The following is a 72,089-nucleotide window of genomic DNA, read 5'->3' as shown; positions in this document are numbered from 1 at the left end:
TTGACTGAGCACGGGCGAAATATAGACGAGCATGTTCCGTAATTCTGGGACCATATCTCGTAAATATGAACTATTTATGAAATCGTTGTTTAAGTTCCAACCCACTTAAGTTTTCAAGCCTCAAGTTTCCATGGACTTATGCTTACATGAGCTAAGATTTGGACTCGGTATCTTACTGATTCGAGCTTACTTGGGGCCGAGGTTTGGAATTTAAATCATATGCACTGAAGCTTGGAAGAGCCTAATCGTACTCATGACCATATACCCGACTCACGACGAAGAAATATATGTGAATACATGAATATTTCTGAGAGATAATTTGAATCAACGTCAAACCCTCATAGAGATAGGGTGAGGGGAGAGAGATAAGGTGAGAGAGAGAGATAGGGTGAGAGAGAGAGAGAGATAGGGTGAGAGAGAGAGAGATATTATGGGAAAGTGAGAGTGTAAGGGAGAGAAATGTAGGGTGAGGGAGAAATGAAAGGTCACACACACACACACACACACACACACACACATATCATCTCGGGACCAAAGAGCCAAAGCTCAACCCCCGTAAGCACAATTAGGTGAGTACACACACACACACACACATACAGAAACACACACATGAGAGGTTGAGAGGTGGTAATGTGGTGGAGACGATTGAGAGGCAGGACCAAAGAGCCAAAGCTCAACCCATGGAAGCACAACTAGGTGAGTACAACTAGGTGAAAACACACACACACACACACGCCCACACACACACGCCCACACACACACGCCCACACACACACGCCCACACACATGCCCACACACACACACACACACACCACGCACACACACACACACACACACACACACACACACACACACACACACACACACACACACACACACACACACTTGCCAACCATCAATTTCACTGCCAAAATTAAAACTATTCATTTTATGCTGAAAGTCTCTTGTCTAAAGAGTCCAATCAGGAAAAAACTGAATTTAATACTAAAATCCGCTCAGAAATCACTGTTTACCACAGACTCGAAGATTGGCAGCGAAAGAGAGAGAGAGAGAGAGAGAGAGAGAGAGAGAGAGAGAGAGAGAGAGAGAGAGAGAGAGAGAGAGAGAGAGAGAGAGACAGAGACAGAGAGAGGAAAATAAAGCCTACAGATCACTATTAAAAATTTTCCAGGAAGATATTTCATTTTTTATTTTTTCTCTTTTTACCTTTTTCGGTCAGTGACCCTTTCAGTCTGTCAAAACTTAGGTCTGGCTTTTGTTCCGGACTTGGTTCACTCTGTTCATTGTTAGTTCCGCTCAGACCTGCTCCTCCCTGTGTGTGTGTGCTTCCCTTACTGAGCTTGCAGGGTCGAGCATCTGCTCTTAAACCCCGCCTTTCCACTATCATTGATTCGATGCAATGACTCATTTCACTCGTTTTCCTTATATTTACATTTAACATTTTTGAGAATCTATTGGAGCCATGAGTTGACTCGAACCAGCGATCACTATATACCCTCGCACATTCTTGCTTTTCGACTGTTCTCCGAATACACGTGTATTATGCAGACGAGGAGTCACAATAACGTGGCTGAAATATGTTGGCCAAACCACACACTAGAAAGTGAATTGATGACGACGTTTCGGTCCGTCCTGGACCATTCTAAATCGGCTTGAGAATGGTCCAGAATGCACTGAAACGTCGTCGTCCCTTCACCTTCTAGTGTGTGGTCTGGTCAACACGTGTATTACTTCCACTTTGTGGTATTCCTGTGTTCTGGGCTTCCTGTATTTTTTTCAAAGTTCTTTTACTTCTCATTTTTTCCTCTAAGCATTGTCTATTAAACCAAAGGATTTTTTTTGAGGGAGGAGAAAGATGTACACCTCCTTTATCCCTCAGAAGAGGTGTACATCTTCAGCTTCGTTTCAATGACTAGTTATGAAGACCATCATACCTTAAGTTGTTTCCTCTAAGTTCTATTTACTATGGTATTCTCTCTAACAATTCTCTATAGTGGTCTGGTACTCTTATGGAAAGCTAGTTTCCACGCCACTCTTCTGTTCCTATCGCTACAGCTCTCATGACAACTACGTAATGAAAGATTAGTACACAATGGTCACTTTCCCCATTGGTGTTTCGTACTCAGCATTCTCAATGAGTTTGTGTATTCACCTGGTTGTATTCACCTAGTTGTGCTTGCGGGGGTTGAGCTCTGGCTCTTTGGTCCCGCCTCTCAACTGTCAATCAACTGGTGTGTGTATGTGCTGTATGTGTAAGCCAGAGCCTTCTTCCATCCTCTCTATACCTCCTCATCCTTCTCCCCCCCCCTCCTTGTTCTCTTCTTTTCTCCTCCTTCCCTTGTGCCTCTTCCCCATCCTCCTTGTGCATCTCTTCCTCCTCCTCCAACGTCTCCTACGCTGCCTCCCACCTCTCAGTATCGATGGGTCGGTCTCGGCTAATCTGTCTCTGTAACGTTTCGTGGCAATGTGTTCCACACTACTTCCAACTGTTCAAGTTGGAACAGTTGAAACGCTCTCTCTCTCTCTCTCTCTCTCTCTCTCTCTCTCTCTCTCTCTCTCTCTCTCTCTCTCTCTCTCTCTCTCTCTCTCTCTCTCTCTCTGTGCTGGTATGTGTGTGGGGGGGGGGGAATGGTACAGACTACTGGTATGTGGGGAAGAGACTGGTACTGTGTGGTAAATACTAATATGTCGTAGATATATTCATATAGTGTAGTAGATAGAAATGTGTTGTAATAGATACCTGTATTTTAAACTACAAACAATTAATCTACTCCCCTCATCCCAACCACATAATTTTTTATAATGATCCGAATACATAGCGAGCGTATAAAGCCACGTTTAATGAGAGTTTCAACATAACTGACTTTCCAAAGAATTAAAGTGTGTCGTGGGAGGAGATCAAAAGCCAGGATGAGCAAATATCAGAGAGTTATGAATTCCATTTCTTGAAGCGAGATGAATTAGCGAGGAGCGCTAGTTGGAGCGAACTAAGTTAGCGAAGTTTTAAAAAGAGATATACAGTGCTAGTTTAAACAAAATTAACGAAGTTAGCAAGAGCGCTAATTTAGAACCAAGGAAGTTAGGGATATTAGCAGAGTGCTCCTTGTAACGAATTTAGCAACGTCGTCAAGAGAGGAAGATTCAGACAGACGTGATGTGAGGGGGAAATATTAGAGAAAGGACCAAGAGAAGATAGTTCCCCTTTCAGGGAGCGAGCGTGTGATTCGCTACACGTAAATGGTAAATGTGACTTGGTCTTCACACGAGGAAAAAACACAATTTCATTTAATATTTAGATTGATCTGGCTCGTTCCACTCTCACTCTCTCTCTCTCTCTCTCTCTCTCTCATCTCTCTCTCTCTCTCTCTCTCTCTCCTCTCTCTCTCTCTCTCTCTCTCTCTCCTCTCTCTCTCTCTTTCTCTCTCCTCTCTTTCTCTCTCCCTCTCTTTCAGTCTCACTCTCTCTCTCTCTCTTTGTTTTTCCTTTCGCCCTCCTCCCCATGTCTCTTCCAGCTCTTTCTCACCCAGTTTAACGGCAGAAATGGAACTCAAGGCGAGATAAATGTGTCACAGTAGTGAGAAACATAAATTGGCTGAAGCGAGACAGAAATCGACGAGCCAGTAATTTTCTCGAGTTGGCCCAAGTGCAGAAACCTGTTCCTGTTTTCTGTTCATCGACTCGCGGCCCCCCCTCTCTAAATTGGATTTATCGGAGATTATATTTTTGTGTACCTACGACTGTTTGCGCTTCAGAAATACTTCATTTTGGGTGGTTTTGTGTTCCTAGGAGTGTTGTATTTTTGGATGTGTTTGTGTTCCTGGAGTGTTGTATTTTTTGGGTACGTTTGTGTTGCTAGGTGTGTTGTATTTTTGGGTGTGTTTGTGTTCCCGGGTGTGTTGTGTTCCAGAGTTACTCTACGTAGATATAACAATCCACAACTGGAATAACATCGACAGTGTACGTGAATTCACTGAACATTTGAACGACGTTCAAAAAAGCAGATACTTATTTTTCTAAACGTTCTACTTGCAATCAATGTGACACCATTGCTAGGATATACTTGCAGGTTATCCTCGTCTTAGGAAGCATAGGCAGAAGTTTAAGAAAGTTTAGACATTTGCTGCAAGAATAGTAACAGAAATCAAGCAACTAAGTTTCGAAAACAGAATAAAAAGAACTCTGTCTAACGACGCCAAAACAGAAGCACCAGGAGTGACATGATCACAACCTTCAAGATACTAACGAGAAATAGGGTAGAATCATACCCTCTTCAAGAGTTTGGCATAAAGCTCGTTTTCTGATTTTAACAAAAACTCTTTATATATATCGTTTAGCTATGCCAGGTTAGGTTAAACTAGGTTGGATTTTAATCCTTTGAGGAATTATGTAATGCAAGAAGTAACCTGCATTCAGGGATATGAATAGACAAAGTGGACAACACACATAGCATGTTCAGATGAGGGAACCCATCATGAAACTACACTACACTACACTACACTAGGCCAATAGAAACGGCCTATTGACATAGCTCGGGTGCATGGGAAAGTTGTGTAAAAACCCTGGTTTGTGTCTCGGAGAGGTTGCAGGATCCAAGTAAGTTCAGTAGAACTTCTGGTTTCAACTCTTTTACCATGTCGTAGCTCAGTCGATTAAGGCAGAGTCTGGGATGATCTCGGACGTAGGTTCGAATTCTCGTCACGGCCCTTGTGATTTGTTCACATCATGAAGCGTCACAGACTGGAGTAGAGAGCACAAATGTGTCAAACACAACAACAACATACTCGGGTACTGAGTAAGTATGTGGAATGGGCAAGATGGAGAAGTGGTGGAAACCACCTTCGTGCTAAAGGAGTTGAATCTCACGTAGATGGAAGAGAAAAGATGATTGACACATGTTCACAACATGCAAAGTACTCTGGGGAAATACAGAGAGCGGAAAAGTGGATAGCACTCGGATAGCAAGTGGATAGCCGAGTGGATAGACCTCGGGAGTCGTAGTTCTCAGTTCCCAGGTCGAGTCCCGGCCGAGCAGAAACTAATGCGCAGAGTTTCATTCACCTAACAGCAAATAAATACCTGGGGGTTAGACAGCTACTACGGGCAGCATCCTGGGGAGTGTGTGTGAGTGTGTGTGTGTGTGTGTGTGTGTGTGTGTGTGTGTACTCACCTAATTGTACTCACCTAATTGTGCTTGCGGGGGTTGAGCTCTGGCTCTTTGGTCCCGCCTCTCAACCGTCAATCAACTGGTGTACAGATTCCTGAGCCTATTGGGCTCTATCATATCTACATTTGAAACTGTGAATGGAGTCAGCCTCCACCACATCACTTCCTAATGCATTCCATTTGCTAACTACTCTGACACTGAAAAAGTTCTTTCTAACGTCTCTGTGGCTCATTTGGGTACTCAGCTTCCACCTGTGTCCCCTTGTTCGCGTCCCACCAGTGTTGAAAAGTTCATCCTTGTTTACCCGGTCGATTCCCCTGAGGATTTTGTAGGTTGTGATCATGTCCCCCCTTACTCTTCTGTCTTCCAGTGTCGTGAGGTGCATTTTCCCGCAGCCTTTCCTCATAACTCATGCCTCTTAGTTCTGGGACTAGTCTAGTAGCATACCTTTGGACTTTTTCCAGCTTCGTCTTGTGCTTGACAAGGTACGGGCTCCATGCTGGGGCCGCATACTCCAGGATTGGTCTTACATATGTGGTGTACAAGATTCTGAATGATTCCTTACACAGGTTCCTGAACGCCGTTCTGATGTTAGCCAGCCTCGCATATGCCGCAGACGTTATTCTCTTTATGTGGGCTTCAGGAGACAGGTTTGGTGTGATATCAACTCCTAGATCTTTCTCTCTGTCTGTTTCATTAAGTACTTCATCTCCTATTCTGTATCCTGTGCCTGGCCTCCTGTTTCCACTGCCTAGTTTCATTACTTTGCATTTACTCGGGTTGAACTTCAACAGCCATTTGTTGGACCATTCACTCAGTCTATCCAGGTCATCTTGTAGCCTCCTACTATCATCCTCTGTTTCAATCCTCCTCATAATTTTTGCATCGTCGGCAAACATTGAGAGGAACGAGTCTATACCCTCTGGGAGATCATTTACATATACCAGAAACAGTATAGGTCCAAGGACTGACCCCTGCGGGACTCCACTTGTGACGTCTCGCCAATCTGAGACCTCACCCCTCACACAGACTCGTTGTCTCCTGTTGCTTAGGTATTCCTCTATCCACCGGAAGTACCTTCCCTCTCACTCCAGCCTGCATCTCCAACTTTCGCACTAGCCTCTTGTGTGGCACTGTATCAAAGGCTTTCTGACAATCCAAAAATATGCAGTCTGCCCACCCTTCTCTTTCTTGCCTTATTTTTGTTGCCTGGTCGTAGAATTCAAGTAACCCTGTGAGGCAGGACCTGCCATCCCTGAACCCATGTTGATGCTGTGTTACAAAGTTCCTTCGCTCCAGATGCTCCACTAGTGTGTGTGTGTGTGTGTGTGTGTGTATGTGTGAGTGTGTGTGTGTGTGTGTGTGTGTGTGTGTGTGTGTGTATGTGTGTGTGTGTGTGTGTGTGTGTGTGTGTGTGTGTGTGTGTGTGTGTGTGTGTGTGTGTGTGTGTGTGTGTGTGTGTTAGTGTTAGAGAGACATATATGTACTAGATATGATAGCGGAAATTAAGGCCGGGAATCAGTACGTGAGATTAGACAACCGGCGGTTAAAAATTTGTTTTATGTTCACAAGGATGTGGCACAAATTTGTTTCCAAAAATCATGTTGGGTTCGAACCAGTGTTTAAGATATGCTCAAGTCTACCATTAAGATTATGACACAGTATTACCGCTCCTTAAACCTGTAATTTATAACAGTCGCTTCTCTGGTTATCCTTATTGCCTGCTGTTGGTGCTGTGGTAGCCTCTGAGGGCTTGCTTCATTCTGGACCCCAGTTCGAATCCAATATCACTCTTTAAGGTTTAATGTTATCATTGGCTGAACTTTTTATGTAGTTACGCCTTTCTAGTATAACTCTGTTCCTAACTATGGTGCAGTGAATAGCCCAGTCGGCTCACAACCGATTGGACCCAAGTTCGGTTCCTGGGTGGACGAGACGTTTGGGCACGTTTCCGAACGCCTCATACATCTGTTCACCAAGACGTAAATAGGTACTCGGGAGAGTGGGTAACTTTTGTGTGTTGTAACTTGAGAAAGTCGATTAGCACTTGGTCTACAACAATGTTTTACAACCAGGGTGCCACAAGGGGTCCACCACAGGTGTGCCACAAGGGGTCCACCACAGGTGTGCCACAAGGGGTCCACCACAGGTGTGCCACAAGGGGTCCACCACAGGTGTGCCACAAGGGGTCCACCACAGGTGTGCCACAAGGGGTCCACCACAGGTGTGCCACAAGGGGTCCACCACAGGTGTGCCACAAGGGGTCCACCACAGGTGTGCCAAAAGGGGTCCACCACAGGTGTGCCACAAGGGGTCCACCACAGGTGTGCCACAAAGGGTCCACCACAGGTGTGCCACAAGGGGTCCACCACAGGTGTGCCACAAGGGGTCCACCACAGGTGTGCCACAAGGGGTCCACCACAGGTGTGCCACAAGGGGTCCACCACAGGTGTGCCACAAAGGGTCCACCACAAGTGTTCCACAAAGGGATCCACCACAGGTGTGCCACAAGGTGTCCACCACAGGTGTGCCACAAGGGGTCCACCACAGGTGTGCCACAAAGGGATCCACCACAGGTGTGCCACAAGGGGTCCACCACAGGTGTTCCACAAAGGGGTCCACCACAGGTGTGCCACAAGGGGTCCACCACAGGTGTTCCACAAAGGGGTCCACCACAGGTGTGCCACAAGGGGTCCACCACAGGTGTCCCACAGAGGGTGTGCCACAAAGGGGTCCACCACAGGTGTCCCACAAAGAGGTCCACCACAGGTGTGCCACAAAGGGGTCCACCACAGGTGTGCCGCAAGGGGTCCACCACAGGTGTGCCACAAAGGGGTTCACCACAGGTGTGCTGCGGGAATTTTTGAAAAAAAAAAGTTGAAAAGAATCGCTGGAAAAAAAATTCAAGTAAAAAATATCATGGAGGTAAATTTTCGAAGCAGTGAATATGTTTGCATAAAAGGCCAACACCTGGCCACACCGAGCTGCAGTCTTCAGTCAGCTGGTGCTCGGAACAGCTGGTGCTCGGAACAGCTGGTGCTCGGATCAGCTGTGTTGCTCGGAACAGCTGTGTTGCTCGGATCAGCTGTGTAGCTCGGATCAGCTGTGTTGCTCGGAACAGCTGGTGCTCGGAACACCTGCGTAGCTCGGATCAGCTTGTTGCTCCGTGAGAGCTCGCTCTAGTGTATTTTTTTTATCTCAATTCCGTTCTAATTATTTTCATAATTCTGGATTTAGAAGAGTGTTCCCTTTGTTCAGTGTCACCAGTCAATATATATATATATATATATATATATATATATATATATATATATATATATATATATATATATATATATATATATATATATATATTGCAGCCCCGAGTGCAATTAGTTGCAGCGTAAGAGTAGCTGAAACTAATGTGGCTCACAGCAACAGTTTCCTTGAACACCGCCGCAAGTGTAGAGATGAGTCACATTATAATTGTCCACAGAATTCTGTTTCCTGGAATGTGTCTGTGTTGGGTTCGTGTGTTCACCTACGTGGGCTTGTTTTGTCGAGCCTCAACTCCCAATCCCCACCTTTCAAACATTTTAGTGTTTAATACAATAAACTATATTCGTATTATTATTATTACATTTTTATGTTAAATGTTCTTGGTTGAGTTAGCTCCACTTTCATCTTTATCTAAGTCATTCATTTATTTGCATCGCTAGACAAGGAATCAATTACCCAGTCAGCCAGCCAGTCAGCCAGTCAGCCAGCCAGTCAGCCAGTCAGCCAGCCAGTCAGCCAGTCAGCCAGCCAGTCAGTTAACAAGTCCCCCAGACAGCCAGCTAGAAACCCAGAAACCATCCAGTCAGATTTTCATCTACCAAGCGTAATATACATATAAATAGTCAACTAGCTAGACAGCTAACTAGCCAGACAGACAACTAGCCAGGCAGACAATTAAGCAGCTAGACATGCACCTACCAGCCAGCCAGCCAGCCAGGCAGGAAGCCGGCCAACCTGTCACCCAGAGAGCCTGAAACTCACGCAGCCAATAAGTATGTTTTTCCAGCATTAAAAACATCAACAATAATAATGTATATTTTATTTTCAAATACGTGATGGGAATTAGAGCGCGTAGCACTCTGTAGAACCCAGTCATGGTGTTAAATTAATGGAAGAGCTAATCTGTTGTTCCACCCTTTTTCTGTTGCTAAGTCGTCGTTCTGTTCGTGTGCCGTTGTTATGAAGGTTGAATGCTGGCATTCAGGTCGTGAGACGTTGTACAGCTGGTTTTATTCCGGGGATCAATGGTCGTGGGTCGTTTCTTCCAGCGTCTGTTGTTGCTATAGTCGTCTGCGGTCGTATTTTTTCCCCCCCAACCCTTTTCTTCCCTTCATTTCCCTTCCACTGTTTTCCTATTTACTCCTTTTTCTTCTTTCTTTACTTTTTCCCCTTTCTTCTTTTCTGTTCTCTTTCCACCTACACTCTCTGGTTTCTGACTTCCCTAGTTTCTCTCCAAACACTTTCTCTAACACGACCTTCGCTTTAACCCTCCCGTTTTCCCATTCCCTCCTTCCCCTTCCATTTCCCCCTCCTCCGTCCCATTTCCCCCCCCCCCCTCTTCACCATCAACACCTGATCACATCTCATTTAATGTGTTGGCTTCAATTAAACTAAGCCGATTAAGCTCTACTCACTTCAAAGCCGATCTGCCTGTATCATAGTAGGTGTTCCGCTCAGTTGTGTATCCGCCCGTCGGCTCGGTCGAGTCGCCCGTCGGCTTGGTTGTGTCGCCCGTCGGCTCGGTTTTGTCGCCTGTCGGCTCGGTCGAGTCGCCGGTCGGCTTGGTTACGCACGCTTGCCGGCTCGGTTATGTTCCCCTGTCGGCTCGGTTGTGTTCCCCTGTCGGCTCGGTTGTATTTACTCGTCAGCCCGGCTTGTTCGTCCGTCGGGTCGATTGTGTCCGCCCGTCGGACTATTGTTGTCAGTTAGAGGGCCGTTTTGAGGCAGCTGCTTGGGGCTACGTCTGTCAGAAGTCGAGTTTCATCCGTTTATCGGTCGGGAAGTAGCCTGGATGCGTCTATCAGTCACTCGATGCGTCCATCAGTCACTCGATGCGTATACCAGTCACTCGATGCGTATACCAGTCCCTGGAGATGCGACCGTCAGTTCCTCGATTCGTGTGCCAGTGGTTCGGGAGGATGCATGAGTCAGTCGTCCGGAATGTGCCATTCAGAGGGCCGGAAAGCGTCCGTTCAGAGGGCCGGAAAGCGTCCGTTCAGAGGGCCGGAAAGCGTCCGTTCAGAGGGCCGGAAAGCGTCCGTTCAGAGGGCCGGAAAGCGTTCGAAAAGAGGGCCGGAAAGCTTCCGTTCAGAGGGCCGAAAAGCGTCCGTTCAGAGAGCCGAAAAGCGTCCGTTCAGAGGGCAGGAAAGCGTTCGAAAAGAGGGCCGGAAAGCGTCCGTTCAGAGGGCCGAAAAGCGTCCGTTCAGAGGGCCGGAAAGCGTCCGTTGATATGGCAGCGTTCTTCCATCCGGAGAGACAATTGTACACTGATCTGGGTTTGATACATTTATATAACATTTAGAGAAAAAGTCGCAATGTTTGTTCACTTGCCGTCTGCTATTGAATTGTTTGCAAGCTTGTTTGCTGGTTTGAGTGTTCATTTGATGTCTCTCTCTCTCTCTCTCTCTCTCTCTCTCTCTCTCTCTCTCTCTCTCTCTCTCTCTCTCTCTCTCTCTCTCTCTCTCTCTCTCACTCTTTTCCCTAAGATCAATTAATGGGAACAGATTGGCAGAACTATACTCAAAATAAAGTCATGATATGAAATGAGTGAAATTTAACCCCCGCGCGCTGTGAGGACGGGCATGATTCTCTACCTATAGGCCAAGGTAGGGTGTGGGCACATACCTTCAGTACCGTGGCTGCTGAAATAAGATCCACAAGAAGCCATTCCTCAAAAGTTTAAATGAAACTTGTTGTTGGCAACTCTGATTAGCTATTTTCTGTGTGTCCCTCTTGTTAGATATTCGTGAACAACATTTATCTTGATTTTAGCCTAAATAGATCATTTGTTTGCTAAGCTTTCGTGACGTCACTCCTAAGACTATTTTAACCTTGAATGCTTATTGGCTGAATTTCCGCAACGCCATATCGTGTAAATTTAACTCTCAGCGCTTATTGGCAGATTCTGAGTGACGTAACATCCTATTCCGCTTTCACTGAGCTCCTATTGGCGGAGTTCCTACAGTGTAATTTCCCTTTGCCTTAATCCTCGAGCGCTTATTGGCTGAGTTGGTGATTCAGCTTGTCATATATTTAACGTCGAGCTCTAGTAAACTGTATATTTCTGTTTATCCGAAGAAACGTTCGACTCTCTCTCTCTCTCTCTCTCTCTCTCTCTCTCTCTCTCTCTCTCTCTCTCTCTCTCTCTCTCTCTCTCTCTCTCTCTCTCTCTCTCTCTCTCTTTCTCCCTTATAACAATTAGAATTCATTAACATGAAAGAACCTTCATTTTACTCAACCAAAAACGTGATGTACAAGGTTAATTTTGTATATAACTTGGATTTATACATTTTGATTCGTGGAGGAAAATAAACACGAAGGAGTGTTCCCTTGCATTGTTAAGACAGGTGCAGTGAAAGTGTTGAGTGCGTTAAGGCAGGTGTTATCAACAGGGTGGGTGTGTTAAGGCAGGTGTCATCAACAGGGCGGGTGTGTTAAGGCAGGTGTCATCAACAGGGCGTGTGTGTTAAGGCAGGTGTCATCAACAGGGCGGGTGTGTTAAGGCAGGTGTCATCAACAGGATGGGTGTGTTAAGGCAGGTGTCATCAACAGGGCGTGTGTGTTAAGGCAGGTGTCATCAACAGGGCGTGTGTTAAGGCAGGTGTTATCAACAGGGTGGGTGTGTTAAGGCAGGTGTCATCAACAGGATGGGTGTGTTAAGGCAGGTGTCATCAACAGGGCGTGTGTGTTAAGGCAGGTGTCATCAACAGGGCGGGTGTGTTAAGGCAGGTGTCATCAACAGGATGGGTGTGTTAAGGCAGGTGTCATCAACAGGGCGTGTGTGTTAAGGCAGGTGTCATCAACAGGGCGTGTGTTAAGGCAGGTGTTATCAACAGGGTGGGTGTGTTAAGGCAGGTGTCATCAACAGGATGGGTGTGTTAAGGCAGGTGTCATCAACAGGATGGGTGTGTTAAGGCAGGTGTCATCAACAGGGCGTGTGTGTTAAGGCAGGTGTCATCAACAGGGCGTGTGTTAAGGCAGGTGTTATCAACAGGGTGGGTGTGTTAAGGCAGGTGTCATCAACAGGATGGGTGTGTTAAGGCAGGTGTCATCAACAGGGCGGGTGTGTTAAGGCAGGTGTCATCAACAGGGCGGGTGTGTTAAGGCAGGTGTCATCAACAGGGTGGGTGTGTTAAGGCAGGTGTTATCAACAGGGTGGGTGTGTTAAGGCAGGTTTTATCAACAGGGTGGGTGTGTTAAGGCAGGTGTTATCAACAGGGCGTGTGTTAAGGCAGGTGTTATCAACAGGGTGGGTGTGTTAAGGCAGGTGTCATCAACAGGATGGGTGTGTTAAGGCAGGTGTCATCAACAGGGCGGGTGTGTTAAGGCAGGTGTCATCAACAGGGTGGGTGTGTTAAGGCAGGTGTTATCAACAGGGTGGGTGTGTTAAGGCAGGTGTTATCAACAGGGCGGGTGTGTTAAGGCGTGTGTTTTGTGACGTATTATCGCGAAAACAGGTGCGATATGAGAGGTGTGAACACGTTAAAGATAGATACATAACAAAACTATTGGTATAAAAAGTTACAAGAAGATATTTGCCCAGACGGAACGTGAGGTTGTCTACAGTACTGTCTTTCACATGTATATATATATATATATATATATATATATATATATATATATATATATATATATATATATATATATATATATATATATATATAATATATATAACTTTACCTAACATCTTTAGTTGGAGCTACTGGAATTAAGTCATCAGCGCTGGCAAAACAAAATAGCCTCAATACAATCTATTCTACATCCGGAGCTACTGACACAACTCTTTAAGCAAAGGATATAAATTAGGGAAGTTTAGATTTAGGAAAACAATGGATATAAATTGGATAGGTTTAGATGTACGAAAGACGTGGGTAAATACTGGTTTGTAAACAAGGTTGTTGATGTGTGGAACAGATTAATGAGTAACGTAGAAGACGTGAGATCACTTGATTGTTTCAAGCGTAGGTTGGACATATATATGAAGGATTTTGGGTGGATGTAAATAGGAGTTGCCACGTATGTGTCAATGGGCCTTCTACAGTTACCTTAATTCTTAAGTTCTTATGTCAGTGGATCAAGATAAACAGCAAATAATTGGGGGATTAAAACCCCCATCATGTTTGACCCTATTTTTAGGAGGAATTCTGAAAAACGACATTACTCTATACAACAGTTCCTCTGTTGACCAAACCACTCACTAGAAAGTGAAGGGACGACAACATTTCGGTCCGTCCTGGACCATTCTCAAGTCGATTGTCCAGGACGGTCCAGAATGGTCCAGGACGGAACGAAACGTCGTCGTCCCTTCACTTTCTAGTGTGTAGTTTGGTCAATATATTTCCGCCACGTTATTGTGACTCATCGTCTGCAACAGTTACTCTCCATTCCCGACAAAAATGTATATGGTCAACTATTACAATAATTACAGGACATTCTTATCATTTCTATGAAAAGTTTGGTGCTTAGAAAGCATTAAATTACAAGGGAAGAACACCGCTACTTTGTGACTTATAGTACTGAATAGTTTCCGCCGCCAACAAACTGCAGATCGTTTTAGTGTAAACAGTTTCGTATGCAAATTGAAAGTCAGAGGTGTCTAGTTCGTTAGGAAGGTCAGTGAAGATATACTTATATACTTTGTTTAATAGTGTGTATTTAGCGCAATGGCTGCACAGTTATTAAAGGATGATGTAAATGCAATGTTATGTGCTTGTGTGTCTGTGAATGTTTGTGTAATTACCTAAGTGTAGTTACAGGATGAGAGCTACGCTCGTGGTGTCCCGTCTTCCCAGCACTCTTTGTCATATAACGCTTTGAAACTACTGACGGTCTTGGCCTCCACCACCTTCTCACTTAACTTGTTCCAACCGTCTACCACTCTATTTGCAGTGTGTGTAAGTGTGTATGTCTGCGAGTCTTTGTATCTATGAATGTTTGTGTATCTGCGAGTGTTTGTGTCTGTGAGTGAGTGTTTGCGTGTCTGTGAGTCCTTGTGTGTCTGCTAGTGTCTGTCAGTGAGTGAAGTCGAACAAGTGAGTGAATGTTTACTGATCTGTTGATATTTACTACTATGCTATCGATCCAGTATCTAAATGGCTTTATATATATTTAATAAAATGAATCTTACCACAACAACTGAAGATGCTGTTTTAGCCATAAACAAGGTTGAACAGAACAAAGAAAATTCTGGAGGATCAATTTTCGTTTTTATTGAGTTTCTTAGTGACTATTACGCTAAATTTATGTTGATTGACACTGGTGTTAGATGCACTTTAGGAACAGCTAGACGGCCCTCCACTGTTCTTTATACACTGTAACTGTTGAGAAATACTTACAAATACTTTGAAATTCTTTGAAATACTTTTAACTTTATATATATATATATATATATATATATATATATATATATATATATATATATATATATATATATATATATATATATATATATATATATATTATTGCAAACATTGTTCTGTCAGCCATCATGCATAAAAGAGAATTACGTCTCACTTTAGCTTGATGAGAGTGGCCAGGAAGGTTATACTTTCTGGTATTATTGTTTCACTCTCACTCTTGCTCTCATTCTCGCTCTCACTCACTCTCACTCTATCATTCATACTCGTTTTTTCTTGCTCTCTTCCACACGCTTACTATTATTCTGCTTAGTATTCTTCCCACTTTATTAATTTCACTCTCACTTGTACTCTTCCTCGCGAATTCTTACTCTCATTCACTCTCCTTACCATTTCCTCTGGCTCTATTAATCTCTCTCTCTCTCTCTCTCTCTCTCTCTCTCTCTCTCTCTCTCTCTCTCTCTCTCTCTCTCTCTCTCTCTCTCTCTCTCTCTCTCTCTCTCTCTCTCTCTCACTAAGACTCTCTCACACACACACACTTCTCCATCCGCGTTGAATCCCCGCCTTTTCCTCTGATTTTCCCCTCTGGTCTCCGGCAGGTTATCAGCATACTTCGTTACCAGTGAGAGACGGCTTCTCCCGCCCATTCTTAAGCTCCGGCAGGAAGTAAATTCCCCAGACTCGCCACATATTCCCACCAGCCACACTATGACAGAAGCTTAACCACAGACATCCTGCTCTCCTTAAATCACCGGACAAAGAGTCGTAAGAAATGCGAGGCGCTGGAGTCACGATCGTAATTAAAGACCGGTTTAGAGCTCCGAGTTAATTAGGAACCCGGTTTTCAAGGTGTTGGATGGAGTAAATTCGCTTCTGTAAAGGAGGGAAAGGGGGAGAGGGAGAGAGAGGGGGAGTTCAGACTAATTTGGATATATGGTGTTTTTTCGAGCAAATTTGCTGTGTTTTTTGTGTAGATTGAATGAGTTAGTTGAGGAAATTCTAATATTCTAAAAGTTGGACTCTTTCTGAAGTTCCAATCAAGGTGAGGTCCATTGATTGTTTCAAACGTGGGTTGGACATGTATTTGAGTGGGGATTGGGGTGGTTATAAATAGGAGCTGCCTCGTATAGGCCAATAGGCCCTCTGCAGTTACCATTATTTTTATGTTCTTCTTAAATCATTTTGCTAGACATATATATATATATATATATATATATATATATATATATATATATATATATATATATATATATATATATATATATATATATATATATATATATATGACTGCTCCTTCACATAGATCCTACAGCATAAAATGAAGCCATCACAGCCAGCGTGATCAGGGCCGCGAGGGCCTGTGGGGAAGGTCATGAAGGGAGAGGGGGGGGGTCGACATGTGTATATACTACCAGAGCGGGTTATAGCAGGGTACGAACCTGCTCCCGGCATTGTCACACAAGTGAGACTACGGCGTTTCCGAACCCTTTCAGTTTATTCGCAGTCATTACAGACATAAACACGCGTTTAGTAGTTGGGTTCCTGAGTGTGGAGTCAAGGGGGGGGGAGGAGAAGAGTGGGACTAGGAGGGGGGCTGAGATATTGGGGCTAGGAGAGGGGGGTCTAAGACAGTGGGGCTAGGAGAGGGGCTGAGATATTTTGCCTAGGAAAAATCTAAGATAATGGGGTTAGAGAGGGGTGGGCTAGGAGAGCGGAGTTTGAATAGTGGGGCTAGGAGAAAGAAGCTCGGGTAGTGGGGCTAGAAGAGAGGACTATACAAATGAGGTTAAGAGATAGGGGTTAGAACAAGGGGCTAGAAGCGAGGGACAAGAATGGTGGGGTTAAAGGAGAGAGGCTAGGACAGTGGGGACACGGGGAGAGGAACTAGGAGAGAGAGAGAGAGAGAGAGAGAGAGAGAGAGAGAGAGAGAGAGAGAGAGAGAGAGAGAGAGAGAGAGAGAGAGAGAGAGAGAGAGGTAGAAAACCAAAGACTTCTTGGTTCACAACTTGGTTACTTGCTAGCAACGGAGAAGAACCTAATTACACAAAGTTCATTCAGGAGATCAGCAACACAAAGCAGGTTTCTCCCCGATCATCACTCCCAGCCTCATTCACTGCCGGCTGGGGAAACATTAGCAAATAGCCCCCATGATGACGACGACTCTTGCGTCTAAGGGGGACATACCAGGCAGAGAAGCAAGGTGAGTACACACACACACTCACTACATGTGTGTGTGTGAGTACACACACGCTCAGATAGTGGCCCAGGAGCTGAAGCACTGCCTATATCCACTTAACAATGAGCTCCAGCTCCACATGTGGGGAAAATACACAGTGTCATCGGGGCTCCCAAGACTGTATAGCTGAACGCTCGAGTTAAAATGTTTCTACCCCACCACAAACCCATTGGGAAATAAACATCATGTGCTCTGACGCAGGATGGCAACTGCACCGGCTTTAAAGTGCATTTTTATACAATATTTTAGGCTTTTATTCGCTATTTATTCACGATTTTGTTTTTCATTTCAATTTTCACCCTCCCCACCCCCCCCCCCCCCCCCCAATCCCCCACCCCCCTTTTTTTTTGGGGGGGATGTACTGTACGTGTTCTTCATCCGGTTAATGGATACCTCCGGTTGTTAGGCTTGGAGTGTTGGCTAGTGTATGTGTCCTCGTTCAAATTCAGTTTTTTTTTATTCGTATTTCGTATTTTTTATACATTTGTTGACAATATTTAATTTTATTTTTTTTTTAGTTTGTTATTTATCTTGATTTTTATTTATTTATTACTTGTTTTCATTTGTTATTTGATTAATTTGGGGAGCCGGTCGGCCGAGCGGACAGCACGCGGGACTTGTGATCCTGTGGTCCTGGGTTCGATCCCAGGCGCCGGCGAGAAACAATGGGCAGAGTTTCTTTCACCCTATGCCCCTGTTACCTAGCAGTAAAATAGGTACCTGGGTGTTAGTCAGCTGTCACGGGCTGCTTCCTGGGGGTGGAGGCCTGGTCGAGGACCGGGCCGCGGGGACACTAAAAAAAAGCCCCGAAATCATCTCAAGATAACCTCAAGATAGTGTTGATATGTCACTTCTTCTGTCTTTTCATTTTTGAAGTGTATTATTGTAGAGGAGAAATATGTATATATATTAGTAAAAAAAAACTGAAACTTTGCAAATGTTTTTTGACCCATTGATCAGAGGTTTGTACTGCATATGTTCGGTGCAGAATGCAATAGAAAATGATACTACGTGACGTCATGGAATAGCAAAAAATATATATATGAGTGCATTCCGCTCTCCATTTGACGTCTGCGAGCATGAAAACCCGTCTGTGAGCATGGCGTAGTGTCCCCGTCTGTGAGCATGGCGTAGTGTCCCCGTCTGTGAGCATGGCGTAGTGTCCCCGTCTGTGAGCATGGCGTAGTGTCCCCGTCTGTGAGCATGGTGTAGTGTTCCCGTCTGTGAGCATGGCGTAGTGTTCCCGTCTGTGAGCATGGCGTAGTGTCCCCGTCTGTGAGCATGGCGTAGTGTCCCCGTCTGTGAGCATGGTGTAGTGTTCCCGTCTGTGAGCATGGTGTAGTGTTCCCGTCTGTGAGCATGGTGTAGTGTTCCCCGTCTGTGAGCATGGCGTAGTGTTCCCGTCTGTGAGCATGGCGTAGTGTTCCCGTCTGTGAGCATGGTGTAGTGTCCCCGTCTGTGAGCATGGCGTAGTGTTCCCGTCTGTGAGCATGGTGTAGTGTCCCCGTCTGTGAGCATGGCGTAGTGTCCCCGTCTGTGAGCATGGCGTAGTGTCCCCGTCTGTGAGCAAGGCGTAGTGTTCCCGTCTGTGAGCATGGCGTAGTGTCCCCGTCTGTGAGCATGGCGTAGTGTTCCCGTCTGTGAGCATGGTGTAGTGTCCCCGTCTGTGAGCATGGTGTAGTGTCCCCGTCTGTGAGCATGGCGTAGTGTCCCCGTCTGTGAGCATGGCGTAGTGTCCCCGTTTGTGAGCATGGCGTAGTGTCTCCGTCTGTGAGCATGGTGTAGTGTCCCCGTCTGTGAGCATGGTGTAGTGTCCCCGTCTGTGAGCATGGTGAAGTGTTCCCGTCTGTGAGCATGATGTAGTGTCCCCGTCTGTGAGCATGGCGTAGTGTTCCCGTCTGTGAGCATGGTGTAGTGTCCCCGTCTGTGAGCATGGTGTAGTGTCCCCGTCTGTGAGCATGGCGTAGTGTTCCCGTCTGTGAGCATGGTGTAGTGTCCCCGTCTGTGAGCATGGCGTAGTGTCCCCGTCTGTGAGCATGGCGTAGTGTCCCCGTCTGTGAGCATGGCGTAGTGTCCCCGTTTGTGAGCATGGCGTAGTGTCTCCGTCTGTGAGCATGGTGTAGTGTCCCCGTCTGTGAGCATGGTGAAGTGTTCCCGTCTGTGAGCATGATGTAGTGTCCCCGTCTGTGAGCATGGCGTAGTGTTCCCGTCTGTGAGCATGGTGTAGTGTCCCCGTCTGTGAGAATGGTGTAGTGTTCCCGTCTGTGAGCATGGCGTAGTGTTCCCGTCTGTGAGCATGGTGTAGTGTTCCCGTCTGTGAGCATGGTGTAGTGTCCCCGTCTGTGAGCATGGTGTAGTGTCCCCGTCTGTGAGCATGGCGTAGTGTTCCCGTCTGTGAGCATGGTGTAGTGTTCCCGTCTGTGAGCATGGTGTAGTGTTCCCGTCTGTGAGCATGGTGTAGTGTCCCCGTCTGTGAGCATGGTGTAGTGTCCCCGTCTGTGAGCATGGCGTAGTGTTCCCGTCTGTGAGCATGGTGTAGTGTTCCCGTCTGTGAGCATGGTGTAGTGTCCCCGTCTGTGAGCATGGTGTAGTGTCCCCGTCTGTGAGCATGGCGTAGTGTTCCCGTCTGTGAGCATGGTGTAGTGTTCCCGTCTGTGAGCATGGTGTTGTGTCCCCGTCTGTGAGCATGGCGTAGTGTCCCCGTCTGTGAGCATGGCGTAGTGTTCCCGTCTGTGAGCATGGTGTAGTGTCCACGTCTCTAGAACTAGGACTAAGAAGACCCCAGATTGGTGCAGAGGTTGGACTATGGAGGCCCTGATTGGTGCAGAGGTTGGACTATGGAGGCCCTGATTGGTGCAGAGGTTGGACTATGGAGGCCCTGATTGGTGCAGAGGTTGGACTAGGATAAGAAGAACTAGGGAGGCGAGAACAACAAGAGAGGAAAGCATAGCAAGGATGGAAAGAACAGCAATGTAAGGAAGAACAGCAAAGTAGGGAAGAATAGTAAAGAAGAAGAAAATAACAGTAAGGGAGGGAAAGAACATTAATGAAGATCAAATCTCGAAGCTAGGTAAGAACAAGGGAGGAAATAACAGTAAGAGAGCAAGGAAAAACAAGGAAGATAAGAACAAGGTAAGAAGAACAGGGTAAGAACAGAAAGAGGGAAGGGGACAGCAAGGTAGGAAAGTATAGCTGGGGGAGGAAAGACTGGCAAGGGAGTGATATGAGGAGTGGAGGAGGCAGAAACACAATCACAATCAAATGATCTCCCTTTACACTCTCTCTCTCTCTCTCTCTCTCTCTCTCTCTCTCTCTCTCTCTCTCTCTCTCTCTCTCTCTCTCTCTCTCTCTCTCTCTCTCTCTCTTCCGAGCACACATGTCCTCCTCCTCCTTTCGTTCTCTCCCTTTATTTCTCTCCTCTTCTCTCCAATACCTATCCCTCCCTCTCATTTCTCCCTTCCTTTATTCCTTCTCCCCCCCACCACCGTCCCCCTCCCTCACCTTTCACATCTGAACATACCCAATTAAGCAAGCCTCTCTCTCTCTCTCTCTCTCTCTCTCTCTCTCTCTCTCTCTCTCTCTCTCTCTCTCTCTCTCTCTCTCTCTCTCTCTCTCTCTCTCTCTCTCTCAATAGTGATACATTCTTTGGTAAAATGTGTATTAGTGAAAGAAACACAGAGAGAATAAAGGACAGAGAGATACTCATACATAAAGACAATGCTACACGCAGTCATACAGGCCCCGAAACCAAGGTCCATGCAGGCACATAGCGGTAGACACATAGAAGAGACACATACATACATACAGACACGGAGAAAGAGACGAATTGATAGAGACAGCGAGAGATACAGAGGCAGATGTACATCGATGCAAAGAAGGAGATGTGTATATATATATATATATATATATATATATATATATATATATATATATATATATATATATATATATATATATATATATATATATACAGAAACATATATATTTATAAACAAAGAGATAGATAGTAGGAAAGAGTGACATAGATCCACAGACACATAAAAGGAGAGAAAATAAAGACGAGGACGGAAATATGTACAGATGAAAGCAGACAGACAGACAGACAGACAGACAGACAGACAGACAGACAGACAGAGAGTCAATAACTCCCTATCAGGTGGCGAGAGACACTTCAGGTGGCTTTGTGGCTTGTTACCTGAGCAACTGGGCACATGTGACCTAATTAGCTGTTCGGCGGTAATTAGTCTGTTTGTCTCTGCCCTGTGTCGCTTCTTCTGTCGGGTCTGTCTCTCTCGGTTTCTATGTCCTGTCTACCTGACTGCTCTGGCTTTATGTTCCCTAGTTACATATCTATTTACTATTTCAATTAAGCAGAGATATGGATGCAAATTATCAGTTTGCATCTGTGTTCAAATATTCCTGTGTCTGTCTGCTTGACAGAGTTACCCGCTGTCAGCCACAGTCATACACAATCACCCACAGCCACATACACCCATCCACAGTCATCCACAGCCACCGACAGTCACTCACAGTTACCCACAATCACCCACAGTGACGACATTCCCCAAATCTCTCTTCATTATGGACCACCACCCACAGCAGGTCCTAGAGTTTGGTTCTACTAAGACCAGACGCCGCCGAGGCCCACAGTCAAGCCCTGCCAGGGGTAACTAACCCATCCCCCCCACAGCCTGTAGCTCATCCTGTCACCCACACCACCCCGCCCGCCCTCCAACAGGAAGAAAAAGAAGAACACTCCCCAACAGGAAGAAAACCCGCTGGGTTGTTCATCCTGTCACTTGTACCCAGACACGATTGTGAGTCGAGAAAGGAACCAACTGTAGCCAGATCCCTTGCTTCTCTTCTACCTGGATTTGATCAATCATGCCCTTTCCTGCTGTTAACCAAAAAGCTGGTGCAAACACTACCTGTATCTGGCAAGAGTTCTCGGTTCAATTCCAGGATTTCAGAGAAAGATAATACGTTTTGCCAGATTTTCTTACACCTTATGCCTCTGGTCACCAAGCAGTGGCCATATATACCTGGGAGTAAGGCAACAGTTGTGAACTGCATCCTGGAGATTGTCAGCCATAGGCTCATGTGATCTTTGATCAGGTGACCTGTCGCCGACAATGGGAAGCGATTCTGAATGGAAAGTGAATCTACTTTCATAGGCTAATATACACGTTTCTTCACTTCGAAAGTGAAAGCCATTGCCAATGAAGGTAAAGTAAACTGTCTTTAATTCTGAACATTCATTATACACAAGTTAGCCAAACGATATTTTCTGTAGTTATTCATCATCAAAGAAAATGGCACAATAATAGGATAAACACATTTATTCTTCATCAACGTTGTTGGAAGATATGACTAGACACATGGCCAGAATTCTCGCTAAATAATAACAATATTATATTCATATAAAATGCAGCACAAAGGAAAAAATGATGAGAGTATTTATTATGAAACATTTTGTACTTACAGAAGCCTTTAGACTTTTATGTTGTTGTTTTAGAGTCCGATACTCGGAATTTGTTCCAAGTAGCGAATCTTAAACAACATTTGCTGTATGTTGCTAAACTTACCTGGTTAAGCTGCTGGTGTTGGAATTATCCTCTCACAGATCTTCTTATCTCTTGATTCCTGATTTTTCCCTTCTTGTTATGATAAAGAATCCTTCTTGTCTCACATCTCACTTTCAAATTTGTATTACCTTACAGTTGTTAAGGTTGATCTCAATTAACAATTTGTCTGCTTGCACTTTTTTTTTACTGTTGAGTTAAACAGAGGCTACAGTTAAGCATTTGCGCCCAGTAAATCCTCCCCGGCCAGGATACGAACCCGTGACAAAGCGCTCGCGGAACGCCATCAGGCGAGTGTCTTACCACTGCGCCACGGAGACTTGTAGGTTAGTCTGGGTTCTTCTGTATTTCTCTGCACTCCTCCTCCGTATTTACATTCCTCGTCAATTTTGCTTCATCTGCATACATGATAGTGAATGAATTCACGACCTCTTGCAGGTCATTCATATTAATTAGGAACAGCATTAATTCCGAGTTCGATCCGTAGCACGGCTTAAACGTTTACCTAAATTTACCTGAAAATGACCTTCTCTTGTGGTTTCGATGGGGACAGTAAGCCAGCGCTGCATAGTTCAGCTGTCATCTTGGTTTCAGAATCATAACGTAATCCAATTTATATGCTTCAAGAGACATGATGTTTACGCTAAGGGAAATTTTGTTTGTTCTGATACCAGACCTTCAGGTAGCTAATTGCATTACATTGCACTTGCTAGGGTTGAACTCTTGGAGCCACCAGTTGGTCAATTCATTCAACCTTTCCCAGTCTCCATGTGGATATCCCCGATACATGTTTGTGTGGAGTCTGTCCATATAAATCTGTACATGTATTCACCTAGTTGTGCTTGCGGGAGTTGAGCTCTGCTCTGTCGGCCCGCCTCTCAACTATCAATCAATCAACTGTTACTAACTACTAACTATTTTTTTCACACACACACAGACACAGGAAGCAGCCCGTAACAGCTGTCTAACTCCCAGGTACTTAATTACTGATAGGCAACAGGATCATCAGGGTGAGAGAAACTCCGGCCATTTTCTCTGCCGGCGCCGGGAATCGAACCAGGGCCACAGGATTACGAGTCACGCGCGTTGTCCACTCAGCTACCAGGTAGTGCCCACATGTGAGCCCGCGCTTGTGTGTGTGTGTGTCTGTGTACATGAGTCGGCGCGTGTGTAGGCTTGTGCATGCGAGTTCATGCATGTTTGCGTGTGCGTGTGTGTCAATACACGCGTAAGATTGCGTGAATGTGAACCCCGTGTTGTGTGAGTCTCAGTGTATTTAGACATGCTTCTGTGCTTCTGTGCTTCTGTGCTTCTGTGCTTCTGTGCTTCTGTGCTCAGAAGTGTTCTGTGTTCTCAGCTTTCATCTCTCACTCCAAACAAGAGAGGAATTTCTCTTAAATATAAAGACGACCCAAATAGTGATTAAGACGACCCAAATAAGCATTAAGACGACCCAAATAAGCATTAAGACGACCCAAATAAGCATTAAGACGACCCAAATAAGCATTAAGACGACCCAAATAAGCATTAAGACGACCCAAATAGGCATTAAGACGACCCAAATAGGCATTAAGACGACCCAAATAAGAATTAAGACGACCCAAATAAGCATTAAGACGACCCAAATAAGCATTAAGACGACCCAAATAAACATTAAGACGACCCAAAGAAACCTTAAGACGACCCAAATAAACATTAAGACGACCCAAATAAACATTAAGACGACCCAAATAAGCATTAAGACGACCCAAATAAACAGTCATGTTTGTGTTGGGTGTTTTAACGTTTAGCTTACTCCACAACTATTACAAAATTCCCCCTCCACCATAACCACCACCACTACCACCATCTCTAACCACCACCTCCGATGCTACACCCCATCCCCCTATTAATACCCCATTACCACTTCCTGTAACCCCCCATACGTACCAATGGCACATGCCCTACTACAATTACTACCCCCATCTACCTTGAATTACCACCACTATGAACAACCACAACATTCGTCACCCATGTCAACCACCACCAGAACAGCGTCAAAGAAAACGGAACCCCACACAATAGAAATCTGTGTTTATTATTATTAAGGAGGCGGCGAGTGAGGGGGAACTGGGTTGGTGGTGCAGGCGCGGAACAGTCGGGGCTCGTCAGGCCTGGAGGGAGGACGTACGTCGCTGCTCCGCCTGAGCTACTTCTTGCTGGTCGCCGTGTTCCGGACAGCCAGGTACTCCTGCAATTTGAAAGGTACTACTAATTCTTTTTATTTATAACCAATATACATATATATATGACACGAGCGTGGGTACACACATGGAGCCTGACGGCTGAGTGGACAGCGCTCGGGTATCTTAGTTCTAAGGTCCCGGGTTCGATTCCCGGCCGTGGCGGAAACAAATGGGCAAAAGTTTCTTTTACCCTGATGATATTGTTCACTTTAGCAGTAAATAGGTACCTGGGAGTTAGACAGCTGCTGCGGGCTGCTTCCTGGGGGATATGTGTGAGTGTGTGTGTGTGTGTGTGTGTGTGTGTGTGTGTGTGTGTGTGTGTGTGTGTGTGTATGTTAAACATATGTACTAGATATAATAGACGAAAAGTAGATTGGTTAGGAAGGCGGGGCCCAAGAACTTGTCGATTCTGCAGACACAAACAGTAAATCCACAGCTGCACTTAAACAACATTGGTTCATTAGAAGTGGGTGATAATTCTAATCTGATAATCAATACACAACCCTTAATTGACTGCACTTGAGACAGATTGTTTAGCTATAATCTATGGATTACGTGGTCGTTAAAGATAAGTGAACTGACCTGTCTGGTGACGTCACTTGGGTCGGGTCACCAAGCTTCACCCTTCTTGACTTTATCTTGAATGGTGACTACCATGGTTGGAAGCGGTTTGGATTAACTACCAACAGGTAATTTGCCAATATTGCATGTAAATCACAGAGATCGCGTGACTCACGTCGATATTGGCAACTACTTAAAAGACAGGGTATTTCGAACGTTCCTTTCGTGTACTACTTCGGGTCAAAACAAACGTTCCTTTTGTGTACTACTTCTGGTCAACTCGAACGTTTCTTTCGTGCACTACTTTAGGGTCGTCACCGAACGTTCCTTCTTCCCCGTACCACCCCTGGTCAACACGAACGTTCTTTTCATACACTACTACGAGGTCATCACAAACGTTCCTTTCGTGCACTACCCGGGGGATCACCACAAACGTTTCTTCCGTATGTTGCCCAAGGTTTACCCGAAAGTTCCTTTCGTAATGCCTCTCTTCGGGAAACAGGTGCATAGAGGCAGCTTGAGCACCTTCCCCATGGCATATAAGCTACCCGTAGTTAGTTACACAGTTTGCGAAGGTCCTGGTGACTGTCACTATGGGTCCTAGTGAGGGCCCGGGAGGGTTAATGGTACCGGTGAGGCCAGTAACCAGTAGCGATACCGGTAACTGGTACCAGTAGGTAACCCCCCAGCCAGGAGGCAGAAGCCAGTCGTTGCAATTGCCGTAATTAATTTCAAGTATAATAATAATTGTACCCCCCAAAAATGGGCAAAAAGACATATAAAACAGTGGGTAAATAGTAAACAAATGGCCTTCAATCTCAGTGTAAAATGTAAACACGTCAGAAATGTAAACATGGATCCCAATAGACTTAAAAGTTAGTTAAATGTTATTAATGGGCAGTACTACAGGGCCGGTGCTTATTCACTCTCAAGTACAACCTGATACGTTCAACTACGTGTCTGTGAATGAGTAAATTAGGCACGTACACCTAGGTGAACGCACGCACACACACACACACGCACACGCTCGCCCGCACACACAACAGATGGTGTGTGTGTGTGTGTGGTCTAGGGCCGTCTCTTGGGGACCTTCTGTTCCAGCCCCCCTTCCTCACCTACGTCCGAACCCTTTTCCGCTTCTTATACTGTCCTTTTCCTCCATTCTGATCCCACACTTTTGCGAATTACAATCCTCGCCTCTTTCCCGTTTCTGTATTTCTCTTATCTCTCTTCATATTCCCCTCTACTTCTATTTGTCTTCCCTTCAGTTACTTTCATCTTTTCTTTCTTAGGCCTTCCCTTCCCTCTCACCTTTCCTCTTTGTTTCTCCGTCTACACCTTTATTTCTTTCTTTCGTGTTTATGTGATCCTCGACCACCCATCTTAATAGATTTTGTATTAAATTTTTTAACTCTCTCTCTCTCTCTCTCTCTCTCTCTCTCTCTCTCTCTCTCTCTCTCTCTCTCTCTCTCTCTCTCTCTCTCTCTCTCTCTCTCTCTCTCTTCCTCTCTCTCTCTCTCTCTCTCTCTCTCTCTCTCTCTCTCTCTCTCTCTCTCTCTCTCTCTCTCTCTCTCTCTCTCTCTCTTCCTCTCTCTCTCTCTCTCTCTCTCTCTCTCTCTCTCTCTCTCTCTCTCTCTCTCTCTCTCTCTCTCTCTCTCTCTCTCTCTCTCTCTCTCTCTCTTCCTTTCTCTCTCTCTCTCTTCCTCTCTCTCTTTCTCTCTCTCTCTCCCTTGCTCTCTCAAGTTAGTCCAAAACAGAAAATCTGCATAAGCGCAGGCACATGCACACACACTTGCCTCTTGTGGCTGAGTGGACAGCGCTCCGGGGTCGCAGTCCTAAGGGCCCGGGTTCGGTTCCCGGCCGAGGCAGAAACAAATGGGCAAAGTTTCTTTCACTCTGATGAAAGAAACTCTGCTCATCTAGCATTAAATAGGTACCTGGGAGTTAGTCAGCTGTCCCGGGCTACTTCCTGGAGATGTGTGTGTGCGTTGAGGAAAAGGAATAGAGGACAAATAGATTGGTTAGAAAGGCGGGGTCCAAGAGCTGTTTATTCTGCCGGTACAAATAATAAATACAAATACTAAATACAAATAGTAAACACACACACACACACACACACACACACACAAACTTTTTTAGTGTCAGAGTGGTTGACAAATGGAATGCATTAGGGGGTGATGTGGTGGAGGCTGACTCCATACACAGTTTCAAGTGTAGATATGACAGAGCCCGATAGGCTCAGGAATCTGTACTCCTGTTGATTGACGGTTGAGAGGCGGGACCAAAGAGCCAGAGCTCAACCCCCGCAAACACAACTAGGTGAGTACACACACACACACACACACACACACACACACACACTACTTAGAGGAAGTGAAGAGCAGGTGGTAGTGGTGGGTGAGAGGCCGCAAACAGCCCCACTGACACCCTTTTCCACGTAACCACTTCCCAGGATGCAGGTGGTGTGGTCAGTGGGGAAGATGATGATGTTGCTGCTGTAAGATCTACCATCTCAGAGTCTAAGATGTCCCTGGTGTGTGTGTGTGTGTGTGTGTGTGTGTGTGTGTGTGTGTGTGTGTGTGTGTGTGTGTGTGTGTGTGTATGTGTGTGTGTGTGTGTGTGTGTGTGTGTGTATGTGTGTGTGTGTGTGTGTGTGTGTGTGTGTGTATGTGTGTGTGTGTGTGTGTGTGTGTGTGTGTGTGTGCGTGTGTGTGTGTGTGTGTGTGTATGTGTGTGTGTGTGTGTGTGTGTGTGTGTGTGTGTGTGTGTGTGTGTGTGTGTGTGTGTGTGTGTGTGTACTCACCTAATTGTACTCACCTAATTGTGCTTGCGGGGGTTGAGCTCTGGCTCTTTGGTCCCGCCTCTCAACCGTCAATCAACTGGTGTACAGATTCCTGAGCCTATTGGGCTCTATCATATCTACATTTGAAACTGTGAATGGAGTCAGCCTCCACCACATCACTTCCTAATGCATTCCATTTGCTAACTACTCTGACACTGAAAAAGTTCTTTCTAACGTCTCTGTGGCTCATTTGGGTACTCAGCTTCCACCTGTGTCCCCTTGTTCGCGTCCCACCAGTGTTGAAAAGTTCGTCCTTGTTTACCCGGTCGATTCCCCTGAGGATTTTGTAGGTTGTGATCATGTCCCCCCTTACTCTTCTGTCTTCCAGTGTCGTGAGGTGCATTTCCCGCAGCCTTTCCTCATAACTCATGCCTCTTAGTTCTGGGACTAGTCTAGTAGCATACCTTTGGACTTTTTCCAGCTTCGTCTTGTGCTTGACAAGGTACGGGCTCCATGCTGGGGCCGCATACTCCAGGATTGGTCTTACATATGTGGTGTACAAGATTCTGAATGATTCCTTACACAGGTTCCTGAACGCCGTTCTGATGCTAGCCAGCCTCGCATATGCCGCAGACGTTATTCTCTTTATGTGGGCTTCAGGAGACAGGTTTGGTGTGATATCAACTCCTAGATCTTTCTCTCTGTCTGTTTCATTAAGTACTTCATCTCCTATTCTGTATCCTGTGCCTGGCCTCCTGTTTCCACTGCCTAGTTTCATTACTTTGCATTTACTCGGGTTGAACTTCAACAGCCATTTGTTGGACCATTCACTCAGTCTATCCAGGTCATCTTGTAGCCTCCTACTATCATCCTCTGTTTCAATCCTCCTCATAATTTTTGCATCGTCGGCAAACATTGAGAGGAACGAATCTATACCCTCTGGGAGATCATTTACATATACCAGAAACAGTATAGGTCCGAGGACTGACCCCTGCGGGACTCCACTTGTGACGTCTCGCCAATCTGAGACTTCACCCCTCACACAGACTCGTTGTCTCCTGTTGCTTAGGTATTCCTCTATCCACCGGAGTACCTTCCCTCTCACTCCAGCCTGCATCTCCAACTTTCGCACTAGCCTCTTGTGTGGCACTGTATCAAAGGCTTTCTGACAATCCAAAAATATGCAGTCTGCCCACCCTTCTCTTTCTTGCCTTATTTTTGTTGCCTGGTCGTAGAATTCAAGTAACCCTGTGAGGCAGGACCTGCCATCCCTGAACCCATGTTGATGCTGTGTTACAAAGTTCCTTCGCTCCAGATGCTCCACTAGTTTTTTTCGCACAATCTTCTCCATCAGCTTGCATGGTATGCAGGTTAGGGACACTGGCCTGTAGTTCAGTGCCTCCTGTCTATCCCCTTTCTTGTATATCGGGACTACGTTAGCTGCTTTCCAAATATCTGGCAGTTCCCCTGTTGCCAGTGATTTGTTATACACTATGGAGAGTGGTAGGCTCAGTTCTCTTGCTCCTTCCTTTAGAACCCAAGGGGAGATTCCATCTGGGCCTATAGCCTTCGTCACGTCCAACTCTAGTAAACACTTCCTTACTTCCCCACTGGTAATCTCAAACTCTTCCAGTGGTTCCTGGTTAGCTATTCCCTCACTTACCTCTGGAATTTCTCCTTGTTCTAAGGTGAAGACCTCCTGGAATTTCTTATTCAATTCCTCACACACTTCCTTGTCATTTGTAGTGAATCCTTCCGCCCCTATCCTTAATCTCATAACCTGTTCCTTTACTGTTGTTTTTCTCCTAATGTGGCTATGCAACAATTTAGGCTGAGTCTTTGCCTTGCTTGCGATGTCATTTTCGTATTGTCTTTCTGCCTCTCTTCTCATCCTGACATATTCATTCCTGGCATTCTGGTATCTTTCTCTGCTCTCCAGTGTCCTGTTATTCCTATAGTTTCTCCATGCCCTTTTACTTTGCTGCTTAGCTAGCCTACATCTTTGATTAAACCATGGGTTTCTCATCTTCATTTCTCTGTTTTCCTTTTGGACTGGGACAAACTTGTTTGCTGCGTCCTTGCACTTCTGCGTGATGTAATCCATCATATCTTGGGCCGTCTTACCCCTGAGCTCTGTTTCCCATGCTATATCTGTTAGGAATTTTCTTATCCCCTCATAGTTTCCCTTTCGGTATGCTAACCTTTTGGTTTCGGTATCCCTCCTCGAGTTCAATAACCCTTCTTCAATCAAGTACTCAAACACCAGTACACTGTGGTCGCTCATTCCTACTGGGTCCTCAAAACCGATTTCTCTTATGTCGGAGTCGTTCAGAGTGAAGACTAGGTCGAGTCTCGCTGGTTCGTCATTGCCTCTCATCCTTGTGGGTTCTCCGACATGCTGCGTTAAAAAGTTGCTTGTCACCACCTCCAATAGTTTGGCTCTCCACGTATCCTCGCCTCCATGCGGTTCCTTGTTCTCCCAGTCAATCTTTCCGTGATTGAAGTCGCCCATGATGAGCAGGTGGGATCTATTTCTACAGGCAGCAGAGGCTGCCCTCTCAATTATAGTGTTAACTGCCTTGTTGTTGTTTTCATACTCTTGACTGGGTCTCCTGTCATTTGGTGGAGGGTTGTATATTACTGCTACTACTATTCTTGGTCCTCCCATTGTTATGGTGCCTGCTATGTAGTCTCTGAACTCCTCACAGCCCGGGATGGCCATCTCCTTAAAACTCCATTCCCTTCTCATGAGTAGGGCCACTCCGCCTCCTCCTCTACCTTCCCTCTCTTTCCTTATTACTGTATACTCCTGGGGAAACACGGCATTCGTTATGATTCCAGAGAGTTTTGTTTCAGTGAGTCCGATTACATCTGGGTTAACTTCTTGTGCTCTTTCCCTTAGTTCACTTGTCTTGCTTGTGATCCCATCTATGTTTGAGTACATCACCCTGAAACTGACTCTCTTCTGCTTCTTTTCTGGGGGGGACCTTTGGGATCTGGGGTGAGTGGGAGCTGGGGGGACCTGGCACGGGGGGATTGGTGGAGGAGGGAGGGCTTGGGGTGGTGGGGGAGAGGGGGAGGGTACAGGGGGTGGATAAGAGGGGGAGGGTACAGGGGGTGGATAAGAGGGGGAGGGTACAGGGGGTGGATAAGAGGGGGAGGGTACAGGGGGTGGGTAAGAGAGGGAGGGTTGGGGAAGCATGGGGGGAGGAGAGGCTGTGGGGGATAGGGGAGATGGGGGGGCTTGGGGGGAGAGAAAAGGGTGGAGGGCTTGGGGGGCGTGGGGGAAAAGGGAGGGCTGAGGTGGGTGAGGAAGAGGGGAGGGTTTAGGGGAGTGGGGGAGAGGGGAAGACTTAGGTGGGGTGGGGGAGAGTGGGGGGCTTAGGGGGGAGGGGGAGAAGGGAGGGCATGGGGTGGGAGAGACGGGAAGGCATGTGGGAGAAGGGAGGGCATGGGGGATGGGGGAGAAGGGAGGTCCTGGGGAGAGGGGTGAGGGGGAGAAGGGGGGTGAGTGGGGGGAGGGGGGTGGGTGGGGGGAGGGTGCCCTAGGTGGGTACTTAGTGGGGGCTGACAGGGGATGGGGCAGGTTGGGTGTCTGTTGGGTAGAATTTGGGGGTGGTGCCCCAATCCCTGTGGCTGTTGCACTGTTTGAGGAGGGTTCTCCACTTCCCTCTGGGATTGTAGGGTTCTGGGTTGTGGTACTCTGATTTCCTTCTCTCTCCCTGCGCTCCTTCCTCGCGTCTGCTGTCCGTATTCTCTCTTCCCTTGTCATATCCCTCTGCAGGAATATTTTCTTGAACTTCTCTACACCTTTTAGACAACACTTCCTTGCTAGCAGTTCCTCTTTCGCGATTTCGCTCATGAAAACCACCTTTATCATTCGGTCTCTGTCCTTGTTGTACTTTCCAAGCCTGAAAACCTTTTCAACATTTCGCTCAGCTCCCTCCATCCTTACCTCTTTAAGGATCTCTTTAATCATGTTTTTGTCCTTGTCTCTCCGCTCCTTTGGTCTGGTCCCTGTTTGTTCTTCAATGCCTGCTACTACTACTGCTCTATTTCTCTCTATCAGCCGGCTAGTACATCTAGCTGCTTCCTGAGAGGAAGCCACTTCCATGGCAACTTCCTTAACCTTCCTTCCTGTGTGTGTGTGTGTGTGTGTGTGTGCACCCTCCGTTGTTAGCGTGACCCAGGGACCACCTCCAGGAGGTAACGTATATATATATATATATATATATATATATATATATATATATATATATATATATATATATATATATATATATATATATATATATATATATATATATATATACATATATATATATATATACATATATATATATATATATATATATAATCCGGTAATTTTTTCTAGAGATTTAAAAACAGCAGTGAAATCTTAGGATTTTTTTTCTTCAAGGAAAGTCTACATAATTCCCTACAATAACGAGCTGTATTACGACAGAAACTTACACACAAACTTTCCCTCTCAAAAGTCCCGAACGCGAGCGGATTTGTATACCTCAAATGCGTCAATGACTGAGCGAACGGCGCGCAAGGTATCTTACACGAACGTAAACAAACCCTTCATAGTGAACGATCTGAATGACGCGCCAAATGTGTTCTGATAAGTTTGGTGACTCACTCTCTTGCTTTCTACATAGTGTCTCTCTCTCTCTCATCTTTTTCTCTGTCACCTCTGTCCTTCTACTTTCTCTACTGTGTTTATCTGTTCTTTATCTACCGTTTCTACTCTGTTTATCTGTTATGTATCTATCTTTTCTATTCTGTCTATTATCTATCTACCTTTTCTTTCCTGTAACTTGCTTTAAACAAAACAAAGATATATACTTTTTTTCTGTACTCTATACTCTCTCTCTCTCTCTCTCTCTCTCTCTCTCTCTCTCTCTCTCTCTCTCTCTCTCTCTCTCTCTCTCTCTCTCTCTCTCTCTCTCTCTCTCTCTCTCTCGCTAAGAGATACTGAACCACCTTAGTCGTCACCCAGAACCACGAGAACTTCACTTCCTCACCACGACAGCATCCGCTCCATTACTCACGACGCGGGAGAGATCTTGTCAAGCATCATAGCACGGCTCTGACAGATGTGAACCCCCTTCCATATTTGGTGGGGCAGGAAAGCCAAGAGCATCCTTAAGCTTCGATCGCAGATTGATTCGAAAACGTGTGGGATTGATGTGTGAAATGACACACATATCTAGCAGCTCTCTATGTACAAGCTCTCCGCCCAGCTTTCTCTCCATGACGTGAAGAAGAGAATGTGACAGCAAAACAGGGCCTCGCCTCAATTATCACTAATCATATAACAGTGAGGGAATGGGGCCGTACCCCCCCCCCCTCCCTCTGATGTTAACGGGCCAATTATACCTGTTGATCAGTCACCCCAGATACTGTTGATTATCCGCTTTCTGTTGCGAGAGGTCGACCTGTTGGTGGATATGATATTGTGTCAAAAAAAACTTATCCGTTTTCGCTGTGTTATTATTATTATTATTATTCGTGTTTACCTGCTTTAATATTCCTTTTTTTTAATTTCTCCATCTATTTTTAATATTTTTTTTATTTCCATGTTCTCTTTCGTCGCAATCTTTCTGATATATATTTTTAATTCTATCTATTCCTCTCCACTTTTACTCGTTTACACGCGGTCCCCCCCATTCCCCCATTGGCCTTTCACAGGATGCTACCCACAACAGCTGTCTAACTCCCGAATAGCAATTCAGGAGTTAACACGTCTGCAAGGCGAAGGGGAACATTGCCCAAACGGTTCTGTCCTGGTGTGGGAAGTGAACCTGAGACCTTTCGGCTGTGGCCCCACTGTGCTGGCTGTATCCTGTGTTACAGGACCAGGCCTGTTCTAGGTGAATATACACCGGGATTATTTATGTCGTGGACAATGCTCAGGACTAAAGTGTAATTGTTGTTCAGTAAGGCTTGAGTCTCAAGCCTTTTTTAAACTGTCTTAACGACCCAACAGAGGCTGGTGTGTCAAGGCTCGTGGTGGTCTTAATGGCCAGTTCAGACCTTTCCATTCCTTCTTTACTTCCTAATCTTCATCGCCCTTTTTCTTTCTTTTATTCTGTTCTTTCTTTTAATCTTCTTAATTATCCTTCGCTTTTAATTTATCCTCCATATTCTTGTCTTCCAAAGTACTGATTTGTTCATCAAATTCTATTCTTCGTTTTTGATATTATTGAAATCTGTATAAAACATGAAATAATCAATGCCTATTTTTTTCTATAGATAAAGGAGCGGATCAGGCTTCCCAACCTCGTTGATATGTCAGTGCTGCCAACAGTTGAAACACGCACCCAGGCCTACCAACCCTAGTTACTGGTGCAGTGTTACCAAAGATTGAGGCTACATCAAAAGCTATCTGTTGTTGTGAAAGGGGGTCAGTACTGCCAACAGTGGAGGCACTCCCAGGCCTGCCAACCCTCGTGACAGGTACACTGATGACAGGTAGTTCAATAATACATGCCAAGACTACAGACATCTTCACCAACCATCATAAATAATCTCTTATGTCTTGCCATCTTGAAGATTAACAGATCAATCAACTGTAACATCATCGTTGTCCTAAACCAACCACAACAGCCAACTTTAACCTTGATTTGGATGCACAGGTCAGCTAGACATATCTCAGGTTAGTCTAATATATATAGATTTACACAGGAAGGAAATTATCTTTGAGCTTGGCTTAAAAATCATCGTAGTAGCTCCAGACTTGAAAATTAGAAACCCAGAACTACCAACTGTAAATGCAGAAACAGGGCTGCTAACTGTATATACAGAAACAGGATTACCAACAGTAAATACAGAAACAGGGCTACCAACAGTAAATACAGAAACAGGGCTACCAACTGAGGATACAGTAATACTAACTGAAAGTGTTTCTCCAGGTTTACCAATTACAGTAAATATACAAGAGTTATAAACTACACATATTGACCTATTGCTCCCACCTCTAGATACAGAAAAAGAGCTCGCAATCCAAGATACATAAACAAGGCTCACAGCTGTAGGATACAGCAAAAGATGTAGCTCCAGTGTCACCAACCAGGGCTACAGAACAAACATTTCCTAACTGCAAAAATACAGCCAGTTCTACCAAGATATTGTGTCGAGAACCATTTTTGTTTTAATTGTTAAAAATCGCTAAACATAGATTCGATTTTCCTTGACGAAAACTTGTCAGTCCATTTACTGTGCAATTAGGACAAGTAATGTACGAGAAAATGTGATCTTTTCACATTGATTAAATAATATTACACTCTTACTCGTCGTGGCCTATCGCATGAGATAATATTTTTTCCCCCTACGACTGTGTGTAAATATATGAAAATAAAGATAACAAAAGTGTTGATATCATTGAAAGAATTTTGAATTAATAGAGAAAAAATTTCCTATATTGACCTGGAAATAATAGCATGAAAAATCTTAAAAAAGAATAAATTATATGTTTAAGGTTCGTGATACGTGTATAAAGACATTCATACACGCTCAGTGACTGGGAGTCTCCCATCTGTCTCCTATTACCATGGGAGCCAGGGCTCATACAGGCCTACGTAGGGGTGATGATACCCGTGGGCGCGTGAGCTGCAGTTACTGAAGCAGAGAGGAGAGGATTCGAACGAAGTTCTGAGGAATAGCTATTGCCTTAGCGAAAGGCTCATGTTAAAGTGTGGTGAACCTTCCTATAGCGATCTGTGGGTGTGCAAGAACTCCTGCAACTGTATTTAGTTTTGAAGAGCCTTCAATGACAGCATGTAGGATTGAAGATGTTCCTGTGGCGATGTGTGGGCGTGAAGAGGTTTCTATGGCGACGTGTGGGCGTGAAGAGGTTTCCATGGCAACATGGTGGCATAGAGAAACTCCTATGTCAATGTGGAAGAGAGTGAGGCTGGCAGCGGTGGTCTTGATGGTGGTGGTGGGGATGCTGGCGTCTCCAGCCCTTGGGAAGAAGAATGTATCTTCAAGTAAGTAGCACTAAACATGTTGTTGTTGTATTGTTCATTGTGTGCTACTTGTGTGGGGCTGTCAGGTCGTGTCTGTCTCTGTCTCTCTCTCTCTCTCTCTCTCTCTCTCTCTCTCTCTCTCTCTCTCTCTCTCTCTCTCTCTCTCTCTCTCTCTCTCTCTCTCTCTCTCTCTCTCTCTTTAACATTATATATTGAACTTAAAATCTCTGTAAATTATTTTATAATTGTTTATTTCTCTCAATTTCCTTCATCCTCTCCACTTCTGACACCAAAATGCTTAATATAAAAGCAACTATTGATTTAGTCAAGACATATAAAGAGTCATGGTACATTAGGCAAGTATAGTACACAATACAGGTATTGTACACTATATAAATACACAAATAAATAAATAAATCAAGGTATCATACACTATAAAGAAAAAAACAATATGCAAATTAATTTAGATTCCGGTATTTAGATTGCGCGAAAACAGACCCATATACACAACACATTAAATCAGGGCAGGTAGACACCCTCCAAGACCAGCAGACCTCATCACCAGCTCTGCAGAACGCACTCACCCGAGCAACACAATGGAATTCCTTCTGGGCAGACCCCGTGAGACAAAGGCATATGCTGGAGGCTAAAATTCCCTCTGTGTTGCCTGGCTTGGGTAGCAGGAGGGGTGAGAGTTTCCGGGAGAAAGTACAGCAGGAAAGTATAGAGGGAAAGTTGAGCGATGCAGGTGAGCAGTACTGTGAGAAAACATGAGAGAGAGAGAGAGAGAGAGAGAGAGAGAGAGAGAGAGAGAGAGAGAGAGAGAGAGAGAGAGAGAGAGAGAGAGAGCAGTCTCATGTGAACGTGCGCATGCGTGCTTGAAATCATAGAGAAAACATATTTAACTTTTGGGAGGTACTAGAGTGTGAAGCAGTGGCCATATTGGGAAGCTGGAGAGAGAGAGCGACGAGAGAAGATGAGCAGAGATAAGATGAGAGATTGGCTTCAGTAGAGATGCTGGAACGGAAAGGATAAGTTTGTGTTTCAGGGACGCTGTTTGCTTTGCTGGTTTCAAGGCTTTTTGGTCTTGTTTAAGTGAGTCAGTGTGTGTGTGTGTGTGAAAGAGGTATTGATATTGTTCTTGGTGGTTGTGCTAATGGTACTATCGGCAGTGTTGTTGGTGGAGATATTGAGAGTGGTGGTGATAGTGGTGGTGATAGTGGTGGTGTTGGAAGTGCTGATGCTGGAGACAGCGGCGTTAGAACAGGTAACGAAGCTGTGAAAGTGGTGGTAGTGGTGGAGGGGGAAGGGGGGGGGGAGTGTGGGCGTGGTGTGGGGACTGGCGGTAGTGGAGCAAGAAATATAGCCCAAAACCCCACATCGCTGTCAGCCATGATCACCCCTCACCCACCCCTCCTGCACCACCCTCGCGATCATACTAGGCAGCGCTCACCTCACCAACTTGCGGGTGTCACCTGCTCTTCACTCTCTGGCTAAGCTCACGACCCACACGTCATCAACGTACTATGGAAAATTCCTGGCCAGCACATATACGTTGAATAATGTTGAAGGGGAGAGAGAGAGAGAGAGAGAGAGAGAGAGAGAGAGAGAGAGAGAGAGAGAGAGAGAGAATGAGAAAGACAAAGAGAGTTATAGGAAAAAGATCGAGAGACAACGAGAGAAAGTGAGAGAGAGACAGAGTGAGAGTGAGAGTAAGTGAGAGAGTGAGAGACTGAGAAGGGAGGTAGGGACGGAACAGGAGGCCGAGGAAGAAATCAGCGTCTGGGAAGTGTAACACATCTCACACATAATCACTACCATCAACGTTCCCATCAGCAAGGTCCCCGTAAAAAAAAACGTTCAGTTTCTCAACGTTTACCTCGGGGGAGGGGGGAGGGGGAGGCACTCAGAGCGGGGGCTCTAAGAGAGGAGAGAAGCACTCAGCTTCCTCCACAGAATCTACTCAACGTTTCTCAAGGTGTTCAGACAACACCAAGAAGAGTTTAATCGGAACTAACACTGTAATGACCTATTAACATGTGATCTAGTTCACTGGGCAACATATTGTGACTTGGCACTCGTCTTAGGTGGAAACTGGGGCAACTGGAATCAATTAACCCATTTGGTGATTGTTATGGTCAGGTATCCAATGATCGGAGTGATTACAAGTATGTTGCTAGATCAGGTATAAATAGCTTGGTATGAGAGGGATTGAAATTGGTGAAAGTATCGTAATCGCTGCGTATAGTGATATATGTCGAACTCTCTCTCCCATCATATTGATGATATATGCCCGGGCTCTCTGTCCCACTATATTGATGATACATACCGGACTCTCTACCACTATATTGATGATACATACCGGACTCTCTACCACTATATTGATGATACATACCGGACTCTCTACCACTATAGTGATGATACATACCGGACTCTCTACCACTATATTGATGATACATACCTTACTCTCTACCACTATAGTGATGATACATACCGGACTCTCTACCACTATAGTGATGATACATACCGGACTCTCTACCACTATAGTGATGATACATACCGGACTCTCTACCACTATAGTGATGATACATACCGGACTCTCTACCACTATAGTGATGATACATACCGGACTCTCTACCACTATAGTGATGATACATACCGGACTCTCTACCACTATAGTGATGATACATACCGGACTCTCTACCACTATAGTGATGATACATACCTTACTCTCTACCACTATAGTGATGATATCAGCCACTAACTCTCTCCCTACCGACAGACGTGAGCCTATTACGACCCCAGCTCGTCCAGTCTTGCCCCATGGCCTTCCACAAGATAGGGACCAAATGCTACTTCTACGGCTACTTCCCCTTAAACTGGTTCCGTGCTGCGGAGTTCTGCCACTCCTTCGGCAACGGCGTCTCCCTGGCCACCATCGAGACGGCCCAAGAGAACCTCTACATCAAGAAGTGGCTGGCTGTTAATGGTGAGGAGTTTGGGTGAGGGGGAGAAAGGTTAGAGAGAGAGAGAGAGAGAGAGAGAGAGAGAGAGAGAGAGAGAGAGAGAGAGAGAGAGAGAGAGAGAGAGAGAGAGAGAGAGAGAGAGAGGGAGAGAGAGAGAGAGAGAGAAAGAGAGAGAGAGAGAGAGAGAGAGAGAGAGAGAGAGAGAGAGAGAGAGAGAGAGAGAGAGAGAGAGAGAGAGAGAGAGAGAGAAAGAGAGAGAGGGTGAAAGTTCACGACAGTGACCGTCCACAAGAGCACTAAACTCTAGGTTTCTCTTACCCATTTATATTACTAGTAAATAGAGGAGAGATATATATACACAATTTCTGAGAAATGCTCACCTCTAAGATGCAATATATTTATGATACTAAGACAGACAGGCTGACAGCACGACCTCCTCCCTTGCAGGAGATCACAACACGGGCGTGTGGGTGGGAGGCTCCGATAATGGTCACAGTGGCAAGTGGGCGTGGTTCCCTACAGGTGAGTCCCTACAGGTGGGCGTGGTTCCCTACAGGTGAGTCCCTACAGGTGGGCGTTGTTCCCTACAGGTGAGTCCCTACAGGTGGGCGTTGTTCCCTACAGGTGAGTCCCTACAGGTGGGCGTGGTTCCCTACAGGTGAGTCCCTACAGGTGGGCGTGGTTCCCTACAGGTGAGTCCCTACAGGTGGGCGTGGTTCCCTACAAGTGGGCGTGCTTCCCTACAGGTGAGTCCCTACAGGTGGGCGTGGTTCCCTACAGGTGAGTCCCTACAGGTGAGCGTGGTTCCCTACAGGTGAGTCCCTTCAGGTGGGCGTGGTTCCCTACAGTATATATATATATATATATATTAGTATATTTTGGTAGCAGTCTTTCCTGTAGACATATATTATTAAATATGACCGAAAAAGTAAGATTAATAATTCTAACACGAATTTAACACTATACCCCCTATTAGACTATTTTACAGGAACTTCTTTTCCACAGCTCATAAAACGGAGGAAAGGGTCCTGAAAGATATTGTTAATAGGAACGTTATCCCTACAGACAAAAATCAGAGGATACAACTGACGATTTACTATAAAACCAGAAAAACGGCCAGCCTACTCATGAGAAACTCTCCAGACACAAAACAGAACGCTTTAAAAGAGACTAACGTCGTCTATGCCTTCAAATGCCCACTTGGGGATTGTAAGCTCCAAAAAACCCAGTATATAGGCAAGACAACAACATCTCTTTCTAGGCGTTTAACGATGCATAAGCAACAGGGCTCCATTAAGGAACATATAATCTCTTCCCATAACCAAACCATCGCCAGAGAAATCCTAGTAAACAACACAGAAATCATCGATAGATACAGCGATAGCAGGCGGCTTGACGTTTGCGAGGCACTACACATCAAGAAGTCAACACCAGCAATCAACAGCCAATTATTGCACAACTATATTCTACCCACCTCAAGACTCCGCTCCAATATAGAAGCATCAAGAAATATGGACCAATAGGCTTTCTACAAACACTTCTATTCAATACCCAATGTTTCGTGTTCTGTCTTGTGTTGATACTTTTAATACCCTATTAATATCCCCTCATGTTCTGTCTTGTGTTAATGCCACATCACTATATGCCACGTCATCCCTCCCACCTCACTCAAATGTAGATATAATAGCAGAGATACGTAAGTTCTAATCAGTTGTGTATTTGTGAAGTCTTTGAAAATGTAATAAGTTTTACGAAACGCGCCCGTGTCGCGTCAGACTAGAAATAAAAATGAATTTTGGAGAAGTGATTTTTGATTTACCTCCAACAGTGAAGCGTAATGTACGAAAGATTGAGAAAATTCGTGTTAGAATTATTAATCTTACTTTTTCGGTCATATTTAATAATATATATATATATATATATATATATATATATATATATATATATATATATATATATATATATATATGTCGTACCTAATAGCCAGAACTCACTTTTCAGCCTACTATTCAAGGCCCGATTTGCCTAATAAGCCAAGTTTTCCTGAATTAATATATTTACTATAATTTTTTTCTTATGAAATGATAAAGTAACCCTTTTCTCTATGTATGAGGTCAATTTTTTTTTATTGGAGTTAAAATTAACGTAGATATATGACCGAACCTAACCAACCCTACCTAACCTAACCTAACCTATATTTATAGGTAAGGTTAGGTTAGGTAGCCAAAAAAAGTTAGGTTAGGTTAGGTTAGGTAGGTTAGGTAGACGAAAAAACATCAATTCATGAAAACTTGGCTTATTAGGCAAATCGGGCCTTGAATAGTAGGCTGAGAAGTGCGTTCTGGCTATTAGGTACGACATATATATATATATATATATATATATATATATATATATATATATATATATATATATATATATATTCACCCTTTTCCATTTACATTCACCCTTTACCCCTTTACATTCACCCTTTATCCATGCAGAATACCCATACAATATATTTTTATATCATACCTATATAACATATATTATACAACATGCCTATATACAACCTCTGAAAAACTTTCCTCTACACATCCTTACACTTTCAAGATACTTGATAGGTAATGAGAAAATTCTTTGGAGATTTTCAGGGGATTCGAACCAGCGTGCTAGTGGTTCTCAGACGCTTGCCTTATCCCTCACTGCCATGAATCCCGACATAGCTCCTAAATATATTATCATTTCGTTGTTGTAATTTCTTTTGGGTTATGAACATTAAACTATTGCAAGAAATAATTTATAAATTATATTTTTTTTTACTTTTACGTTTGAATTATTATTAATTATTAACTTATGTTAAAATGTAGTTCTGTGTATTATGTTTTTCTTCATATTATATATGTTACATAATTATTTGCTATGCTACAATCCTCCTGATTATTAATTGAATACAACTGAACTCACAAAAAGATACAGCATACATCTCTCAGTGTATATATGGTGTATATACACTAAGAGGTGTATCCTGTTTCTCGGTGTTTATATATATATATATATATATATATATATATATATATATATATATATATATATATATATACATACATACTTTCTTGAGCATGGATTCTCCCCGGGAAGTATTTAAAATCTGAGTGGAGGGAATTTTACCCAGAGAAAGAATGTCAGTCTGGGAAGGAACTTCAAGCTGGGAAAGAATGTCCTCTGAGGAGACCAAGGATCGCAAGGGTAAATATGTGACCTGGGGCTCTGAGAACCTCTGCTCTAGAGGTTTAAACTAAGGTTAAAGCTTGAAAGGCTTTAAGCTCAACACCAAATTAAGTCTGACGTCCTTCTCCTCCTCCTGTGGTCAGGTCAGCTGGTGGACTTCACCAACTGGGGACCCTCTCAGCCCAGCGGCGACGACCAGCACTGTATGTACATGGTAGGGGGACTCCTCGGCTACCAGTGGGCCGACTTTCATTGCGACTTCGACATGCACTTCCTTTGTGAACACGGAGTGAACACGATCAAACCCTGGAGGTAACTCTTGATGACTGTTCGGGTGAAAGCTACCGGTGATAGTCCTTTACAAAGGTACTGGTGATACTCATGGTGAATGTTATCGGTGGTAGTCCATGGTGAAAGCTACCGGTGATTGTCCTGGAGGTACCTACCAATACCAGCCCATGATAAGGTTACCAGACCCATCTTAAGTCAATATGATGTTGGTTATTCCAAAGTAGTTACCTCCTTGTCATCCAGTTCACTATAAGTTTGCCTTATAGTGAACTGCCACAACTTGCGGTGAACTACATCTTAACTCATACAGTTAAGACCTTAGGAATCTTACCATAAAATAGACATCAGTTCTAAGGGAAAAGTGCAGACAAGGATGATAAAATGATTCCTGAACATTTTAAGGACCTTTCTAGTGAAGAAAAAATAAAACTCATTTTATATTCCATAGATGAATGGTGTGTGTGTGTTGTTATAACCTTATCAAGTATATTTGTATATCTGCGAGTCCAATAATTTAATATTTTTCTGGTTTTTGGAATCTGAGTTGAAATTTGGGAAGACTTTTTAAATTAGACGGTGCATTTCATTTTGCTATATTCCAAAGACTGTATTTAACATACGGGAAGGGGAGAGGGTATTGTAGTTTTGTAGTAACATATTGTAGTTTTGTAGTAACATATTGTAGTTTTGTAGTAACATATTGTAGTTTTTGTATATGGCAGGAACCCTCTGTTTCCCTTATGTTTCCTTTTGTAAATATCTACTTGCTATAATTTAATGTATTTCTTGTGTAAATATTTACATACTATAGTTAGATGTATTTCTTGTGTAAATATATTCAGGCTACAGTTCCAAATGTTATCTATGTAGCTATTTACATAATATAGTTCAATATGTTCCTTGTGTGAATATTTACATGTAGTAGTTCCATATATTAATTGTGTAAATATTTACATGCTATATAGTTCCTTGTGTTCCCTGTGTAAATATTTACATAATTTTTTAATTTTATGTTATAGTTCCTTGTGTAAATATTTAAGTCTAAAGTCCATATATAAAATACGTCTCTCAGTGATTCATGATATTGCTTAAGTTTTACGTAAAAATGAACTTATAATTGTAGAACAAAGAGTTTGAAGTAGCACGGGCTATGGTGAGCCCGCAGTGGAATTTAATGAACTTATAAAAAGAATTTTCAGCTATTTTATTCCATACAATTGAAAATGCCAAGAACATACCATATTTTTATGTTACTACGTGCTGCATTTTGCACGTATTAAAAATAGACTTTATTGAATAGATAGACTTTACATATTTTTATTATTAAAATGTAGGTTTATATATGATATTGACTGCCTTGATTATTCTGCAAAGAATGAAAGGGTTAGTCAGCCATCTTCAGTTTTCTGAATCTAACCTTTTAATGGGGAATCTGTCATAGATGATGTAAAAGTATCCTGTTTACATGTGATAACACCTGATGTCCTGTTTACACGTGATAACACCTGATGTCCTGTTTACACGTGGTAACACCTGTTGTCCAGTTTACAATTGTGCGTTAAAATCTAATATAAAAAGTGTGCCTCCGCTGATCACTCCTTAATATTTACTAATAAAAAACTCTGTATTCGTATTTACAACTAATTGTAAACAATTGTTATGTCTGCAGTAGTGATCGTAGATGAACTGAACAATGCTAATCCTGAGAATCCTAATTGATTAAGGTCTACAGAACTACAGAACTAACAGCTCATCAAACAAGAAAATGTAAGGCTGATAGACTAGATCAAACATATTCATAAAATTCAAAATCTAAGATATTCAAAATTGTTCCGGAAGTGTCAGTCAATTTATATGGACAAGACGACAAGGGTCGTGTCGTTTGTCACAGTTACTAAGTTGTTGACTGCCTGGGAAATCATTTTCATTGCATATCTGTTTAATTTGTGATTTTCTTTTCCTGTTAAGGCAATGTTTATTGAAATCGTAAGCTATGACCATTAGAAATCTCATCAGAGAAAATGTCTCTGACCTCCAGCTTCATAGAAAACTGTTTATTGGGAAATATTTAAGGCCTAACCAAACTAAATATTGCATCTTCAGTACAGAGCGTAATATCATGCGACCAATAAGTGCATGAAAGGCAAAGAATTAAAAGAAATAAGGATACAACAACGGATATATTAATTAAAACAAAATTCGAAAGAAAAATGAGACAATGATAAAATAGACGATGACAAATATTATTAACACGACATATTAGGGGGTCGATAAAAATTAGAACCAATGTGAAATACATATTATTTTGTTTGTTATTGTAAGTCCCATTAATGACACTATGTAAACGACACATCTAACACTTTATGTAGGGCATACGTAAATCTGTGTACCTATGTATTTATATATGTAGGTTAGATTAGCATTTTTAAAGGACTACAATCACCTTCTGTGGTTGATTGTTCAATGTAAACTATAAGTTTAACAGATCTCTCACCCTGTCCATGGAGGACAGAAGAAAATGTATATATGCTGGTTAGCATTGTAAATGTCTGGCCACGTCTGTGGTAGAGAATAATAATAAAAAAAATTCCTCCGTCACTATGAACACCTCCCTCCCCCCCTCCCTCTGGCTCTCCTCCACCCTCACCCCCCACCACCCCGACGAATCCCAACCCTCTCCAACCCCCCGACCCCTTTCCTCCCCCCAGGTACCCCCTTCCTCGCCCGTGGGTGAACCATTTACAGAGTTCTGATTCGAACAGAAGCGGTCAGCGAAGCACTGTTCGAACGTCATCAATTGTGAGACGTGTGTAAACAGTTTTTCATTCGTAAACAAGGGGTTTGGCAACTGGATTAACGGGCATTTGGGCTTTGTTTTTGAAGACGGGCTGGTATTTTTCTTACGTTGGTGAATCATTTACAGACTAAGTAAGCTATTTGAGCACAGAGCTGTCTTCTGCGAAGCACTGTTCGAGAAATGTTCAAAAGTCATCAGGTGTGAGTCGTGTGTTAACAGTTCTTCATTTATTAACCAACCCGTCCTCCAAACAAAGGTCAAAGTTCATTCCATGCACCCGCCGAACCTCCTGTTTATGAATGAAAAACGGTTTACACACGATTCACAACTGATGACGTTCGAACACTTCCGGAAAAAGTGCTTCGCTGTCGACTTTTGTTCGAACTACAACGCTACAATGTAAATGCTTCACCCACGTACTACAAATACAAATAATCGCCAACAGAACCCAAACACCTAACCTAACCAATGTCTAAATATGCACAATATGCTAATATAAAATATTTATATTTGAGAAAATTCATATTTTGAACGAACAGCATATTAAAATTGACAAATACGTCTTTGGGGTCGACCGCTGGATGGAATGGACTTGATATGAGGACGGGGTTTTTATAAACAAGAGGTTTGACTGTGGGATTAACGAGCATTTGGCCCTTGTTGTTGATGACGGACTGCCTCCCACGTTAAGTCAGCGACGTGGGAGCAACCAACCCATGGTGCCACCCCCCCCCCCCCCCTCCCTTTACGTCAATCCAGTAATGTGGGAGCAACAAGCCAGTGTCAAGAGCTTTCATGAGAAAGAACGTGGCGCTAATAACCCCATTAAGGTTGTTGGCTGAATGAAGAGTCAGCCTCTAATTGGCTGCTTAAAAATAGTCAAGGTTGTACAGTGGAAAAGCGTTGCTTCAGTACAGACAGACATGCAGCTGTAACCAGCGCACGTCACTGACTGTATCGTTGTATTATTCTATTTGTGCGTGATGTGAGTTAATACGCGGTGTATTATAGCTCGAGTGTGACAGTCATGTACTCCTGTGATTCCGTGAGTACTGAATTATTCTTTAATGTGTTCACTACACAAGTTTCTCACTTGTTCTCACGTCTGTTTTCGTCCACTCCTTAATCCACGTTTATAGTTCAAAGTCGTTTATTAACATTCATTACATGAATGGTGAAGGGACGACGACGTTTCGGTCCTACCTGGACCATTCTCAAGTCGACAATCGACCTGAGAATGGTCTGGTCAACATGCTGTAATCAAAGCAGTTTTCTCAAATACTTGAATATCTTCGTATATTATCACTTTGTTTACAAACGTAGGTTAGGATAAGTTAGGTTCGTTAAGGGTTTTTTTGTTATTTTATCGGTCATTTTCGTGTATTTTGTGTAGAGGACGGGCTGCGTAAGGCCCCAAGCTGGGCATCAAACGAGGCAATATGATTTTTTGAGATTCAATTCGCCTCGTCCAAACAGAGTCCGTCCTTAGAAAAGTTAGTTAGTTTAGTTCATTTATTATGCACCCCATACCCATCTTGTGGGCGGTAGTGGAAAGGATTACAGAGGCATATAATGGGCTCAGGGACTGAACCCCACAATTCGTTTATAGCTAAGAGCAAACGATAAATTCATTTTTTTTTTCTGGCGTTGGAATAAGAACCGGTGCACACAGAAATCACAATAGCGTGATGCATCAAATGAACAAATCCACGTCCATTAAGACAGCGTCTGGGATGCTCTCGGACGTAGGTTCGAATCCTCGTCACGGCTCTTGTGGATTTGTTCAAGAACCGGTGTTTTCTCAAATACATATTAATATTAAAAAATATCGAGAATATAATATATAACAATATTAATTTATATTTGAGAAAATTCCTATTTTGAACAACATGTTAAAATTGACGAATGTGTCTTTGGGGTCAACCGCTGGATGGAATGGACTTGGTATGAGGACGGCTTGCAATATTTTCTCGCAAATAAATCACGTTTATGTGACATGATTCTGTACCTTAATATTAGTACATAGTATGGATCAGAACATGGACCTTGGTTAGCTTATATTAGGATTTTTGTATTCACTTGTAATTATTTGTATCAGGAGAAAGTGCCAAGCCATTACGACTATATAGCACTTGGTCAGGATAAGGATTAGGGATGAGACGGGGGCGGGGAAGGAATGGTGCCCAACCATTTGGACGGTAGAGCGACGGTCTCGTTTCATGCAGGTTGGAGTTCATTAACCGACCGTCCAAGTGGTTGGACACCATTCCTTTCCCTCCCCCCCCCCCCATTCCTAATCCTTATCCTGACTCCTTCCAAGTGCTATATAGCCGTTATGGCTTGGCATTTTCCCCCCTGATAGTTATCTATCTACCTCTTTTATCCTCTATAATACCCATTTTATCGTTTATACTATCCTTTATCCCATATATTACCTTTTATCCCATTTATTCCCCTTTTCTCCCCTCACAATCCATCTCTTTCCCCTCGTCCCCAGAGGCTGCCACAACTGACAGGCGGTTGATAGCACCATTCCCTGTCCACCACCGGCGTGGACACACACACACACACACACACACACACACGTACAACAAGCAATCACTCACATATACACGCAGGTAAATATGTAAACAAACATGCATACACGTAAACAATTTTATATTCGTTCACACACACACACGCACGCTCGCGTAAGCAGGCGAGTAGGCAGCGCTCTGGGTTCGTAGTCCTAAGGGGCCCGGGTTCGATTCCCGGCCAAAGAAGAGACAAATGGGCAGTTTCTTTCGCCTGATGCACCTGTATATCTAGCAGTAAATAGGTATACTTGGGATTTAGATAGCTGCTACGGACTACATCCTGTTAGAGAGAAATATATATATATATAGTAACTATAATATAGAATAGGTCGGGAGTGAGAATATTAGAAACCCGTTTGTTAGAAAGGTGGGGCCCAAGAGCTTGCAGCTCGATCCTGCAAGCGCAAATAGTAGACACATCAAGATGTTTGACACAGAGATGGGCTATAAGGATATGGGGAATGACAGGGCAGGCATAGACGCTTGACACACAGATGTCAGGAATGACAGGGCAGGCATAGACGCTTGACACACAGATGTCAGGAATGACAGGGCAGGCAGGAACGTCTGGCACCCAACTGAGCCGCAGTAAGGACGGCAGTAAGGGGATATATTCACCCTATACCTGGAGTTTACCTGGGATTTACCTGGGATTTACCTGGGATTTACCTGGGATTTACCTGGGATTTACCTGGGGTTTATCTGGGGTTAATCTGGGGTTTTCCTTGGGTTCTTCTAAGCCTAAGTCCGGCCTGGGGCCAGGCTTGACTTGTAATAACTTACCAAACAACACTTTCTTGGAGTGTTGGCCCCACATATCCAACTAAAGGATATGTGACATATCCTTTATTCCAGACAATATCATTCGCGCTCGTCTACGTCAAGCCAATTAATATATAGTCAATCATGGCGGTGTGTCCAGGATATATCATGCTGAACTACATTCAAAGTTGTTGCTTCTTTGTATTCTAGTGTTTCTAAGTCATGCTCGTCAGTGTCTCTTATTCTAGAAATGAGCTTCGTATCTCAGTGGGAGACCTCTTAATTTTTTCCTCTCTCTCTCTCTCTCTCTCTCTCTCTCTCTCTCTCTCTCTCTCTCTCTCTCTCTCTCTCTCTCTCTCTCTCTCTCTCTCTCTCTCTCTCTCTCTCAAATATCGCTAGTTCTTCAGGTTCTTATACGAATAAATGTTCTCCATTCGAAATTCCATAAATTTTTATTTTTAATAAGTACGTAAATTTGCTGCTTCAAACAAATAGATGTAAATTAATTCTTCTGTTGCATACGCAACCTGCCAAATATGGTAATGGGGAGCTAATTTATGACTGCAAGAATACTGTAATAATATGGGGGTGTTGATGGTGAAATTGGTGGTGATGTTGGTGACTGTTAGTGATGGTGTCGATGAGGATGAGGACTTAATAGATCCCTAATGATCATAATACAATAACACTGTCAAATGCGCGGGCTCACCATAGCCCCTGCTACTTAGAACATTTTGTTCCAGGTAGTGAATCTTAAACAATAACTGTCAAATGAAAGAAATACCCAACAGAAAACGAGGAAATCAAACCAAAGACTAATTAAAACACGTAAACATAAAGTATTCCATAAACTTATTCCATAAAAATAAAGAGAAAGAGAGAGAAAAGCAATTTAGGTGCTCTTTAAGGCTGTAACACTTGGGATCGAGTAATGGCCGTGACTCATAACTTAAGACCAATGACTGAGAATTAATATTTCACGACACATTTTTTGGAGACATTGCTTAGTGAGTAATGAATGAATGGAGGCAAGCAAGCTGTTTGGTCCTGCAATTTGCATATGATTAATATTCTTTGTGAATAAATAGAATGTCACAGTAATTTGTTATGGCTATAATTTGTTTTGTGTTATATTGTAATTTATATTCATACACGAAAACCTACATAATACATACACATGCGTGTCAACGACAGCAGCAAACACCAAACACACACACACACACACACACACACACACACACACACACACACACAGACACACACACTCACACCAGAGAAGATGTGATAAATGGATGGTATTATACAGAGAGTGTGAGAGAGGGATATATAGAGAGAGAGAGTGTGAGAGAGGGATATATACAGAAGATGAGAGAGATAGAGAGAGAAGAGAGGTGTGTACAGGACAGGAATGGATGAGCTCTGATCAAGCAAGTCTGGTGAAGCTCTTGATTAGATCCGTGAAGTTTAGGGCTTGTTTACGAATGAGGAGACGAAGGAAGAGATGGAAGTGGAGGAGGTTGAGAGAGTGAGGGGGAACAAGGAACGGGAGGAGAAGATGTAGTGGGAAGATAAAAAAGATATGTAAGGGGAGGAGGTGACAGGAAAATAGAATGCAGAGAGAAATTTAGTGAAGAAGTTAGAGCAGAGGACCTAAAATGAGGAAGCAAAGGAGAAATACAATAAAAGGTAAGAAGCAAGAGCAGGAGGAAGACAATGCAAGAGAGAACGAGGAAGCAGAATTGGTGACGCAGAAGATGAGAAATTGAAGTCGAATCTCGTAAAGTGGACAATCAGCCTCAGTGTTATATCAAAAGGTTTAAAGTAAGGCACTAAAAAGTAAGATTAAGTGAGGGGTGCGTTTCGTGTCTGTGTGTGTGGGGGTGGAGGGAGGGTGGAGGGGGGGGCTTTTGAATATGTATGTGTGTGTTCGCGTATGGGGTGGGGGGGGGAGGAAGGAAACTGTGAGGTATAAGCACCAAGCCATTACGACTATATAGCACTTGGAAGAGGTCAGAGGATGGGACGGGGAGGGGAAGGAATGGTGCCCAACCACTTGGACGGTCGGGGATTGAACACCGACTTGCATGAGGCGAGATCGTCTGACTACCGTCCAAAAGGGGAAGAGTGTGTGTGTGTACTTACCTAGTTGCCTAGTTGCACTTACCTAGTTGTGCTTACGGGGGTTGAGCTCTGGCTCTTTGGTCCCGCCTCTCAACTGTCAATCAACTGGTGTACAGGTTCCTGAGCCTACTGGGCTCTATCATATTTACACTTGAAACTGTGTATGGAGTCAGCCTCCACCACATCACTGCCTAATGCATTCCATTTGTCTACTACTCTGACACTGAAAAAATTATTTCTAATGTTTCTATGGCTTATTTGGGCACTCACTTTCAACCTGTGCCCCCTAGTGCGTGTGCCCCTTGTGTTAAAAAGTCTGTCTTTATCTACCTTATCAATTCCTCTGAGAATCTTGTATGTGATGATCATCTCCCCCCTAACTCTTTTGTCTCCCAGTAACGTGAGGTTTAATTCAGATGTACTCACCTATTTGTACTTACCTATTTGTGCTTACGGGGGTTGAGCTCTGGCTCTTTGGTCCTGCCTCTCAACTGTCATTCAACTGGTGTACAGATTCCTGAGCCTACTGGGTGTGTGTGTGTGTGTGTGTGTGTGTGTGTGTGTGTGAGTGTGCGTGTGTGTGTGTGCAGATAGGCCTATTAAAACGCAATAAGCGAAACAAAATTTAAGTCGCATTAAGCCCATTTTACGAGCCAGACAGTAATTCTATAATGCCACTTTAATCTAGTTTGTCGTCGGCATCTCTGGTTATAGCGTCTGTGTCCGCTATAACCGGGGGAGGCTCGCTGCTAATTAGCATATACAGTGGAACACCGAATGCAATTGTGTTTCCTTCCTTGAAACAAAAACATGTATGCGTGCGAAATGTCTTAACAGCGGTCTCTTCATTGTTGAAATGATCAAGCTGCTCGAGGCAAGACAGACGTGTACAGGGACTACCAACTGTGTGACTGACGGGGACGTGACAGTTAGCAGACGGGAACGAGACGGTCAAAGGGACGGAAACGTTAGACTCAATTGGAAATAACGATGAATGTCAAGGACCAATTTGGAGGAAAACAGAGTATAGAAGGACACAGAAACATGACCATTGAGACAGATATGTAGAGCATTCAGTTCTGAACATTCTGGCCCCATTCCATCCTCTCCTGTCCTGTTCCGTCCTGTCTTGTCGTGTTCCGTCTTGTCCTGTTCCGTGCCATCCTTTTCCCGTTCCGTACCAACTTATCCCGTTCCTTACTATTCTATTCGCCATTACGCCACCTCTGGCATCGTTCCGTGCTATCCTACCCTTCCCTATTGCCTCGTTTCGTCCGATCCTCTTCGTTCCGTCCGATCCTCTTCGTTCCGTCCGATCCTCCTTCCTTCCGTTCGATCCTGCCTCGTCCCGCCTCCCGTTGCTCCGTTTATCCTGTTTCTCATTTTCCTCAAGAGTCTGACATGATTCGAAGTACTCGGTGGCTGTGTATATAAGTGTCTTCATGCTGATTGGCTATTACGGGCTGATCCTGTAAGTCTATTGGTTGAGAATTGCGTCATCTTCACGCTGATTGGATCTGACCAGCTGCCGCTCACTGTTGATTGATTGAAGCAAATTGTGGAAATAAACTTTATACTTCAGTATAAATGCGACAGAATTTATGGTGTAACGTCACTCCTGGTGATTATAATGGTAGGAGGAGGAACCCAAGAGCTAAAGCTTAATCAAGTCAAGATGCTGACACTATCACTGCTAATACCTTCTAACATGTTGATTCTTTGAACCTGGTTGATGGGGTTCTGGGAGTTTTTCCACTCCCCCAAGCCCGGCCCGAGGCCAGGCTTGACTTGTGAGAGTTTGGTCCACCAGGCTGTTGCTTGGAGCGGCCCGCAGGCCCACAATATACCTGGTTGATGGGGTTCTGGGAGTTCTTCCACTCCCCAAGCCCGGCCCGAGGCCAGGCTTGACTTGTGAGAGTTTGGTCCACCAGGCTGTTGCTTGGAGCGGCCCGCAGGCCCACAATATACCTGGTTGATGGGGTTCTGGGAGTTCTTCCACTCCCCAAGCCCGGCCCGAGGCCAGGCTCCAGTTGAGCCGACATTCTAATCCACCAATCTTCACCCATTTTTAGCCCATTTACCAATCATATTGATCTGCTGCCAATCTGTCTATTATGGCATGTGCTGATTCCTCTGGTGAGCTGACACGCCGATTGGCTGAGCATTGTTTAGCTATTTTGTGACTTGCTAATCTATATACTAATTGGTCTGCTGACCTGAGTATGTTGATTTGCGGCAGGTAGTGGTAGTAGTACGATGGCATGAGAGCAGCAGCCTCAAACAGCCTGGTTGACCAACCTCACAAAACCAGGAGGCTATGTCAGAGACCGGGCCGAGACGATATTGATTCTTACATGATTGATTCTTACCTTTTTAAAGTAAGATAACATTATTGATTTCCGAACCTGCAGACCTTCTTGAGATCTTGAGGTTATCTTGAGATGATTTCGGGGCTTTAGTGTCCCCGCGGCCCGGTCCTCGACCAGGCCTCCACCCCCAGGAAGCAGCCCGTGACAGCTGACTAACACCCAGGTACCTATTTTACTACTAGGTAACAGGGGCATAGGGTGAAAGAAACTCTGCCCATTATTTCTCGCCGGCGCCTGGGATCGAACCCAGGACCACAGGATCACAAGTCCAGCGTGCTGTCCGCTCGGCCGACCGGCTCCCACACCTACACACACCAACTGAATCGCCAACCTACTGACCTTGCCATCTGCTATCCTGCATGTCTACTGACCTATCATCATGATAACAGCACGATATACTAACCTGTTATCCTGCTAACACCACGACCGCTTGTGCAGCTGAGCTCAGCACTGTCGTCCAGGGCGTCAGGGCACGTTAAGGTCCCCAGGTCGAGGCTAATGCATAAATAACTTTTTTTTTTATGCCCCGAGCACCACACGGCTGAGGCAAATTGAAGTTTATGTTTGACGAGGCTTCTGGAACAGTGAAGCTGGCCTCCAGAGAGTTCTGGAACAGTGAAGCTGGCGTCCAGAGAGTTCTGGAACAGTGAAGCTGGCCTCCAGAGAGTTCTGGAACAGTGAAGCTGGCGTCCAGAGAATTCTGGAACAGTGAAGCTGGCCTCCAGAGAGTTCTGGAACAGTGAAGCTGGCCTCCAGAGAGTTCTGGAACAGTGAAGCTGGCCTCCAGAGAGTTCTGGACCAGTGGAGCCGGGCCCCGGAGGCTTCTGGAACAGTAGATCTTGTCTCCAGAGAAGATGTAGGCAAATATAGAGGGAAAAAATAGAGCTGCAGGAATATGTATTATCTAGGATCAGAAGAAGAAAGAGGGAAGACGGACGGTGAAAAGAAAAGGAGAAAAAGAAAGATCCGGTAGAAAGACGAGAGGATGGAGATAAGGTTAGATGAAAGAAGAAGAAGGAGAAGAACTTAGGAAGTGAACGGTGGAAGTATAAAAAATGAAGGTATAGAATAGAGGAAGAACAATCAGGTAAGAAGATAAATTGATTGAACAAGATGGAACGAAATGATAAAAAATATACGAGACAGGAGAAATGATGAAGGGAAGATAAGAAAACAAGAGACGAAGCAGAAAAAAGTTATATCCATTATTGGCGTCTTCGTGGAGAATTTCTCTGTCTATCTGTCTCTCCATCTATCTCAACTATGCACACAAACGCTTTTTTAATATGATATATATAACACTAAAACCAGGACTCAAGATGCACCTACGAAACCTGTACATCTTCCAACGGCTATGGGGGGGGGCTTTGTTTACATATAATACAATTGCAAGAACTTTGAAGCACTACTAAATTGTTTGTAACGAAAATAACTTAAGGATTGGGAAGTTTCGAAATTCGTAAATAAATGTAAAGCCACCTGGATTGTTGAAAGATGTACGTGTTTCGTAAATAGTTGATGAGTTCTGTCCCCCCCCCCCCCGTTTTGTTTACATTGGACTGTAAACAATAATTAGCAATAGTCTGGCTCCTCACACTATTCAATTTTTGTGTTAAATTATAATGGAAGGTCTTGCGTGAGAGCCAAGGTCTTGCGTGTGAACCAAGATCTTACGTGTGAGCCAAGATTTTGCGTGTGAGACAAGATCTTCCGTTTGAGCCAAGATCTTCCGTGTGAGAGCCAAGATCTTGCGTGTGAGCCAAGATCTTCCGTGTGAGAGCCAAGATCTTCCGTGTGAGAGCCAAGATCTTCCGTGTGAGAGCCAAGATCTTCCGTGTGAGAGCCAAGATCTTGCGTGTGAGCCAAGATCTTGCGTGTGAGAGCCAAGATCTTGCGTGTGAGAGCCAAGATCTTGCGTGTGAGAGCCAAGATCTTCCGTGTGAGAGCCAAGATCTTCCGTGTGAGAGCCAAGATCTTGCGTGTGAGCCAAGATCTTGCGTGTGAGAGCCAAGATCTTGCGTGTGAGAGCCAAGATCTTCCGTGTGAGAGCCAAGATCTTGCGTGTGAGAGCCAAGATCTTGCGTGTGAGAGCCAAGATCTTGCGTGTGAGAGCCAAGATCTTCCGTGTGAGAGCCAAGATCTTGCGTGTGAGCCAAGATCTTGCGTGTGAGAGCCAAGATCTTCCGTGTGAGAGCCAAGATCTTCCGTGTGAAAGCCAAGATCTTGCGTGTGAGCCAAGATCTTGCGTGCGAGCCAAGATCTTGCATATAACGTATAAATGGTCACACAAGACAACTCAAGACAAATGAAGACAAATAACACGAAGATTTCCTGCTGGCTGGCGCAGAGTTCAGTCTTATTTTTTTCTTTGAGAAGAGGACAACTCGATTTAAGTTAGTCTCCGCCCCGACAAAGTTTCAGAAACTCTTACGGAGTCTCACTTCCGTTTTGCTGTTAACTTGTTCTTTTTTTATTCCTTCATATGTTCTTAATTGTTATTTAAGGCTCGCTGCTTAAGACCAGGCTTAGGGAATGAGTATATATACAGAGTATTTATAAATATATATATATATATATATATATATATATATATATATATATATATATATATATATATATATATATATACATATATATATATATATATATATATATATATATATATATATATATATATATATATATATATATATATACACACACTCCCTCCCCCACCCTAATGCCTACAAACAACACCACCCCTCCAACATGGGCCTCCAATCTCCCCTCCCCCCTTCCACACACAACATAAAACCCAACGACAACATTCACCCGCACAAAGCAAGGGTTGTTGTTAAACATTCAGCTACTGGAACCCCAAAGTTGCAAGTAGCACGGTCTATGGCGATCCCGTAGAGAAAGGGGGAACTTACCTGGTGCAGGAGCGGGGCTGTGACTAAGAAAAAAAAAGGGCCGTAGACGGGGGTAATTATACATTCCGTCTGCCGCCGCCTGCCAGTATATTAAGGCTTCACCACGGCGGAAAATATACCGCGGATCAAGCTCCCCACGGCGGTGAAAGCTTCCGAGAGCGCGGTAAAGTAACTTTGGTAGCGACAGTGTTAAATTGACAGGAAACCTTTAAAAGGTATATCCAGTCTTTTGGAGAAATTCTGACGCGTGTGAAGGCTGTGGAAAGCTTTTGTTCCTAGTTGAAAACCCATTGCATTATATATATATATATATATATATATATATATATATATATATATATATATATATATATATATATATATATATATATATATATATATATATATATATATATATATATATATATATACTCCAATTATATAGCAGGTTCCTTGTCACACACTTATGCATCCTTAGAATAATTCCCTGGCCATCTGAAGCGACTCGGAGAATATATTTTCCCCTAAATTAGATGAGCCGTGAGATCCTCTTGAAGATTAAGCCGGCCTGATTAGCGGTTCAAACTCTATCAGGAAAATCCATTAGGAGTTGGGAGCAGCATCTTCTGAGAGGTCTCAAGATGTACTCCTTAGGAGTGATTACGTTGGGAAACTACAATGTTTTTGTTTTTGTTTAATTATGGGATGATTGAGTAATATTGCTCGTTTGGTAATGGGGAAATTTAGGATGTAGAGGGTGTTTGTAATTGATGTGTTGGTTTTAACGGGTTTGTTGTGTTAGAATACTGTCCTGTGACAGGCAAAATGGTTATCTTGTATTACAAGGTCTTACTGAAAGACAGTCACTCTCTGGAGGTCTTACTAACAGTCACTTACTTACTGTCACTCTCTGGAACACCTATTTTTTCCCCCTTTGTTATGTCCCTCAGTCGCAGCGAACAGGCATATATGTCAGTATTACATTATCTTACAGCAAATATCGATCTACGAGGTTTAACTGTGTACTTTATCCGTTAAAATACAACAAATGATAGCGAAATTGTGTTGTATGCAGTAATTGTTGCCTTTTGCTGACAGAAATGTAAGTTCCATTGTTGTGATGGTACTGTCCGGCTCACCATGATATATATATGCATGAAATTCAAATCTCTTGATAAATTGAGTAAAAAAATTATACCTGGTTAGAAACCTATATATATATATATATATATATATATATATATATATATATATACAAACAGCTTTCTTTATACAAAACAACGAGTGTGGTAGAAAGTACGTTTATCTGTAATATATATACCTGTTAAAAAGAAAATTATACTTTATTGTAAATGATCTCTAGATATTAATTTAATAATAACAGGTCGGTTGTAATGCAGACCATATCTACAATATGAACGTATATATGATTCAGAACTACGCTTCTCTTTTGACCGTAAGAAGGAACTGGAGTCTAATTGTTTCAGACGCCTTGGTCTACCAAATATCTTTATCGCCTAATCTATTTAGAAACATCAAAGGGTCTTTCTTCAAGTCAAGAAGTGGCCCAAACCTATTCAGATAAAGATGCAAAGAAGTGCAAGGCTCTTGCTTTTAATGGCCATCTTGATCTCCTTGAAGCGATCAATGCCCGCTCTTTCAAAGCCACTTTAATGAAGATAGGTGTTAAAAATCTATCAATTAGGATAACTAGGTGACACCCTCTCAATCCTTATGTCATCAGGGCTGAGGTCTTGAGGGTTCTCCTTGTGCTGCCGGCTATAGCAAGGCTCCTTTTAATGATGTCGTTGACTACATGTTTTGTACATATTCTCTCTGATCTACTAGAGACAAAATTTCGCAGGGCAGATTGGTCAACCGATGTTCCTTAGCTCCTGCACATGTCCTCAGTAAGCTTAGGGGTGCCAGAGTAGAGGACCTAACAAATTAAACGAACTTGAGGTACGGGGTGATTGAACTGCGTAGAATTATAGATGGCCAATTGGAAATCTCTAGCATGTGGAGCTTTGACAAGTAGAAAGTATATTCATTCATTCCGTGATACGTACTTAAGCACTATCAAGGTGATATTGTTTACCAGGGAACTATCACAATGGAAATGTATTTTCTCTTTTAGGAATTTGATCTGAGTATAGAGGTTACAGGAACATTTCAGTATCTCCCGCAATAAACTTTTAACCTTTCATATGCTTTGGAAGACTTCCACCAAATCGATAGAACTAATGTACGAGGACTTTTAATAAGACAAACGAAACTAAGCAAAAATACGAGTAACAAAAATTATATTTACAAAGGCAACGTTCCACTGAAGGTTATCTCGGTAAAGACGATAAAACTCAGTAAGGTAAGAGATCCTCGGGGCCAGGTTCCTCTCTCTTGCTGGAAGGTCCCGGAGCCATAAACTAGATAACAGCGTAAAATGGAAGAGAAACACAGAGAGAACGAGACTTTAAATGTTGTGGGCTTTATAGGTGGCAAGATCAGGATGCAAGGTAAGCTGTAGGAATATATTGGCGCGTTGTAAACACTGATGAGCGACTTTGTTTACAGGAAAGCTGTTTAAAGAGGTGTTAGCAGTAATATTTTAGGCACTGCTCCGGATTTTTCTCAAGTTCTCGGTTTCCCTTTCGGAAGTGCTTGTCATTTTTTGGATTTCCTTTGGGTTTTTTCCTCCTGATAGGGGGAAAAAACAAAGTGACAACCCAAAAAACCCCAAAACCCACAGTGATAACCTAAAAACTCAAAGTGATAAAAGTGTTTTATCACATGTTTGTCGCACTACATGTGAAATTTGCCTCCACCACTCTAAATGTACGGAGCCTGTCTCTAATTATCACCTGATTTAGCCGACAGGTAATCTTTTTGAATATTTTGGTGCTCCTTTAAAGGTCTCTTAGACTAAGGTAAAGACGCTATAAGAAGATTTTGGAAAAAAATAGCCGGCCAGAAGTCTAGATCCTTGTTTTAAAATGAATTTTAGAATTGGTAGTGTGAATTATCTTTATTTTTTATCTAATTTCTTGTATTATTCTAGTTTATTTTTGTGTGATATTCTTATGTTGGGTGATGTTGTATAATGTGTGATTAATAGTGTACATTCTTTATGTATCTGATGCCTGGTTTTCAATTATAATCAAGTTTATGATTTAAGTTTTAATTTCTTAAGACTGTTATGCATGTTTGGCATTGTTTATCTTGCCTGGAGCACATCTGGTGAGCTGTTTGAACCAATAAGAGAGCGCCATAAAGTCTTATGAGTCAACACTCATATACTAGACAGTGACGTTATCTTTTTCTTCATTTGGATCACCAGAGATTCGAACTCGGGTCTGAAAAGAACGAGACTGTTCTCCGGCCAACACAATAACTGGCACTTATTATGTGCATCTATGGCCTGGCTGGTAGGACATCTTGAGACCCATGTTCGAATCCCCGATTAGTCAAATGAACGAAAAGTATTTGTCATGGTATTGTGTCTTGAAAAAGACTCGTGTTTCAGTTAATTTTGGTCTTTTTATATCAAAATTAGACTTTTTGAATTTTGATCATGCACTAGAAATTGATCCTCGCAGCCACAGACGAACGAACACCTTGAAGATTAGTTACCTTCTTGTGGTACGCCGGGCGCAGCCTCCACGGTCTCATTAAGGAGATAAACTCCTTTACTTTCCTGAACTTTCTTTCAAGAAATATAGACAATCTCCCCCCCCCCCCCTCCTCACCTCCATGCCCCCTCCACGCGATCTCCAACCCCCCCCCCCCAACCCCACCCTCCCTTCCATTTGCCCACTCTTCTAGTTCTTCCTGCTCCCTTCACCTCCATCCCACCCAACCCCATCCAACCATCCTGTCACTACCTACCCTTTATCTATCTCACTCTGTCCTCCAGCGACGAAAGTTTATTTCGTTGGGTTCATTGGTTGTACATTGTGTACTCACCTAGTTGTGCTTGCGGGGGTTGAGCTTTGGTTCTTTGGTCCCGCCTCTCAACTGTCAATCAACTGGTGTACAGATTCCTGAGCCTACTGGACTTTATGATATCTGTATTTAAAACTGTGTATGGAGTCAGCCTCCACCACATCACTGCCTAATGTATTCCATTTGCTAACTACTCTGACACTGATCTGTGTGTGTGTATGTGTATGTATGTATGTGTGTATTAGGCGACAATAAGAGAATTTCAGTAATTCATTAAAATATTATTATTATTATTATTATTAGTATTATTAAGGAAAATAATTATACTGTATAGATAAAATTACTTCTAGGCCTTCTCCCGCCCTTCTCTCTCACCCCATTCCTCCCCTCCCCCCAACACCCCCTGTTCCTTTTCCATCCCTCACCCTTTCTGTCTCCTCTCCCTCCACCCAACCCCTCCCCCTTCCCCTTCACCCTTCCCCCCTACTATCACTTCTTTCTAATGCCCATTTCCCAATCTCTCTCCCTCCCCCCCCCTTTCCCAAACAAACCCTCCCCCCTCACCCCAATCTGCGAACACCTCGGAGGTTTATGGGGTGAGTAGTAATATATTTGCTCGAACAATGGCCTCGCCAACCACAATAGCTCGGGTGAACAGGAATTAGGAAGAGACAAAGAAAATCCCGAGTCCATTATGTCTCCTTTTCGCCTCTCTCTCTTTCTTTTTTGACCTCTCTCTGTGTCTATGTTTGTTTTTTGCCGTTTCCTTGTCTCTCATTCTTCTGCCTGCTGGGCTGAATATGTCCACCTCTCATTCTTTGTCTACAGACTACTCTGTCAACTTGTCGCTCCCTGTCACTCTGTCTCCCTGTCATTCGATACTTGTCACTTTCTATCTGTTACTGTTTACATTTCACACTCTGTCTGTACCTGTCACTTTCTGTCTGTCACAGTCTACCTGTCACTCTCACTCTGCCTCGCCCTCCGTCTTCATCCTCCCGTCTCGGTCAGTCCTGCGTTACCAATTATTTCAAAAGAAATTTTGGACATGCAGTTCCTCTGAGAGACAGATGGTAAACTGGAGTGAAGCGGACAAGGAGTCGTGACTCACAATGTGTCTCACTTACAATGGGACTCACAATGTGACTCACTTACAATGGTACTCACAATGTGTCTCACTTACAATGGGACTCACAATGTGACTCACTTACAATGGGACTCACAATGCGACTCACTTACAATGGGACTCACAATGTGTCTCACTTACAATGGGACTCACAATGTGACTGAAAATGTATGAAGTTCACTGTAACACACACACACACAGACCATGTGACTCACACACCATAAGACACTCATAATGGTAATCACAATGTGAAACACTCACAATATAATACACTCACACTGATACACTCACACTGATACACTCATATTGTGATACGCAATGTGACTCACTCGCCTATATTTGCTGCATATATTCATCTCTGTTTCAACATTTCTCTCCGAAGCCTGCAGTTCTTAATGGGCCTACAGTCCAATTTGTTCCAACATTCCTGGATTGGTACACAAAGAACAAGGCAGCCAAGTATATATAAGCAGGCACAGACAAAAGACAAGGGAACAGACACCATGTAGGCAGAGGACAGTCTTGTAAATACACACGTAGGCTCCTAAGTACACAGACACAGCCAGCAAGCAGACACGTTGATGAGAAACACACACACTCACACACGCGCGCACACACTCACACACATATATACACACACACACACGCTATCGAGCAAACAAAAATAATAAATTGCATTGTGTTTCGGCAATGAGGAATGAGAATGGAGGCAGTAATGGTCTGGTAATGGCTGTGTGTGTGTGTGTGTGTGTGTGTGTGTGTGTGTGTGTGTGTGTGTGTGTGTGTGTGTGTGTGTGTGTGTGTGTGTGTGTAATCACCTAGTTGTATTTACCTAGTTGTGTTTGCGGGGGTTGAGCTTTGCTCTTTCGGCCCGCCTCTCAACTGTCAATCAACTGTTTACTACTTTTTTTCCACACCACACACACACACACACACACACCAAGAAGCAGCCCGTGACAGCTGACTAACTCCCAGGTACCTATTTACTGCTAGGTAACAAGGGCATTCAGTGTGAAAGAAACTTTGCCCATTTGTTTCTGCCTGGTGCGGGAATCGAACCCGCGCCACAGAATTACGAGTCCTGCGCGCTATCCACCAGGCTACCAGGGACCCCTACCAGTGTGTTTGTGTGTGTGTGTTTCTGCCTCTAAATGTGTCTGTCAGCATGTTCATGCTTACCTATTGGTGTTCGCCTATCTTTGCATACAGGAGTGAGAATTAGCTCTTGGGCCCCACTTCCTAGCCACTTGGTGCTGAATCGGGAGTAACACACCCAGCCGTCTCACCTGAGAATACCCGCATGGGTCATTAGTTAAAATTAAGATAAGACGATATGATTGACTCCTAGCAAATAATTGCTGCTCTGATCCTCTCCCCATAAGACCCAGCTAAGAATTGCATTGTTTACTTAAAAGCATAAGAACATAGGAATTAAGGAAACTGCAGAAGATCTATTAACCCATACGAGGCCAATATATATATGATATAGTGATCTCACGTGTATTATGTTACCCAGTAGTCTTTTTCAAACAAATTATACAACTTCATTTCCAGATCGGCATTTACCCAGATCATTCCTAGAAGAAAAATTCAATTCAATAGTCAATGTTATATAAGCCATGGTCAATATTATTAATTAATTACCTTATCATAGCAGTGAAAGTCTTTAATTGTTATCTTGTCATTGGAAATGACATCTTGATGAGGTTATTTTGTCATGTCAGTGATGGTCAGGTGTCAATACGTTGGCATGGATACGATAGGCAAGCAGAGTCATCTTGTTGTATATTTGACATGCAAGTGACGTTACTGTCTCTGGGCTGTGACAAATGACGTCACCATGTCATGGCTGTGACTGGCAGAATGGGTCTTCCCCTTTCTGTCATATCTCTCTTACCCTCCTCATTCTTCCTTTACATTATTTACATTTATAACTCTTTTATACCATAGTTTCTACGTCAAATTTTTATTGTTTATTTTCAATGCGTCTGTTTTCCATCCTTCCTCTTTCTTCCTTTCTCCTCTTACCAATTTTCTCTTATTCTGCCCTAACAAAAACTCGTCAAAACTCTTTAAAAACACAAACATTTTACGAGAACCCGTATCTCCAGAGCCTCACGTGCATCCCAGAAAAAGAAACATTTTACCTTCCAGTACAAAAACATACAGGGAACGTATGGCCTCATAACTTCCTGGCACCGGCTAAACGTTGATGAAAATACGGCTATTTTCCCCAGGTGGATCTAAGTAAAGAGGTATCGTCTGTATTTGAAAGGCAGAGTATTGGTGAGTTTAGGAATTTGTGGATTTGGTATATGTGCCTTAACTACGTGGGTTGAATACTAGGTGGGTTGAATACTAGGTGGGTTGAGTACTAGGGGTGGGTTTTACACCTGGTGGGTTGAGAAATAGGCTGGTTTATTACTTAGCGAGATCAATACTTGATGTGTTCAGGACTAGTTGAGCTGAAAACCGCTAGGTGGGCTCAAAACTCATTGTCTAGCTAGCTGGCAGAGATAACTGGGTTCAGTATTCTCTAGATGAGTTAAAGACAAAGTGGGTTTAGTTTCCAAATTTGACGAATGAAAAGCTAGTTCTTAAATACATGAACTTGGTAATATAAAGTCATATATTTTATGTATATATATATATATATATATATATATATATATATATATATATATATATATATATATATATGTCGTACCTAATAGCCAGAACGCACTTCTCAGCCTACTATTCAAGGCCCGATTTGCCTAATAAGCCAAGTTTTCATGAATTAATGTTTTTTCGTCTACCTAACCTACCTAACCTAACCTAGCTTTTTTTGGCTACCTAACCTAACCTTACCTATAAATATAGGTTAGGTTAGGTTAGGTAGGGTTGGTTAGGTTCGGTCATATATCTACGTTAATTTTAACTCCAATAAAAAAAAACTGACCTCATACATAGAGAAAAGGGTTGCTTTATCATTTCATAAGAAAAAAATTATAATAAATATGTTAATTCAGGAAAACTTGGCTTATTAGGCAAATCGGGCCTTGAATAGTAGGCTGAGAAGTGCGTTCTGGCTATTAGGTACGACATATATATATATATATATATATATATATATATATATATATATATATATATATATATATATATATATATATATATATATATATATATATAACCACTGGATTGTTTTGGTAGTAGATGGTCTTATTTCTGAGTGGTTTGATCACGTATTTAATAAAAACTGTACTGGCTGGATCCATGAGAGATAAGTTGTATATTTATTAAACATGAATGCGTGTGTATTTGTGGATGTACGTTTGTGTGCATGTGTGCGTGTGTGTGGGAAAACTGACTATAATATTGCGGACCATCAAAACGTTTCTGTCACACACACGATAAAACTCATCTCTGACTGACTGTTCTCCAGCTCCTCGCATATGCGAAAGGACAATAGATGTAGTAAAATAAAAAAACTTTATTGCGTGTTAATATGTAATGTTAATGCTTTTAATATATAACCTTAATACATAACCCAATATAATGAGCATAGATCATATGTTTACCGTTATTTCGTTGAAAAAAATGCATCAATAAGGATTTACGAACATTTCTTCACCGTCAGAGAGAGTCCCTCCACGCGGATGAATCTAATTAGCATAAAATGGTTTAGAAATTGCCAGGTTATTACCCTGGATGTTGTGTGTCAAGGGACGGTCACTGACACAAAGGATGCGAGAGAGAGAGAGAGAGAGAGAGAGAGAGAGAGAGAGAGAGAGAGAGAGAGAGAGAGAGAGAGAGAGAGAGTAGACAGGCTGGCATCATTTGATTTTTATTTATGTTTAATTATATACTTTGGGAGCCCATTTTCTTCTTGTCTATCACAGTATGAGGATGGGCCTCTAGCAGCACACGCAGAGACACATAAACAATAAGGATACACACACACACACACACACACACACACACACACACACACACACGTGTGCAGACATTTATAAACTAATTCACAAATACACACACTTATATTTAAATACACATTCAAACACTTATTAAGAAAATACACACATAAGGAAATACACTCATACATATATTTATTAAAAAATACAAGCACACATTAGGGAAAATACACACATGCATATATTTATTTGGAAAACACACATACACACACACAAACGCTTATTAAGAAAACGTAAACTTTCCAACTCAATAATTTTAACTTTGCAATTATCGTGTTAAATTTATATTTTGATCCAGAAAAGCCTGAAAACAAACATTAATTCAGTTAACTGTGAACAGCCTCGCTGAACACGAAGTTAGAAGTTTGTTAACTATTGAAGATGGAGCAAGGTAGAGAGAAGGCAGGGCAAGAAGGAGGGAGGAGGAAGAATAGAAGGAGGGAGGGAGGAAGGGAGACTGGGAGGAAGAATGGAAATAGGGAGGCAGGAAGAACGGGTGGGAGAGAGAGAGAGACGAGAGGACTCTTATGAAGATAGGGAGGGAATGAAGTTTATATAGGGAGAGGATAAGATGGAGAATAATAGGGAGGAAGGAGGATGAAAGTGGAAGGGAATTGGAGAGACTGGTAAGGAAGGATGTGGAAGGAACTAAGAAGAAAGGAAGGGTATGGGAGGGAGTAAACAAGGAACAGAAGGACAAGTTAAAAAAGGGATGGACATATCCCTCAAAAAAAGAAACATCAACTCAACTTACCTGCTTCTGTTTGGGTTATTTAAATGATAATTATAACATATCATTACATCAATTATTATTATGATAAGTGTTATCAACATTGCTAATATCCTAATTATCATTGTTTTTGGGCACCGTTAGTTTGCTAATAAGGAGAGTGTAATCTTATTACTGCTTGTATTAACCCCGTTATTGCAATTTAATTAATTTCAACGATCGGCACAATATTAATATCTTGTTATAGTCGGGTTTGGGTTCACGGGTCGACCCTTAATTTAGTTTAATGGTCGTTGAAACTCGTGAAAGAAAAATGACATGAATTTTGTTTTTTCCTAATTTCCCGTTGCTCTTCGAAGGTGTGTGTGTGTGTGTGTGTGTTGTGTGTGTGTGTGTGTGTGTGTGTGTGTGTGTGTGTGTGTGTGTGTGTGTGTGTGTGTGTGTGTGTGTGTGTGTGTACTCACCTATTTGTGCTTGCGGGGGTTGAGCTTTGGCTCTTTGGTCCCGCCTCTCAACTGTCAATCAACTGGTGTACAGATTCCTGAGCCTGATTCCTGTGTGTGTGTGTGTGTGTGTGTGTGTGTGTGGGTGTATGTATGTGGGATTTTGGCGCGATTTTTGCACATGTGTCTTTGACCGTGTGGGGTTGAACTTTAGCTCTTGGGCACCTTTCTATGTAGGATTATGCGGTGAGGTCGGCATTCTCTTCCCTGTCTGGTACTTCTGAGGCAGAAACTGTTTTCTTTTTGTTATTAATTGTAATTTCTGATCTTAAACACTTGTTCTATTTGATTAAATTAGTTGCTTCACTTTATACTCTCTGGAGGTGAGAAATTGATCCTAATACTTCCTCAATTGGTTTGTAAGGAATAGATGAGAGTGTTCACTTCTCTCACTTGGTGAGGGAGAGTTCACCTGTGGGTGAGGGAGAGAGTTCACCTCTGGGTGAGAGCGCTCGACCACCTCTCCCTTGCTACAGTGAGCGCTTGGTGAGCTGTAAACTGGTATAAGAGAACCAGTGCTGACGTAATGTTCTTTGTGAAGTGAGATGGGAACGTCACCTCTTTCCTCTCTCTCTCTCTCTCTCTCTCTCTCTCTCTCTCTCTCTCTCTCTCTCTCTCTCTCTCTCTCTCTTCACTATCTTCAGTTTCCTATCTTTTCTCATCTCCCCTTTTCTCTATATATTCTTTCCTGTTCCTTATCTCTCGTTTCATCTCTTCACTTTCTCCTATTCCCTCTCTTTTTTCCCTCTCTCCTCTTGTTTCTCTCTTCACTTTTCCTTTTCTTCTCCTTCTATAATCTCCCTAACTTTACTTTCCTTTATCTCCCGTTCCTTCTCTTTCCTCTATGTCACCCTTTTTTATTGTCATTATTTGCCCCTACAATCCTGTCCCCTCTCTTCTCTATCTACTTTCATCCCTCTCACCACTTTCTTTCCCCTTAATACTTCCTTTCCCCTTGACGCTTTCTTTCCCCTTGACACTTTCTTTCCTCACCACTTTCTTTCCCCCTGATACTTTCTTTCCCCTTGACACTTTCTTTCCCCTTGACGCTTTCTTTCCCCTCGACGCTTTCTTTCCTCACCACTTTCTTTCCCCTTGACGCTTTCTTTTCCCTTGACGCTTTCTTTCCTCACCACTTTCTTTCCCCTTGACACTTTCTTTCCCCTTGACACTTTCTTTCCCCTTGACACTTTCTTTCCTTCATCATTACTTTTCCTCGAAACGTTTATGTTCATATTCTTTATTCTCTCCCTTCCATATTCTCTCTTTCCCTCACACTCCCTCACACTTTCCCTCACACTCCCTCACACTTTCCCTCACACTCCCTCACACTCTTCTTCCCTCACACTTTCCCTCTCTCACATTCTCCTGGTGTGTATTTACTATTTGTGTCTGCAGAGTCGAGCTATTTAGCTCTTGGACCCCACCTTTCTGGCCAATCTATTTTTCCTCTATTATGTCTGCTACATATATTTCTCTCTAACACACACATCCACAGGAAACAGCCTGTTGTAGCTGTCTAGCCTCCAGGTACCTATTTACTGCTAGGTGAACAGAGGCATCAGAAGTGAAAGAAACTCTGCGTATTTGTTTCCGCCTACGCTGGGAATCGAACTCGGGCCCTGAGGACCACGACACCCCCCCCCCCCGAGGGCTGTCCAGTCAGCCGCGAGGCCCCGCTGTGTGTGTGTGTGTGTGTGTGTGTGTGTGTGTGTGTGTGTGTGTGTGTGCGTGTGCGTGTGTGTGTGTGTGTCCTACACTAAGGGGACAGCTGCCATCATCTCCCACTGGTAATTACCAAACCATCTCCGTCGCGGCCCGCTGAGCCTGCCGAGTAAAATGCTAATTACCACCAGGTGATCACACACTAATCCCTCCCGTGCTAACCCATAATGGGGGGGGGGAGCGAGTGTTGTTCACCTCGCTAATGGGAGAACTATTCCCTCGTGCTTACTCTCCCACAGTGAGCGAGTCTCTCCCCCCACCCCGTGCTCACTCCCACAGTGAGCACAGAACACCCGATAAAACACAATGCAGCAAATTAGGCGGGACATATTTCGCAATTTCCGGGGCGGACGCGGAGATTCTTGCAGTGGTTTGCAGGGGAAAAGTTCGAAGGTAAAAATGCGATGAGTTGGAATGCCTGGCTGGACCATTATGGAATGTCAAAGGTGTTGGAGTGTCTGGGGGGGAATTGTGAGGATTGTGAGGGGGGGGGGATGAAATGAGGCGTGCTGTACGGTAGTTGCATATTTGCTGGAGTGGGTGGAATTTCGTGTCGAATAGGGGATGTGGGGTAGTTGGATAATTGTGGGAGATGAGTGGAATTGGTGGGTGGAGTAGAGATGGGGAGGGGAGGGATTGTGGGTCGTGTATTGGAGGGGGGGGGGGGGAGTTAGGGTCGTGTGGAAGAACTGGATGATATTGAGATAGTGGCGGCTAAGCTAGAAATGGGAGATTGGGGGAACTAGAGAATTAGAAGAGACAATTAGGATGTCGTGTAGAGATTAGGAGGAGGGGCGGGGGAGTAAGGTAGAGCTAAGAGAGGAAAGGGCTTCAAGAAGGTCTTCTGAACTGTAATAGGATTGGTCATGCTTTGACTATAGCCCTAAACAGCAGGCAATAATACCTCAGGGACCGGTTTCCGTCTTCACATTCTCCATGGCGTCCTCCTCCACATTCTGCTTGTCTGTGTGTCTCCTGGAGGAATCTCAGGCGGCGTTTACAAGCAATGTCTCAAGGTAGGGCCCTCCAGGCTGTTCCTCCAGGCTGTTCCTCCAGGCTGTTCCTCCAGGCTGTTCCTCCAGGCTGTTCCTAAAGGCACTAAGCACCACAGAACTGAGCACCGTCCCTCTATTGTCTCTGAGGCCTCTGGAGCATTTTCCTATTCCTGTGATTACTCACGTGTTTATTATTTTATTTTATTTCTCTTTTAAAAGAGTAATTTCGGGAATCTCTCTCACTAGCTCCCCATCCTTTATTTAATCCATATCTTCCTGGTTTTTCATTTTTATTCTCGTTTCTTCTTTCATTCTGTCCTTTGGTTTCTCCTTTTATTCCTGTTAACGAGATTCCTCCTGACGCCTCATTCTGTCTGTCTCTGTCTCCTCTCTCTCTCTCTCTCTCTCTCTCTCTCTCTCTCTCTCTCTCTCTCTCTCTCTCTCTCTCTCTCTCTCTCTCTCTCTCTCTCTCTCTCTCTCTCACCTTTCATCTCTCCATATCTTACTTATTTTTCACTCTCCTTTTCCAGTGCCTGTTTTTATCTCTTGCTACGTTATTCCATTATTCATGTCTAGCTCAATTTCAGTTCCCACCCCTCACCTGTTCCCCTCACCTCTCCCTTCCCCCTTCTTCTCTTACCTATCACCTCTCCTGTCCTCACATTCCCCGTCTCCCTCACCTGTTTCTCTCACCTCCATCTCTCCCTCTCACTTCTCGCCTCTCCCCATTATTTCTTGTCTTCTTCATCTCACCTCTCACCTCTCCCTCGGGGTCTCGACATGAATCAATAACATCGTGGAAGAAGCCTCTTCCGATCTCACCTTTTGGCGCTAGCTTAGCCCGAGGGAGAGGAGAGAGGGGGAGAGTAGTGGGGAGGGAAGAGTAGAGGGAGAGAGGGGTGGTGGGGGGAGTGAGTGGGGGAGAGCAAGAGGATTGTGGTGGCTAAAGCAGAGGGAGTGGGGAGGGGAACAACTGGGTAGGGTGGGGAGGAAGGAGCAGGGGAGTGGGTGGGGAGGAAGAGGATGGTGGGGAGAGATATTTGAGCTTCCCAGAGCAACTGAAAAATACAGAAAGCAAAGTCTCCCCCGTGTATGTGTAAATATTAGGAGGGCGAGAAGCGTGGGATGGGAGCTGGGTTAGAGTCGTGGGAGGGGAAGTTAGAGGCGTGGGAGGGGAAGTTAGAGGTGTGGGAGGGGAAGTTAGAGGCGTGGGAGGGGAAGTTAGAGGTGTGGGAGGGGAAGTTAGAGGTGTGGGAGGGGAAGTTAGAGGCGTGGGAGGGGAAGTTAGAGGTGTGGGAGGGGAAGTTAGAGGCGTGGGAGGGGAAGTTAGAGGCGTGGGATGGGAAGCTAGAGGCGTGGGATGGGAAGTTAGAGGCGTGGGAGGGGAGGTTAGAGGCGTGGGAGGGGAAGTTAGAGGCGTGGGAGGGGAAGTTAGAGATGGGGGAGATAGATGAGCATGTGAGAGGGAGTGACGGTAATAAATAGGCGATTATTTACATTTTCATACACATTTTTCAACGTGTGTGTGTGTGTGTGTGTGTGTATTTACCATTTGTGCCTGCAGGATCGAGCTGTTAGCTCTTGGATCCCACCTTTTATACCATCGGTTCCTTAACGTACTGACTCCCAACCCATCTCCCAATCATATTCTATCACATATTACACACACACAAACACACACACAAACACACACACACACAAACACACACACACACACACATACACACACACACACACACACACACACACACACACACACACACACACACACACACACACACACACACACATACACACACACACATACACACACAAAGGCAACATATATCAATGAGAAAATTAATTTTGGGACAAAGAGTGACGTGAACTGGCGTTCTAGTGATTCCCAGACACCTGGCTTAATTAACCCACTCGCCCACGACATGACACAAGCCTATCAACCCGGAACTCTACTGAATTCACCCGTGCCCAACCAGGACTTTTACAATAAGCCCACCTACACTCTCTCTGACTTGCATGTAATGGGGGTCCCACCCCCTCACCCTTTTTCTTCAGATCACAAAGAAATCACAATGGCTTCTTTTCGGGCCTCCAGAACTTCCCAGTGTACTCGACAGAGCTCCAGGTTGATAGGGTCGAAAGGGTTGATAGGCTGTTGTCCAATCGTGGCCGAGTGGGCTCAGGCAGATATCTGGGAATCCCGAAAACGCCAGTTCAAGTCACCTCATTGTCCCAAAATGATTATATCATTAATAGCTAAATTTAGATATGAAATTTTGCCGAAAAATATACAAACAAGTGAAGCGACTAGGGAACTGCTTTATATTAAAATAAAACTCAATACAAAAAAATATATAAAATAAACAAGTCTGAAATTGACAAGAACGAAATCAATCTAGAGGAAACGCCAAGAGAAGGAAAAAGTCTGAAGTTTTATTGAATTTTAAAAGAAAGAGAGTTTGACATGTTTCCAGGGCTACGTAGGGCTACCAGGGTTACGTGATGCTGCCAGGGCTACGTTATGCTGTCAGGGCTACGTAATGCTGCCAGGGCTACGTAGTGCTACCAGGGCTACCTAGGGCTACCAGGGCTACGTAGGGCTACCAGGGCTACCAGGGTTACCAGGGCTACGTAGGGCTACCAGGGCTACGTAGGGCTACCCAGGTCACGCAGATCTGTACGAACGGATGAGGGGGACTATTTGATCCATTCTTGAGGGCTACTGTTAGACTACATGCACTAATATGTTACTTATGAACTACATATGAGTTACTTATGAACTACAGTAAGAGGAGGAGGAGGGGCTATTGGAAGCAGCCTTAGGGCTATTTAAATCTAATAAGAATTACAGAAGTAAAGAGCTAATGTAAAAGGTGCCAAATGAGACTGCTAGAAGCTGCTGAGTAGTTATTCTCAGGTTCTGAAGACAAAAATCTTTTCTTTCTCTTTCCAATTTCACTCTATTTTCCTTTCTCTCTCTCTCTCTCTCTCT

The 72,089-nt window shown here is 43.8% G+C and overlaps 1 protein-coding gene across 1 annotated transcript; it reads left to right on the top strand.

The window, feature by feature from the left end:
• Positions 1–24,735: 24,735 nt before the first annotated feature.
• On the top strand, positions 24,736–43,800 carry LOC123752654 (perlucin). The gene is made up of 5 exons (XM_069325232.1): positions 24,736–24,840; positions 34,426–36,161; positions 38,923–39,129; positions 39,554–39,628; positions 42,460–43,800. Exons 2-5 carry the CDS (start codon positions 35,942–35,944, stop codon positions 42,630–42,632), a joined length of 675 nt encoding a protein of 224 aa, XP_069181333.1. The 5' UTR covers positions 24,736–24,840; positions 34,426–35,941; the 3' UTR covers positions 42,633–43,800.
• Positions 43,801–72,089: the final 28,289 nt, after the last annotated feature.

The sequence above is a fragment of the Procambarus clarkii genome, chromosome 2 (genome assembly GCF_040958095.1).
Source record: "Procambarus clarkii isolate CNS0578487 chromosome 2, FALCON_Pclarkii_2.0, whole genome shotgun sequence".
Taxonomy (NCBI): Eukaryota; Metazoa; Arthropoda; class Malacostraca; order Decapoda; family Cambaridae; genus Procambarus; species Procambarus clarkii.
The sequence above is the reverse complement of the archived record's forward strand: the minus strand, read 5'-3'. Positions and strand labels throughout refer to the sequence as shown.

Bases quoted from the DNA above. Each gene is read 5' to 3' on its own strand.
- LOC123752654 (XM_069325232.1), top strand. From the start codon at position 35,942: ATGACAGCATGTAGGATTGAAGATGTTCCTGTGGCGATGTGTGGGCGT. The intron at 39,130-39,553 runs GTGAGGAGTTTG...CCTCCCTTGCAG, and splicing joins GAAGTGGCTGGCTGTTAATG to GAGATCACAACACGGGCGTG. The intron at 39,629-42,459 runs GTGAGTCCCTAC...TCCTGTGGTCAG, and splicing joins GTGGGCGTGGTTCCCTACAG to GTCAGCTGGTGGACTTCACC.